Raw genomic sequence first — 72,089 nt, forward strand, 5'->3', positions numbered from 1 at the left:
TTGAAAGGTATCAGTCAGGAGAAGGGTACCAAAAAATTTCCACAGCATTGGATATACCATGGAACACAGTGAAGACAGTCATCAAACAGTGGAGAAAATATGGGACAATAGTGACGTTGCAAAGAACTAGACAGCCCTCCAAAATTTATGAAAAGACAAGACAAAAACTGGTCAAGAAGGCTGCCAAGAGGCCTACAGCAACACTGAAGAAGCTGCAGGAATTTCTGGCAAGTACTAGTTGTGTACTACATGTGACAACAATCGCCCGTATTCTCCATATGTCTGGCCTATGGGTAGGGTTGCAAGACAGAAGCCTTTTCTTACACAGAAAAACATCCAGGCCCAGCTAAAATTTGCAAAATAATACATCAAGTCTCCCAAAAGCATGCAAGAAAATGTGTTATGCTTTGATGAGATCAAGGTTGAACTTTTTGGTCACAATTCCAAAAGGTATGTTTGGCACAAAAACAACACTTCGCTTCACCAAAAGAATACCATCCCCATGGCAAACCACGGTGGTGGCAGTATCATGCTTTGGGGTTGCTTTTCTTCAGCTGGAACTGGGGCTTTAGTTAAGGTGGAGGGAATTATGAACAGTTCCAAATACCAGTCACTTTTTGCTCAAAACCTTCAGGCATCTGTTAGAAAGCTGAAGATGAAGAGGACTTTCATCTTTCAACATGACAATGACCCAAAGCATACATCCAAATTAACAAAATAATGGCTTCACCAGAAGAAAATTAAAATTTTGGAATGGCCCTGCCAGAGTCCAGACCTAAATCCAATAGAAAATATGTGGGGTGACCTGAAGAGGACTGCACAAGAGATGCCCTCACAATCTGACAGATTTGGAGTGCTTTTGCAAGGAAGTGTGGGCAAATATTGCCAAGTCAAGATGTGCCATGCTGATAGACTCCTACCCAAGAAGACTAAATGCTGTAATTAAATCAAAAGGTGCTTCAACAAAGTATTAGTTTAAGGATGTGCACACTCATGGAATCAACTTATTGTACGTTTTTTATTTTTTATATTTTTTTCCTAACAAATTTGTTTTTCAATTGAATTGTACAGGTTATAGGTCACACAAATGATTTATTGTGGTCTCATTGTTTTATATTACAAAAACCTTGCATTTTAACAGGGGTGTGTGCACTTACTGTATCCACTGTGTGTGTGTGTGTGTGTGTGTGTGTGTGTGTGTGTGTGTGTGTGTGTGTGAGTGTATATATATATATATATATATATATATATATATATATATATATATATATATTTTTTTATGTCAGTGTGTGTTTATACTTGGAGTTACTGGTTGAAAGGCAGATTGCTGAATCTCCATTTGACTGAATAATGAAGTTATGGAATGGCAGGATATGGAGTTTAGCTGGTAAATGTTTTCTTTTTTAATGTCAAAACATTCAAATATATAGAAAAATTTCAGCATTAGGGGTTAGGTTGTGCATCATATATGGACCGACTCAAAGCCCTGTCAATATACTCAGTATCTTACAGTTTGCTAAGAGGTGGCCTGTGCCTGGCATACAAGGCATCCTCTGCCCTAATGCTGATGGATTTGCTGTGTATCAGCAAGTAAAATGGTGTTAGAATTACTTGGACTAGGAATCTAAACCTCTTCTGTAACAGCAACAGAATGGTTTGGAGGGACAGGTAAGTCACACAGAGGATACTGCTGCTCTGGAATAGATGCCCCATCCAAATGAAGCAAAGCTCATCCCTATCCATGTTGAAGTGCAACATGGATCTATGGTTGGAAAACAGAAAATTTACTCCAGGACTGCCCCTTGTATTACTAATGGACAGAGAACACACCTACATGCTTTATCCCATGCATGCATCCTCTCAAATTATTTATTGTATGAGCCCAATTATCGTCACTAGGGATAATACATAATTATCAACCTTGGTGGAGGTAAGTCCTATCTAATACCAAATAGGATAGGTTAATTCAAGCACCAAGACGGAAAGTGGATAGGCTTAAAATGGCCCTCAAGGACACCTAGTACTTACCAATAAACCTGTGAACCTAAGAGTGGATGAGTGTTTGCAGTTTAGGATTAGAATAGGGACTCAGTAAGGATATATTTGGAAGGATGCTTGCAGGTTAGAGTAATGGGTATGTAAGTAGATCCTAGAAAGAGACACACAGTCCCTTTGTTTGTAAGCTGTGCAATATAGAAGGACTTTTTTATGAAATTGGGCACATGTTGGTCCATTGTTAGGTTACTCTTCACATAAGTTCCCATATCTCAAACAGCTGGGTGTTTTTGTATGCGGTGTGTAGTTGAGCTGTCTTGTATAGATGTAGTGTTATGGAAAAGGCTTTCCTATGGTAAGCTGTCTAGTTAGGCTCATGCCTGGCCTTTGGTCAACTGGTGCTGTTGGCAAAAGGGCTCCAGACCACCACCCCTCACCACCTGGTGCCCTCTTCTTAGTATACTTATACCATCCAGGTTACTGGAAAAGTGCCCCTGCTAAAGCAGTGCCCTAAGCAGCCACCTAGTTGGCCTGTACCTAAGGCTGGATATGGTTAGGATTAGGGGAGGAACAGGGTTAACATTGGTACAAGGAAGTACGTTTAGCACAGTTTTTTAGAACAGCAGCAGACCCTAGCTAAGAACTTTGGTACACAAAATTATCCAGCAGTAGTTGGTTGATCCACATAATGAAATTTTACCATTTTAGGCTTAAGGTAAACATAAAGTGTGATATTTTAACAAAACAAACACAGCAGCTTTTCTTTTCAAAAATAATTTATGCAGGAGGTATCTCTCTCCACATAGGCTTATACAGGTGTTACCACAACAAGCACATGTCCAGCTCCACTTTCATGCTTTAGTTGACAGAGACATGAACATAATTTACAGTATTTTTGTATTTCAATGAAATCAAAAATGTACTGTTTTACAGGCTTTAAAACACATTTTCATTTGCAGACTTACTTTCAGTGCCAGTTTTAGACAAATCTCTTTTCAGACTCCAAGTCACAATCTTTTAAAGACTTCTACAACACAGTGCTTCAGGCTGTGAAAAGATTCCCAGCTTTGGCTCCAGGAGAACAAATTCTTCTTTATCTGACTATTTTTCTTCACATCTTAGAAGCAGGCAATCTCCTACAACTCTTCTGAAAAAAAATGAACTCACACACACTGTCCTGCTGATTATAATTATTTGGCTCAGCCTCTTTCTTGTCCTTTTCTGTAGTGCTGTGTAAGGGTGTCTATCCCCTACCCAGGTACAACAGACTAAGCTTATAGTAACACTTCAGTGCTTATAAAGTGACCATTTTGGTAGCCCTATCAGTTCTACCCACCCCACTCCTGCTCAGACCTATAGGTATGAATGACCTGCAACACTAGTGCATGTAGCCAACAAATGCACTGCTGTAAAGGAGTCCAACACTGCTTGTACCTTGAGCAAGCAAGACTCCCCATCTTCACTGCAGATGAATACCTTTTTCATATGAGCAGAAGCACCAAGATCATGGCGGTCTTAACACTGTACTTAACAGTCTTTAAAATTTAGCTGGGTTTATACAAAACTACAGCCTGTCACATTCTTCTAGCTAATTTTCACCATAAGTATACCCACATCTTTCATTCTTTTGGTATATCAACAGGGTTTCACTTTCTGTACCTCTGGTGCTTGGTTTCCTGTCACCCAGGAGGCTTTTAAATGACCTCTTTCAGACTGTTAGTTTTTCCTGTGTTGTTTGCACTTCCCAAGCCAAATGGCATGTGTTCTATCATGAGGACCCTGCCCACTTCTTTCTTTGCCACATTTCTAAGGGGCCACAAAATATTTCATTTGTATGAGTTGCCTGATACCTGTGTCAGGTAGCACAGAACCTCTATATGGCAAAAAAAAAAAAAACTCTACACTGGTATTACTTCCGCAGAATTCATTTTCCCCTGAATGGCTACCTAATTTTTGTCTGTAAGCCAAACTCAGCACTGTTTTTCAGAATGTTTGACTTATTAACAGCAGTTTGACCACCTTTTTTCCCTTTAATGCCTACCCTATAAATTATCTCATTGTCTGAATAAAATCAGGGTAACCGATTGGCTTATCTCCCCATATAACAATGCAATCTGCAGCCTTATCTTGTTTCTTGCCCCTCTTAAGATGAGGTCCTTCCAACTGGTTTTCTCATAGTCATTTAACTAATGATCTGACCTACCTGATCCCCATTTCTGCTACTGTGTTCAAATCCAGATTGTTTCTAATTGCTCTCTAATTCTGTTTCTGAAAGGCCAATGTTCCTCACTGCTGTCCTCATCTGTATTGGTCTTTGTGACCTACTGCTCAAGTATACCCAAAAATCAAGGAAGTGGCGAAAGTCATCTCCAAGGATAACCCCAAGTCCAGATTTGAGCAGTAGTAAATACATTTGTGGGAAGAGTCCCTTCTATCCCCATATTCACATACATTCCCCAGTTGTCCTTCTGAGTCTGCAATATTATTTTTCAGTAAGGTCTCATTTACTAAAGTTACTGCACTTACAAAATCAAGTAGTGCTGGTACTTGTTTCCCATTCATCCCATGCCACATTTTTGAATTTGGTATTTAGTACTGTTAACAGCAGATGCTCCAGCATTATCTGCAACCATGGAATACATTTCCCTACTAAATATTTAAGATTTAGCTGCAACCATGGAATATATCTCCCTGTTAACAAGTTCACATTTACCTGCAACCATGGAATATAGCTCCCTGTAAACAAGTTCGCATTTACCTGCAACCATGGAATATAGCTCCCTGTAAACAAGTTCACATTTACCTGCAACCATGGAATATAGCTCTCTGTAAACACGTTCACATTTACCTGCAACCATAGAAAATAGCTCCCTGTATACAAGTTCACATTTACCTGCAACTATGGAATATGTCCTTCTAATCTGTTCCTCTTTAGCTACTACTGTGGACTAGGTCTCCTTACTAACCAGTTCATCTTTTGCTGCAACCATGGAATATCTCCCTGCTAAGCAGTTCCCTTTTACGTGCAAACTCAGTTTTAGTTGCAAAGTGTGCCTCGCACACACAGTCATTCATCACACAGCATAGACAGTGGACAGTTTATGCCCAACTTTAGCACATTTAAAACATTTTAATTTTCTTAAGTTGCTTTTTGTTCCTCCTCATTTACTGGTTACCTGAGATTATCACTGTGGCTTCTAGCAGGTAAATATTACTCTTCTTCAACCTTATCGTTTAGAACTTTCCTGCCAGTCTCGTGCTTTTGTGGGAATTCCTTTTGGTTGCACAGACTTTTTTACTACCAATTATGATTTAGCTGGGACTACTACCCTGTCTGCAAGTTAAGGACTCCCTTGACTGACCCATTGACAGATGAGTAAAGGAATATTTCTTAAGAAACAGTTGATTAAATGTATTTCCACAGTTTGGGGTCTGGTACTATTTCCATTACAGATGGACTAGGTCAAACATTTGGGAAAAAGTTATAAGCCCATGTGTGAAAGGTTTGAAGCATGAATTGTGCTAGCTTGACCCTTGAGTAATAGAATGCCTTCCTTTAACTTTGTCATTATTACTGTGTGCCACTTACAAATCAAAGAATATTTTTCCGTAGATTCATAGATTTCTAGGCTAACGACCCAGGGGGTCCTTTCTAAGTCAAGGCAAGTTTTCCTAAATTAATAATGATGTCTTGTATAGAACATTGAGGGCTAGGCATTTATAAGCTACCTCTTTCTATAAGAGATATGGGTGGCAAGCCCAGTGTAAATTTCCTACTCCCCAGCCACTGGTCTAGATTGTCTGTAAAATGAGTAATGGAAGAACTCAGCTTCACATGGATGGTAAGGCTGTTCCACAGGAGGGGCGGTCTCTGGGACATATAGCTGTCTCTCCAGTATGTTCTGTTCAAGTCACAAACAAAATTCATATCACTAGACCTTGTATTTCTGGTAGTCTTTGATTTACAAATATGTAGGAGATTCATAAGTGTGGGGATTGCAGGTGCCTTGTAAGCCAGGCATAGACCACTTCTCAGCAGTCTGTAGGAGACTGAGTAGAGGAAATGGCTTTAAGGCACTCTGCATAGGGCAGGTTTGTTACGCCTTGTATTCTTTTTTGTAAGGAGTGTCTGAGATTGCTCTAGTTGCTGCATATTCCTGGTCAGGTACATGCCAAAGGGAGCATTATACTCTACGACTGGTCTGATAAGGGCTGAGTACAGTGGAATAATGACCTCTTGGACCCAGATGCCATGCTCTTACTTATAAGTTTCACAACATAAAAGGATTTCTTACTGCTGTGACCATGTGGTGGTGGAAGGTAAGGCTACATTCTACATGTGTACCCAGATCCCTGACCAATGGGTCAACTCTTAGGGGTCGATTATTAGCATGGTAATTTGCTGTAATGGTTGACTTCACAAAGGGTTCAATTATGCATTTCTTAGGACTGGGTTTAAGTCTATGGCTTTGGCTTCATTTGTTAGTCAGAGATAGACCTTCTTGAAGAATGCTAGTGTCTACTGGAGAGTCCATGATAACCTCCAGCTTGCAGTCATCTGCAAACTTAGCCATAAACCTTCAGTATTCGCTTAAATTTCAAAGAAATAAATTCCAAAAAGGTTGGCTATTCAGTGCGTGATAAAAGGGTTTATACCTAAATTAGTGAGCTTGTCTGTAATGCCTGAGTGGGGTATTGTATCAAAAGCTTTGGCCAGGTTGAGGTAAGCTATATGCACAGTCTTACCTGCATCCAATGCTTTGGTCAGTCTCTCAAAAAAGTCCACCAGATTTAATAGGCTGAAGCCTTGAAGTTAAGATGGCTGCTACCCTTGAAACTGTACTCGAAAGGGTTACTCACTACATCTGTCTTTGCTGAAGTCTGAAGAAGTGTTTCAACTAAACAATGGTACATGCAGTCTGACTGCTGATAAGGTTGCTTTGAATGAAACACTGCTGCTTTGTATATTGCTCTGTAGAACGCACATAGCCTGTCTGCTGATGCATGGTTGCTACAAGGTTTTGAGACTTACTATAACTGTTGTCTCCCCATGGATGGTAGGCTCGCAATTGAAAGAATTGATAAGACTGTAGTATGCTGGAAGTAACGGGAAACAACTGAAATGAGACTGGAACGGATACCTTTATTTGTTAATTACTCAAATGTGTGTGGAACAGGTGCCATTCTCTCCTTTATATGACAAGTCTTTTCATACTATTGGCAATATCCGAATACTGTCTCCAATAACAGTGCTGATAAACAATAACAGTTAACAGTCTGAAGAAATGCTGGAGTGCTGGATAACAGTAACAGTGCTGATAGATATAGCCAAAGTTTCTGCACATATATTCTGATTCTCCTGAATAATATCATCTGAAACAGTCTTTTCCTCATGAATAGTATGGATATGTGACCTGATTTCTGTACTCAGGCTTGAGTGTCTATACTTCAAAAACCTTTTACATAAACGTCCAAAAGTTAACTTATCTGACTTCACTGACTGTGTCTGAAGTATATCCTAATAATACCAAAACCCTGTAATGTTCTACATGACTCTTTAGCCTTGGTTTTCAAGCCTTGTCTTGCATGTGCCTCACAGTGCCTAACTGTCTATTCTTTATCTAGCATTCCATTACAAGTACATATATCTTTCCCTTGAGAAGGGAACATTCTGTAGTTTTTCCTTGAACCTGTTATTTCTGCACATCTTATATTTAGCCAGCAAGTTCATCTTTTCCTTTCTACTGAACTGTATTTCCATGAAACTGAATGCATACATGAAAACACAAGTCTGACTCTCTATTTTCAGGCGTATTATTTTATCTTAATGTACTACAGTGAAATCACTAAGAATACCCTCAGTCTAACAATGACCTTCCTTTAACAAAGCCAAACTGTAATGAGTCCAGCATTTGCAAATTACATATGCCCTCATTTATCATGTACTTGATGATGGCTTCCGTGGCCTTACATATGAGGCTGGTAAGACTTATGACATGGTAAATCACCAGCTTCTTCTCCATCGTTTAAAATCTTTTTCTCTAGATAATCTTGCCTTATGCTGGTTCACATCTTACCTAGACAACCGCAAACAAGCAGTTCTATGGGACAACCAACTCTCTGATCTCCTCCCCACCACTATAGGAGTCCCTCAGGGCTCTATTTTAGGCCCACTCTTGTTTTCCATTTTCATTAATGAACTTCATCTAGCTACTCCACAATCAACTTGTATTCAATATGCAGATGATACTACCATCATTTGTGCAGCCTCTACACAGTCAGAACTTCACTCTCTCACACAAAAAACCTTCTCAACTATAGAACAATGGTTCTCTAATCATTGCCTTCTCCTTAACCCCAAGAAAACCAAACTCTTGCTTTTTTCACCCACCCACTTGTCTATCTCTATCCATTTTACGCTAATATCTGACAATGGAACCATTATCTCTCCTGACCAAACAACAAAACTCTTGGGTATCACTATTGACAATCAATTAAAATTTGACAATCATATTAATCTTACAATAAAATCGACCAACAGAAAACTAGGCTCTCTATAGAATCAAATCTTTTCTTACTCCTGAAGCCAAAACTACCATAGCCAGAACTCACTTAATCTCAACCCTTTTATATGCTTCCTCCATATACACAAATCTCTCTAAACATAATCTTAGCAAACTTACTTCTTCATATAATAATATTGCCAGATTTGCAACTGCCTCTCCATATAGAACTCATCATTGTTTAAATCTCAAAAAGCTTGGCTGGATGGAACTACCACACCTCATACAATACTATCAACTCACTATTGCCCATAATGCCCTACATCACCCTGAAAACACCCCAATACTCTCCACCCTCATAACACCCTATAACAATCTGAGGCATCTACGCTCCACCAACAAAATACTGGTCCAAACATCCCGATCCAAAAACTCAGCAGGTGACTCCACATTTTCCAACTCAGTTGGCAAAATATGGAACAAGTTATCACAGGAACTTACATCCCTAACATCACTCTCCCAATTTCAAACTAAACTAAAATCCTTCCTAAATATGCATTGGCTATGCTCTTGTCATAACCCAGGTTAGCTCTCTCTTTTTTGCATCATTATCCGACTCCTTAACACCCATTCTCTTTCTTCTCTTCTTCATACTCTAATGAAGTATTTAATTATTCTTATCCTTTCTTTCTCTTCTCCATCCTAGGTTTTTGATTTTACTCAAAAGTTAATACAACCTGTTTAAAAGTTATTACATATGTTTTTTTTTTTTTTCTCTGTATTTTTGTAGATTATGTATATCTTGACATTGTTTAGTAGTTTGTAGTGGAGCTTTTCTCCCCGGGCCTCCACTGAAAATGGACATATATCCAGTTGGACTAGCCCGGTAAACAAATGTAAAATAAATAAATAAATAAATTATGGGCCTTATCTAGTTACCCAGATCAGTAGTTGGACCTCCTTTGTAGAGGGGAATGACTGTAGCCATCTTCCATTCCTTTGGAACAAAACCTGATGTAAGGCTCCAGTTAAAAAGTGGTTCAAGTGGACCAGAGAGGTCATGTTTCATGCTATTTATCAAAGATCCTGAAATGCTATCAGAGTCCATCAATGCAGTGTTTTTAGCCTTGGAAAATGCAATGATGACCTGTTCCCTGGTAATGGTTGTGGGATTGTGGTACGTGGTATTTCCTTTGGGCTATCAGTGGGGAGTGGGGGGAGATATTTATAGGTTCATAGGTAGGTACTAGGCTGTTGGCCCTGGGGCTTATATAAGCCTAGCCAAAAAGGTTCCCTGGCTTTCGTCACCCAAGAAAATGATTTTCCTGTGCCCCTGTCAAGCAGTGCTGCAGAAGTGATCCCCAGGGTGAATTTTCTATTTCCCATCCAGTCGTCAAGATTTTTCTTAAAGAAGGCCAATGAGGAACTTTGCTTGACATGAATGGGTAGTTTGTTCCAGAGTATGGGATGTCTCTGGGACAGGAATCTATCCATCTATTATGTGAGCTAAACCTGTCAAAAAGGCTTACAATAGCCTCCTGTTAGTGTGGGTGATGTCACTTACAATATGTTCTGCACATTGTTGTGCATTTCCCCTGAGGTTGCTTAGTAGAGCAAGGTTTGCCTTGGAATAGTTCCTAAAGGTTTCTCTGCCTCACTGGATTTAATTTTTGTTTCAAGTAATACTGCCCTATGGTCAGATCTGATGAGCAAAGACATTACATTGAGTGAGGAACATTGGCCTACCATGTTTGTGAGTACAAGGTCAGGGATGTTTGTATCCCCAGTAGGAGAATGGACCAACTGTTCCAGGATGTTGGTATTAACAAAGTTTAGGAATTGCTTAGCTTGTGCATTAGAAGTGGTATAGGATTCCCAATCTATAGAGGGGTAGTTGAGAAACCCCATAATTATCCAATTGGGACTCCCCCTTGAATATCATTTTGGAGCTCCCACTTAAAAATGATTTTATTCTAGTTACTAGTTGGCTGGCCAATCTCGACTTTCAACTGGTCTCTCAAATGCTAACAAAAGGCCTGAACAGCACCACAGGCATTCATTGCTTTTAGCACTTGCATCCTAGGCTGAGTGCATTCCTTAACCAGGCACTAGAATTCTTCCGGCAGGTTAAATAATTCTTTGCTGCATTTCGTCACTGCAGCTCAACAAGGCTCACAAAGCAGTAATGTCCTCTTACAAAACTTGGTTGTTTTTAGCTGAGTAGCAGTACTCTGAATCCTGTGTGAAATAGCTCAGTTTCTTATTGAGCTTTTAACTTATTAACACTGATGACATTCAGGTAATGAGGTGTTACAGTCTGAGCTGCTAGCAGGCTGCACAGCAGTTGTTTGCATCTCAAAGTTAAAGAAACTTTACATGTGAGAAGAATCTTATCATTTGAAAAAGTAAAGCAGCGAGTTGCCTTCCTTCTGTAGTTAAACAAATTTTCTCACATTTAAACTTCTTAATTGTGACATTAAATACTGCAAATTCAGTACCTTAATTACATTACACTTGAACAAGTGTGCTGTGAGTTGTCTGGCTTTTCAGGTACTATAGATATGAATGAGACAAGGCACCCCATGAAACTAAGGAATGAGTTAATCATTCATGAGTTAATCCATGCTCTGTTGTAAAGTCCCTTTGCTGTGAAATAAGGCTCATGCGGCCTTCTTATGTTGTTCTCTTTAGTCTATTTCTCAGTTAACTAGGCCAAAGAATAACTTTACAGTTTACCAGGCAATGAGTGCTTTTAGTGTTTTAGAATAAAATTATTAAACATCCAAAAATGTATTTGTGTGTGTGTGTGTATATATATATATATATATATATATATATATATATATATATATATAAAAATAGGATGAGCCATAATTCAAGAACAACAGTTCAACAACAATTATAATCAGTACGCGGTGGTGCAGCGGTAGCATTGTTGCCTCACAGCACGAAGTTCTCCTGTTCAATTCTCAGCTGAAGTGCATGGAGTGCCTTCTGTGAGGAGTCTGCATGTCCTCCCCGCGGTTAGGTGGGCGTTCGAAAGACATGCGTAAATGGGCATGCCTTCGTTGAAGGTTGAATGTTGAGCTGGCACCTCGGCGTTCATGAAAATCACCTCGGCGTTCGTGAAAATCTGCTGCCAATCATTAGCGGACCGGAGTTCCTCTGTGGCGACCCCTAACCAGGAAAAGCCGAAAGACAACAACAACTGACCCAGCAAATGGGTCCTGCTATGAGGCAATTTCTCCACTCTCCCATTCCCAGCTTTTTTGCTTGGTCTGGACTCCATGTAATATTGTGTCCAGTCATGCTGCTATTAATCAAGGCTTGAATAAGTTCAGTGTGACCATATACATACATATATATGGGTCTATATCATAATCACGAAAGATGGAAACTGTGAATACGAATCTGTCGACACATAATGAGTGAACCACCAGAACAGCAAAATGCAAAACATTGAATGGATTTGTTTGGCCAGCAGGGTGATTCTGAGGATAAGGGTATATATCCTTTTCCCCAATGTAATGAGATCTCGGAGTTGGTATATTTAAGTAGGGGGGTATGGGGTGCACAGGGGGGCTTGCCCCCCTGCAAAAGTGTGTTTTGTTATTGTTTTTTGTAGTTGGTTTAGGTATACTTACACGGCGCTGTTGGTTAAGGAAATAAATTCGATGTTGTGGTTTTCTCTGATTAGGTGGTCCGCTCATCTGGTAGTTTGGTCTTTTTGTGTCTACGTTTTAGTATTTGCAGTTTTCGTCTTTTGCGATTATAATATAGACCTTATATATATATATATATATATATATATATATATATATATATATATATATATATATATATATAAAATGTCTGTGTGTGTGTGTATGTATATATTCAGTAAATACTGAAAACTCAGAATACTGAATCTCATAATACTGAAAACACACAGGATACCAACGCTTACTATATTCCAGCACAAGTACATACAGAAACATATTACCCTTCAACTATAAGCAGGGGGGCAAGCCTCTCTGCGCCCCCCCCTACACCCTCTGCTACTTAAATATATCAACTCCAACATTGCACTTCACTACACTAACTGCAATCTTGGGGGATGCAGGGGGGCATGCCCCTCTGCTTATTCTTGGAGAAGAGTAATATGGTTTGTCTTTTATTTGTTTCTGTATGTACCTGTGATGGAATATAGTGAGCGATGGTATCCAGTGTCTCATACACACACATTGGTTGATTTGTGTTAGCATTTTAAATTTTGACAGTTTTGATATTCAAAGATCATGATATATATATATATATATATATATATATATATGGGATACGTTCAGAATTTAGAAGTCCAAAACTTCGAATCTCATATGATCGAAGATCATATGTTCGAAGTATTAAAACTTTGAAATCCTGAACAGAGATTGGCAAACAGCGCGGACCGGGAGATTTCCCTTATCCTCGCTGTAATGTGATCTCGGGGTTGGTATATTTAAGTTGCGGGGGGTGTGGGGGGGGTTTGCCCCTACATACACTTGTTGTTTATGTAGTTAGTGGTGTTGTGGGGGAGGGTTCACAATTTCGAGATTCCAAAAAGGAAAATAACTAAACTGAAGAAACCCGAATGCTGGCATTTTCCCCAGGGTAAGTAAACACTAACTTATATATACCAACTCCTTGGCCGCACTACAGTAGAAGAAATGGAAGAGACAATAAAAAGTGTACCACTGACTTGCACTATCAAACATCATGTGGTATAGCAAACTGCACTATTATTTATAAAAGAAAACTTAGACTGTTGATCACAAAATGGTATGATTTCATTATTACCAGAGTTATAGATAGTAATATATAATATGGGGAGGGGGAAGGCATGCCCGAAGGCAGGAAAAGAGGAGGAAGGTTAGGATTGTAGTAGTGAAGGTAGGAACTTTAATGTTGGCAGTATGACTGGTATAGGGAGAGAGCTAGCTGATATGATGGAGAGAAGGAAGGTTGATATATTGTGCGTGCAAGAGTCCAGATGGAAGGAAAGTAAGGCCAGGTGTATAGGAGGCGGGTTCAAATTGTTCTATCATGGTGTGGATGGCAGGAGAAATGGGGTAGGGGTTATACTAAAGGAACAGTATGCCAAGAGTGTTTTGGAGGTGAAGAGAGTGTCTGATAGAGTGATGTTTATGAAGCTTGAAATTGATGGTGTAATGATGAATGTTGTTAGTGCATAAGCTCCACAAGTTGGCTGTGCGATGGATGAGAAACAAAAATTTTGGAGTGAGTTGGATGAAGTGGTGGTGAGTGTACCCAAGGATGAAAGACTAGTGATTGGAGCGGACTTCAATGGGCATGTTGGTGAAGTTAACAGAGGGGATGAGGAAGTGATGGGTAGGTATGGTGTTAAGGAGAGGAATGCAGAAGGTCAGATGATTGTGGATTTTGCGAAAAGGATGGACATGGCTGTGGTGAATATGTATTTTAAGAAGAGGGAGGAGCATAAAGTGATGTACAAGAGTGGAGGAAGATGTACACATGTGGATTATATCCTATGTAGGAGGGCCAGTCTGAAGGAGATTGGAGACTGGTGACATGGGAAAGTGTAGTTAAGCAGCATAGAATGGTGGTCTGTAGGATGACATTGGTGATCAAGAGGAGTGTGAAAACAGTGCCAAGGATTAAATGGTGGAAGTTAAAAAAAGGGTGATTGTGAGGTGGAGTTCAAGGAAGAGGTAAGACAGGCACTGGGAGGCAGTGAAGAGTTACCGAATAACAGGGTAACTACAGCAGAGCTAGTTTGGGAGACTGCTAGAAAGGTGCTTGGTGTGGCATCTGGACAGAGGAAGGAGGACAAGGAGACCTGGTGGTGGAATGAGGAAGTACAGGAGAGTATACAGAGGAAGAGGCTGGCGAAGAAGAAGTGGGATTGTCAAAACGATGAAGAAAGTAGACATGAGTATAAGGAGATGAGGCGCATGGCAAAGAGATATGTGGCAAAGGCTAAGGATAAGGCATATGGAGAGTTGTATGAGAGATTGGACACTAAAGAGGGAGAAAAGGACCTGTACCAATTGGCTAGACAGAGGGACAGAGCTGGGAAAGATGTGCAGCAGGTAAGGGTGATAAAGGATAGTGAGCGAAACATACTCACAAGTGAGGAGAGTGTGTTGAGTAGATGGAAAGAGTACTTTGAAGTGCTGATGAATTAAGAGAATGAGAGAGAGAAGGTTGACGATGTGGGGATAGTGAATCAGTAAGTGAAACAGATTAGCAAGGAGGAAGTAAGGACAGCTATGAAGAGGATGAAGAATGGAAAGGCTGTTGGCCCAGATGACATACCAGTGGAAGCATGGAGGTGCTTAGGAGAAATGGCAGTGGAATTTTTAACCAGATTGTTTAATGAAATTTTGGAAAGTCAGAGGATGCCTGAGGAGTGGAGAAAAAGTGTTTTGGTACCTATCTTTAAGAATAAAGGTGATGTGCAGAGCTGCAGTAACTACAGAGGATAAAACTGATCAGTCACAGCTTGAAGTTATGGGAAAGAGTAGTGGAAGCTAGGTTAAGAAGGGAGGTGATGATTAGTGATCAGCAGTATGGTTTCATGCCAGGAAAGAGCACTATAGATGCGATGTTTGCTCTGAGAGTGTTGTTGGAGAAATACAGAGAAGGTCAGAAGGAGTTGCATTGTGTCTTTGTGGACTTAGAGAAAGCATATGACAGGGTGCCCTGAGAGGAGTTGTGGTATTATATGAGGCAGTCGGGAGTGGCAGAGAAGTATGTAAGAGTGGTACAGGATATGTACGAGGGTAGTGTGACATTGGTGAGGACTACAGTGGAGGTGGGATTACATCAAGGATCAGCTCTGAGCCCTTTCTTATTTGCAGTGGTGATGGACAGGTTGACAGATGAGATTAGACAGGAGGCCCCGTGGACTATGATGTTTGCAGATGACATTGTGATATGTAATGAGAGTAGGGACCAGGCTGAGGAGACCCTGGATAGGTGGAGATATGCTTTAGAGAAGACGAATGAAGGTCAGCAGGGCTAAAACAGAATATATGTGTGTAAATGAGATGGATGGTAGAGGAATGGTGAGGATGCAGGGAGTAGAGTTGGTAAAGGTGGATGAGTTTAAGTACTTGGGATCAACAGTTCAGAGTAATGGTGAGAGTGGAAGAAAGGTGAATAAGAGAGTACAGGCAGGGTGGAATGGGTGGAGTGTCAGGAGTGATTTGTGACAGACGAGTACCAGTAAGAGTGAAAGGGAAGGTCTGCAAGAGGGTAGTGAGACCAGCTATGTTATATGGGTTGGAGATGGTGGCATTGACAAAAAGGCAGGAGTCAGAACTGGATGTGGCAGAGTTAAAGATGCTGAAATTTGCACTGGGTGTGACTAGGATGGACAGGATTAGGAATCAGTATATTAGAGGGTCAGCTCAGGTGGGACAGTTTGGAGACAAAGCAAGAGAGGCGAGATTGCGTTGGTTTGGACATGTGCTGAGGAGGGATGCTGGGTATATTGGGAAAAGGATGCTAAGGATGGAGCTGCCAGGTAAGAGAAAAAGAGGAAGGCCTCAGATAAGGTTTATGGATGTGGTGAGAGAGGATATGCAGGCGGTTGGTGTGAAAGAGCATGATGCAGATGACAGGAAGAAATGGAAACAGATGATCCGCTGTGGCAACCCCTAACGGGAACAGCCGAAAGAAGAAGATGATGAGCATGGGCTAGCATTAGTTGAAGTGCTATTTTTTAACTTTAGGCCATTTATGTTTAGATAAAGTGAAATATTTAAGGTAAAGATAACACACACACACACACACACACATATATATATATATATATATATATATATATATATATATATATATATATATATATATATATGGGTCTACTTCAGTAGACCGACAGTACACAAGAACGATATTCACAACACCGAGACTGGAAGACCGTCAACGGAATTAACTGACAGTTTCAAATCCCGACGCTGAAAACACCGACTTGTGAAATGAGCGCGAGTCTGTAAGTATGCGATAGTGATGGACGTTAGGGTGCGGGTAACGTAATTGTGCGATAGTGACGAACCTTAGGGTTAGGGTGCAGGTAAGGTAAGTGTGCGATAGTGACGGACTTTAGGGTTAGGGTGCAGGTAAGGTAAGTGTGTGATAGTGACGGACTTTAGGGTTAGGGTGCGGGTAAGGTAAGTGTGCGATAGTGACGGACCTTAGGGTTAGGGTGCAGGTAAGGTAAGTGTGCGATAGTGACGGACCTTAGGGTTAGAGTGCGGGTTAAGGTTAGTGCATAGATAGCTGTGTATGTAAGGTTTAGTGTAGGTTTCTAAGGTTTTTGGTGTGCTTGTGTTGTGTGTGTGCTGTGAGTCGGTGTTATGATGTTCGGTAATGTGGACTGTCGGTTTTGTGTGATGTCGGTGTTTTGGTGTCGGCGTTTTGGCTGTTGGGTTTGTGGTGTGTCAATGTAGTGTAGGGGATCTATATATATATATATATATATATATATATATATATATATATATATATATATATATATATAAAAATATAGATTTTTTTCTGCCTTGTTTAAATCACATCTGGAGTTTATTAAAACCATTGGGAAATGGCAACATTTTCTATGAATGACAGTATGCTTAAAAAGTTCTGTTAAAAGATGAAGACATTTAATATAAGAAAGGTGCCATATCAATATATATCTATATCTATCAGTATATATATATATATATATATATATATATATATATATATATATATATATATCTAGTGTTTCACTTTGAAGGCTTGAAATTTCAGAACATCGAACCTCTGATTGTGGAAGACCAGAGGATCGAAGTGCTGAAATATCGAACCTTGTGAATGGAGATCGCTGTACAGTGTGGAATGGAAACTTTACCATTCTGTTCATTGTAGTGCGATCTCGGAGTTGGTATATTTAAGTAGCAGGGGTTGTGGGGGTGCATGTGAAATAAGAAGTTTTCATGTTTTAATTTGTAGGTTTGATTTTTCAGTACTTTGATCCTCTGGCCTGCCACGATGAGGTTCTATGTTCTGAAATTGTTTGACTTCAAAGTGAATACATATACATATATATATATATATATATATATATATATATATATATATATATATATATGAATATGTACGGAATATGCCTTAAATATGCATGTAATGTAATCATTTTAAAGATATACAAAATAATAGCATTTGCATACCAAAGGTTTTACATTTAATTGTACCTTCCTTCAGATGTATTTGCTAATAAAGGTAATGTATCTCCTTTACCAGGGAGAAGGTTGCATTGTTGAAGTGATTGCATTTTGCAGAGCAGCACTTATAGGCAGATGATTAACTTTTGTCTAATATAACAGAGCTCGAAAGTCAAAACCAAATGATAATTCTCAAGTGCTTTATTGAAGGAAACATCTGCCAAAAAGGAAAGTCTGCACAAGTGGGTACAACATAAAAAGTAAAGTATATCAGGATACTACAAAAGTGAGGTATTTTTTCACTAACAGGGCTGTAGAAAACAAACTTGGATTTCCCAGAGGTAGGAAAATCTAGATGACATGGAAGTTAGTGCAGAAGATTAATATTATGAGCTGTTAATCAATGACTTCCTGTAGTCTAGAGTTTGATTCCCTCAGCCTCCATTTCCCACTGTGTCTCTCTGCGCAAGCCACTTAATCAGGCAGCATTCTTAGCGAACTGGGAATTTGCACTCTGCCCTTATTTATTTCCTGTACACATGCCTAGTATCTACACATAAATCTATTATTTATAGTTTGGAAGTTAGTTGTTTGCCTTTCGGCTTTTCCCGGTAAGGGCTCACCACAGCAGAACTCTGGTCCACTAATGATTGGCAGTAGATTTTTACGAAACGCCGAGGTGCCAGCTCAACGCCCGACCTTCAATGAAGGCACGCCCATTTACGCAAGCATGTCTTTCGAACACTACCCAACCGCGAGGAGGACATGCAGACTCCACACAGAAGGTACTCCCAAGCCCAGCCGAGAATCGAACGGGAGAACCTCTTGCTGTGAGGTAACAACGCTACCACCGTACCACCGCGACATATAGTTTGGAAGTTAATGCTGAGGCTTAATGCTATCATTAATTAACAAGCTTCTTCCTGTAGTCCAATGTTTGATTCCCACACTGTCAGTTTGCTTGTTGTGTAACTCTGATCGTCATTTAACCAGACTATGTAGTAGTCAATGTGTGATGTTACCGTTGTTTCATTTTCGTCTTTACAATCGTTGTTGATTCTCTACTTCATTATTTACTTTGTGATGTCATCAGGTAACCCTCTTGTTATCCCAGTTAATGAATTACAGTATAGCCACAATGTGCACAGTGCATTTTTGACACATGACCTAACATGTATAGTTGCTTGCCTCCTGTGTGGTCTGAGACGCTGAGTCTTTTTAATCTGTTTTCATACTGGCATGCTTTTGATTGCTGGATGTTATGTTACAGCTTGTGACATCCAAAGCTTCCTGGGCCTTTCTGTGTTGCTGCTTTGCCATTGCCTCAGTGTCAGACTAGGTTATGGATACAATCTCTTGTCTTTTTTTAATACGAGAAGCGCCACCGTTTGATGCTGTGATTCATCTTAATCCCAGAGTTACCTCCGAGGCACCTAACCCTTTCCTGGCAAATATTTTAATTTTGTTTTAATTTATGCATTTAATCTTTACCTGCCAGAGGAGGGATGTCCTGATTTCAGTGAACCAAGACATAGAATAATACAAAAACATAAAAACTTTAAAAATGCTGGCAAATGTTATTGTTCTTTAACAGATGAAATTCTATGGACTTAAACGTAGATAATAAAAAGAATCTCTAAAAGTGCAACCCATACATTTCACTGAATGCTAAATAAAATGAAAGTAATAGCATTTTCAGTAAAATCACAGCTGTATCTAAGTATCTAATAATTCGCATCCATTATTTGATCCCACTGTCATAACATTTACTAATAAAAGCTGCACAAAAACTGATAATAGATGAAAATCACTATACAGCATTTATGAAAGCGTGGATAATTTTAATATATGCTTGGGTGATAAAAAACATTAACCTCTTCAAGTAAATAAAGGTAAGGGCATGAAGAGCTGAACCTCTTATAAAAAGTGTCATCAACATATCCACAAATTCTGAATGTCATCAACAAAACAGACTACATAAATTGGTAAACTATAAACAAAATAGTAACAATGAATGAAAGAATATACATTCTACTTGATATGTGTGTAGCCAAGTCAGATTGACTATATACTTAACCTGTGCAGACTGAGCAAACATTTGTTTTACCACCAACTGGGTATATCCCTTAAAATGCATATTTTCTACATAATTTAAATATATTTAAAATCCCATTGCCATCTGAGTAAAAAAAAGAATAAAAAGGAAACATATAGTGATCAGTTTGGTATCTCTGTTTTTAATTATAGATAATTATGCGGAAACTATTTCAGTAATTTGTAAAATTATCCTGAGAAAGGCCATTTGAGTTACTGTACTGGGATGAAAGGAACCATTGCCTGTGCACTTCATAATTGTGAAGAAATCTGCATTGTTTTGCATTTATTATTAGAAATTCCTATCAGAAGCCTACAGGTAGTTCTGTATGTGGAATACGGCTATGTGATGGCTTTCTTCTTCAAAGTTGCTCATAGGTTCATAGGTAAGTACTAGGTTAGCTGCCCTAGTAAGCCATTTTAAGCCTAATTTCCCTCAAAGCTTGTTGTGTCGTTCAGCTTTTCCCGGTTAGGGGTCACCACAGCAGAACTCCTGTCTGCTAATGATTGGCAGTAGATTTTTACGTGCCGAGTTGCCAGCCCTGACGCACAACCTTCAACGAAGGTACGCCTATTCACGCATGTCTCCAAACAGGACAACGTCTAACTGTGAGGCGACAACGCTACCAAAGCACCCCTCAAAGCTGAGAATCAAATATTGTACCTTGTGTCTTTAGGGCAAACACCTTAACTATTATGCCAACCCCCAGCCCCCTAGTTTGTTGGCTGCTGTGGAATATTAGTTAGGCTGGCACAAGCTTCTTTTCATTATTATCGAGAATAAGATGTCCTAGGTTTCCCAGATGTATCCTCCTCTACTGGGCAACTGGCTGCTGCTCTTTTATGTTTGAATACATGTCTGTATGTTGTAAGGGTAATAATAGATACAAGAGACTACTGCTGATGTGTTTATGTGATGATGATGATGGTAATGACTAATGTGCTCACACTTCAGCAGTGATGCAAACCTGATTTGCCAACCTCAATACAACACAGCGTTGGTGAAAACTATGACTAGAACAGTATTGTTATTAAGTTACTGCTATTAAATGCAGTTTAATAGTCAGCATTATATATAGATTAATATGCAACAAGTATTCCTCATAGTCTGGTAAGTGTTAAATGTTGAAGCACTTCCTTTTCAGGATTAATTTGTTTCTCTAGCAAGGTGATGCTGACACCGAGTCACATTTATTTAAGGTCTAGATGAACAGTACTGATTGAGTGATTGTGACAGATGCATTTATAATCTGCGATGTGTGTGTGTGTGTGTGTGTGTGTGTGTGTGTGTGTGTGTGTGTGTGTGTGTGTGTGTGTGTGTGTGTGTGTGTGTGTGTGTGTGTGTATACATGCAGATTACAGAAGAAAGGAAACAGCCCTCATAATAAAAAAATATCAAAAAACAATATAGTTTTAGATCACAGAAAATGATACAATGATTTCAATCATATACCAGTGAAAAGCTATTCAACATTATAGATATGCAAGCTTATCCTCCAACCACAAATGCCAAGTAGACAAATTCAACCAGTTTGAAGATAACCTGCAACATCCTATGGATATAACACCTAAGGAAAATATTACATTCATCATCGATGACTGGAATTCTAAAGCTGGTAGTCAGTGAGCAGCTGGAATTTCAGGAAGTTTAAACATGTATTACAAAATGAAGCAGAGCTTAGACTAGTAGAGTTTAACCAAGCTAAGTGGTCATAGCAAACACTCAGAACAATCTAAGACGTGGCATTACACATGTATATCAGCAGATGGTCAGTACCGAAATCAGACCAACTATATTCTTTGCAGTCAGAGATAAAACAGTTTTATATAGTCAGCAAGAACAAGACCTGGAGTTCAGTCTAGTTCACACCATCAGCTTCTCATCAGAAAGTTTAAAATCAAGTTAGAGAAAATAACACACATCTCCAGGCATACTAGATACAAGTGCAGCAACATGCCAAATGAATATGTAATTGCACTAAATGAGTAAATATTGCCAGACTGAATATAAGTTTGCTGACAGGATGCAGCTTGGAAGTGGATGACATGATGGTAAGGAAGAGACTTGACATTCTATGTATCCAAGAGACAAGATGGAAGAGCAGTGCAGCAGTTATTTGGCTTGGGATCCAGAATCTAGTACCCAGGAGGAGGAGGACAGATTAAGAGAATTAGTAACAGATTCATGGCAATCAGACTCCATTTAAAGATAGGGCATTATTCATGATCTCTTCTTCTGCCTAACAGCAGGGATGTGATGGTGAAGAAAAGAGTGCCTTAAGGCAGTAGTTGCAGGACCCTCTATATAAAGCAGGACCTGAATGCTTATATCACAACAGACTGAAGAGGATATGAAGAGTGCTAGGCTCTATGTGGGTAGGGAAACAGGAATAAAGATGGACATGCCATTTATAGACTTCTGTCTGACAAATAGTTGATAGCGACAACACATGGTTCACCAAGAGAGCTCAGGTAGGCTTCCTCCTAGTTAGCAAAGGGTACTAAGGTAAAATCAGAGATTGAAAAGTCAGCCCACGACATAAACCTTTAGTGCACACAGTCATCTTCAGGCAGTGGTTAGAGAAGGCTCTAAGATCAGCTGAGACTAGGCTGATGATTGGGAACATGATTGTAGTGAATGCATAGGATTTTGAGGAAATACTAAGGCTTTAGCACCACAGGAAGATGAGGAGATAAGAGAAGTCAAAGAAGAAGAAGTATGGCAGCATCTCAAAACAACATGTTTAAAGACTACATAACAGATATGTAGCATAATCAAGAGAAAGTAGTAGTGCAGGAAAAATTGGGAGATAGAAAAGACTGACCAGGCTAGGAAGTGATATGGGTTAACTGACAAAGAGGTAAGAGAGCAGTCACAATAGCAAAGAACAAGGCATCAGAGGGACTCTACCAACTTGTGAAAAGTAACTCAGTAGAGGGCACAAGAAAACTATCAGGTTGCAAGGCAAAGACAAAAAGGTAAGGAAGATAGTTTTCAAACAGCATTAATTTCAGATCAACATGTTCATCAGTCCACAGGGCATCAAAGGCAGATGGAAGGAGTACTTCTAGAAGTTTCTGAATGAAGAAAAATCCACAAAAACTTACTGTGACATATAACACCTGCGATGAAAGATGAAGAATAACCCATCATAGAGGAAGTGAGAACAGTATTAGGGAAATGAAGTCAAGGAAAACAGTAGGCTCAAATGAAGTCTTTGTAGGTATCATCAAGACGTTGGGGAGTTAGAGGAGAAATGGCTTCTGACAACATTCACAACTGTGGGCAGTCTAGAGGTATCAAACTCCTGCCACACCACATGAAAGTGCTGCAGAGGGTGTTGATAAATGAATACACAGAATAGCAGAAATTAAGATGTGAGATGAGCAGTTCAACTTCAGATCGGGATGCAGTACAATGAATCGTATGCTTGCAATGAGACAAGTAGTGAAGAAGAAGATGAAAATGAGGAAAGAGCCCAACTGGGAATTTCTAGACATGGAAAAAGGATATGACAAGGTCCCAAGAAAGCTGATTTGAACAGTCCTGTGTTGTCCCAAAGTCCCATAAATAATTGGAGAAGTAATGTAGACTATATACAAGGGTCCAATGACACAAGTGTGAACACTGTTCACAAGGCTCATAGTGGGGTTCCCTGTGGGAATAAGTGTACACCAGAGATCATCTCTTAGCCCACAGCAGTTTTCATTTGCAATGGACTACATCGGCCAATAGGCTGGAAGGGAAAAATCAACAAAGTTGCTTTATGTAGCTGATGTAGCATTACAGGCATACTCTGAACAGGAAATTTAGCAAATGAAATGCTAAACTGAAAGTACATGGGATGAAACTAAGTGCAGACAAGGCAGTTGTTATGACAGCAGTTGATGAAAATCAGAGGCTGAAAACTGAGATAGAATGAGAAAAGGCAAATAAGTAAACAACAAGTATCTGGGAGGGTTGAATGAGTGGAAGGGAGGTCTGAATCAGGAGGTCAAAGCTTAAATCAGAAGTGTTACAGCCAAGCGGTAAATCAGAGTTAGTGTGTGACAGAAGAATGCCAAAGAAGCTGAAAAGGGAGATGTACAATACAGTGGTGTGATCTGTGCTTCTGCAGGGCAGAGAAACCTGGTGGTAAAGGCAGATCTGTTGAGGAAGCCTGAACTGATGGAGATTACGTTTCTGACATGAGTTGCAAGATGCACAATCTGGACAGATGAAGAAATGAGAACATCAGAGTATAAGCCAAAGCATCCATATTTGAAAGAAGGTCAAGGAGAGCAGGAGACTATTTGGTAAAACAGATTTGGGAGAAGCAGGAAGAAAGCAAGATGATATGAGGACATCTAGTAAAGAGATGAATGACTGTATTGCATGAGATGTACAAACTTTCAACTTAAGCACTCAAACCATTCATTTCACAGCCCAGCACTTGCTCAAAACCCATAGCAAGCACTAATTAACCTAGCACTAAACCCCCCCCCCCCATACTGTACAGGACAAGGCTCTCTATTCGTCCCTACCAGCCAATTAGTAGAACAGCTCACTTTACCTATTCAGGCATGTCCAAAGGGCAGTTTCAGGTGTACTCTCCAGTCCAACTGGTGAATCTGGGCATTTTGAGGCAATGTTACAACTGCCTCATGTACACAGACAACCCTCTCCCCCCACCATCAGACACTAATATATGCGAGAGATGCAATTATACAGCCAAACTGGAGGCAAAGCTCTCTCAACCCAAGACTGGACCAGACAGTCAAGAGAAGAAGGGAAATACTTGCAACACACCACCAGTCTCACATAGACCTATTAAACCAACACTGGCAAATAACACACATAAATACATGAAAACATACTCAGAGGCTCTAAATAAAAAAATCTGCAAAAGCAACAGAGACCTTCAAAGCAGACATCAAAGCAACCTCCACACCCCATCACAAACCATGAAACACATACTTCACATAATCAGTGTGCCACGCAATCACAGCCCTTAAGGCAAAATAAGATACCCAACATACTAGTAATAGGTGACTCTATAGTCAGGCACACTGATGTCCCACTAACTAGGCTGGATAAGGAGAAGGTTACAGTTAGCTGTTTGTCAGGCGCCAGGATCCGCCACATAACACAAGCACTCAGGTCGCTCCAGAACAAGTACAAATACAACTCTGTCGTTGTCCATGTTTGTGTGAATGACCTGAGATGTACCTCCCTGGACTACAGGAAAAGAGACATGGAAGAGCTCTCTGATCATGTAGCCCAGGCTGGTATGACCCTGACCCTGAGTAGCACCCTGCCCTCACCAAGAATGATGCCACAGTATAAAGAAAAAATTATCAATTTCAACAATTGGCTAAGTTTCTGGAGTCATTCAAAGGGTATCCAGTATCTGTCCACCTGGGATGATATGGTCGACAAGCCACATTGCTTTGCAAGAGATGGCTTGCACCTGTCGCCCTTAGGCTTTTGAATACTGGCCAAGGCTTTTGCTGCCTCCATAGTGCCATTTTTAGGCAAGGCTCGAAAGCCAAACCCACCACCGTAAGTAGCACAAGTAACCAAAAACTGAGGGTAATGCTACTCAATGCCAGAAGTCTAAACCTCAAAAGGCATGCACTCGAGGCACTCCTCAGTATGGAGAACATCGATATCTGTGCAGTAACAGAAACCTGGTTTAAGGGTCCAGAGAGCACCCCAGCACTACCACGCTATAACTCATACCATACTTTTCGGCCACAAAACCCAGACCGAAACACAAAAGATGGGGGTGTATCCATGTTCATCAAGGATACCCACACTTCCTGGTTAGTGGCACAGCACGATGCCTCAGAGATCATCCATTTGCAACTAACAATAGGCAAAACTGCAATTCAAATTGTAGCTTGCTACAGACCACCTACCTTGACCCAGGACCCCCATTCTGCATATCTGGAGAACAATGGAAAATATGAAGGTCCTACCAAACACCCTAATATTGGGTGATTTCAATTACCCAAACATTAACTGGGAGAACTACTCAAGTACTAACTCCCTTGCCCAATGCTTCCTAGAATTTATAAACTCAAATGCCCTGGATCAACTGGTCAACACCCCCACCAGAGGTGACAACATATTGGGCTACAAACCACACAGTCCAATTCCACCAAGTTCTTTATTTTCGATCTGGTACCTCGGCCTTTCGCCTTCAAAGGAGGTACCAGATCGAAAATAAAGAACTTGGTGGAATTGGACTGTGTGGTTTGTAGCTGAATAGCGTTTTGGAAATCTGCTTGTTTGTTGTTTGTGACAACATATTGGACCTGGTCATCACCAACATGGGTGACCGGTGTTCCACACCGGAGGTCAACCCCTTGCTGGGTAGATCAGACCATAGACTAATCATTCTGGATATCCACATTCCGCCCCCACCCCCAATCAAGGAAACCCCCGTGAAAAACTTTTCAAAAGCAAACTTCACATTACTCAAGACCAAGGTGGAAAGGTTCATAGCCCCCATGCTAAAGGACAATGCTGTCCAAGCTGCTGAATCCCTTACAAAGGCACTCTATGAGCACCTGCAAGAATGCATGGATCATGGTATCCCAAGCAAAACCAAGACTCATTCCTCCAAGAAAAGGAAACCAGTCTGGTGGACCCCTGCTATAAACAAGCTCTGCAATAGAAGGAGGAAACTAGTACAGAAAAGTGTAAAATCCCAAGAAGGAAAGACATCCCTGATCAGTATCAGCAAGAAACTACGATCCCTCATAAAATCATCCAAGGCTAGCTTCGAAAGAAAAATTGCCAAGGACTCCAAAGATTACCGCAAAGCGTTCTTCAGATATGTCAAGAACCTAAGTTGAAACTCTCACATCTGCTCTGAGTTAGTGCAGAATGGCACAAAATACACTGAAGCTGATATTGCCAACATTCTGGCAGACAGGTTTAGTGCAACTTCACCCCCCTCTCACCCCTTAAAGGGCCCATAACCATACCAGAAGAATGTAGAGCCCCAGCAATCACTGACATACAGGTTAAAACAGCCCTATCCAAAGCCAAAAACACAGCTTCAATGGAACCAGACAGTGTCCCAAGCTGTGTCTTACACGAGCTCCAAAATGAACTAACCCCTCACCTAAACACACTGTTCAAATTCAGCCTCTCTACAGGCTACGTACCAATAGAGTGGCACACAGCAACAGTTATCCCACTCCACAAAGGTGGAGACACAACAGACCCCGGGAACTATCATACTATAAGCCTGACTAGCCTGGTCCGCAAGGCTATGGAGTGCATCATCATGGAACTCATTAACAGAGACATTGGGAACCTCCAAACATTGGACCCTACCCAGTTTGGCTTTGTTAAGGGCAGATCGTGTTTCCTAAACCTGGTGGACTTCTTTGAAACAGTTACCAAGGCTTTAGACAAGGGAAAGGAGGTTCACACAGCCTACCTAGACCTCGCAAAGGCTTTCAACACCATTCTGGTATTATAGACAAGCTCACCAGCCTGAACATAAACCCCTACATCATGAGATGGGTTGCTAATTGGCTCATGGATGGAACCCACACTGTGAGAGTTGCAGGCTCTAGGTCTGACTCTAAACTGGTTACAAGAGGCGTCCCCCAGGGTTCAGTCCTGGGACCCCTCCTGTTCGGTATATACTTCTTAGAGGTAGAAGCAAGCACAGGAGGACAATAGCTGACCAGGTTTGCCGACGACTGCAAACTGGGGGCCATAATTGACTCTCTGGCTGATACAGACATCCTCTAGAAGGGTTTCACTGAGATGGATACCCAGTGTCAAAATCATGGCCTCGAGCTAAATGCCAAAAAGTGCATAGTCATCCCCTTTGGAAAAAACAAAGTACACAAGAACTACCACATACGTGGTAGTCCCCTAAGTACAGAAAATGTAATAAGGGATCTGGAGACCCAAGTAGATAGTAATCTCTCCTTTGATAATCATATTGCCAAGGTAGTTAGAAAATCCTTCTATGTGGTCCACCTAATCACAAAAGGGTTCGCATCTAGAACAAAAGAGGTTATTTTACCCCTCTACTCATCACTCATCAGACCCATCATAGAGTACAATGCCCCATTTGGGATGTACCTTACAAGACCCCTGCAACAGCTGGAAAGACCACAGAAGTACTTCACCAATAGGATTACTTGCCTCAAACAGATGCCCTATGCAGCCTGACAGAAGAAACTCCAGATGTACTCGGTTGCATACCGCTTACTCAGAGGTGATCTCTGCCTGACATACAAGGCCATGTCCAACCCAGAATTGATAAACATGCCCCACCTAAAAAAAAAACAAATCCCCGAGAGCCACACACTCTAGGGATCTAAACCTCACCACAACGATAAATAGGACGTGCTGGAGGGATATATTCCTGTTCCAGAGACTCCCCATGCTTTGGAACAGGATTCCAATCTACATTAAGCAGAGCCCCTCAATAACACTCTTCAAGAGAAACCTTGACGAGTGGATGGGAAACAGAAAATTTACACCAGGGATCACTAGGCACAGGGAACTAATCTAAGGGGGCGGCGAAAGCCAACACATTCTGGCTAGGCTTATAGATGCCCTCGGGCAGATAGTCTAGTACTTACCTATGAACCTATGAGAGAAGACATGTGACATTCTAGCATTACTGATAAAGAGGGAAGAAGTTGTCTTGTTTATCTTTATATCATTGCCTTGCAATCTGGTAGAAGTTCTTCTGCCATCTGATCAGTCACTTTCTAGAAACTGTTAAAGATTGTTTAATACTTTGTTATTTGCCAATGTGACTACTGTCTCAGTCTGTTTGATAGCCAATCAGTATTCCTTCTGAGCCTCTTTTCTTTCTCCCACTCCTGACTTCAGTACTTCAGTCCTGTCCCAAATACAGCATCAGTACTGTATTATACTGCACCTTTAGTAATGGACCAATCCCACCCCTAACACATTGATCCAGTGGCAGCTGCCCATCACCCCACCCTAGCAATGCTTCTGAGCTGATGTTAAGGTAAGTTATAGTTCATTCTGTCCTTCAGACATACCTTTATCCATGTCTCCTTTACAAAGTTCTTTTATTTATTCTAGTTCTTGTATTTATTCCAGTACCAAAAACCTGAAGTTATGTAGATGGAAATTGCTTTTATTTTTACAGTACAAAGACATTTGCCTCATTGTCACTTCTTTTATCACTTATATGTTCTGTCATTCTTTTCTGAATGTTTTGCCAATGTAAGAGGCAAAACTGGAGCAAACACCAGCATAAACAATGAGTGCTAAAGAGTAAGTAACAAAATACTTAGTTAAAATAAGTCTGATTACTGGATGTACATGTAAATCTGTCTGCTGTATAACTTATAGTATAAGCCATGACTGCATGTATAAGATCCTTTTAAGCCCATTGTGTAGTTTACTGATCTTGGTTTAGTACTAACTTGTACAAGTCTCTTAACCAGAGATTTACTTTTCCTGAAATTAATAAGTGGCACTTTGCTAACACTTAAGACATAACAGAATCTGTTGTAGTATACCTCAATGTTTTTATAATAATTTTCATACCACAAAGGAGTCAATTGAATATCTAGTAATGACTCTGGGATGTGTCTCTGATTCAGTGACTACATTTGGGATAACACTAGTTAGCTAAGAAACCCTATCTTCAGTTAATACAATCTAAAAGCTTTTGCGTACTGCCTTTTCTTAACATTTTTTTTTTAATTATTTATTTATTTTTATTTTACATTTGTTGGCCAGGATAGTCCATCTGGATGTGAGCCCATTTTCAGCGGAGGCCCGGGGACAAACGCTCCAATAAAACAAGAACAACATTGACAGATGCAGTGTCGGTTTTACATAGAATTTAACAGAAATATCCAGAGACAATAAAGAAGGTATACTATACAAAGCAGAAAGTTATTAAAATATAGTAAAGTTTTATATATATATATATATATATATATATATATATATATATATATATATTTTTTTTTTTTAATTTTTTTTTTTTTTTTTGAGGGCAGGGGTCCATTTTTAGTTTATCATTTGAGTATACTTTAATACGTGTACATACGTATACCCTTACAAAAAAAAAAAAAAAGAAATTATCAAATTATACTCTTATTGTAGGTAGCTGATAGGTGGTATTAACAAGTGGGAGTGGAGTATACATGGAGACTATAAAATTTAGGAGATGAAATTTGATGTGGACTTATGTGATATTAGCCTCACTTGGTGCAGGAGCAGAGCCAGTTGTTAGTGAGGTGGTCTTTGAGCAGAGTTTTGAATTGGTGTAGGTTGGTAGCATTTAGGATGTGTTGAGGGATTGAGTTCCAAAGTTTAGAAATGTAGTGGGAGTAGAGGGCGTCCCCGAGTTTGTTATTGCTTTTCGATACTTGGAGGAGTGTTTTGTATGAGGATCGGAGTTGCCGAGTGTTGGTATATGGTTGCAGTAATTGTTGTAGGGCTGGGGTTCTGTTTGGCTGGTATATTAGTTGGTAAGTAAAGACAAGTTGGGGTTAGTTGTTGTGGGAATTCTAGCCAATTTAATTGTTGTAGGGCAGAGCAGTGGTGGGACCTATATGGGGAGCTAGTGGCAAACTTGTCTATTTTATTGTAGGCTGATTCAAGTTTGGTAAGGTCAGTTTTGTTAAGGTTTGTAAACATGGGAGGAATATAGAGAACAGTAGATAAGAAATGAGTCCTGGCGATGCTTAGTCTAGAATGGCTAGTTAGGAAAGTTATTTAATTTTTAAATGTACTCTCCCCCCTCTCTCACAGAGTTAATATATCTGTATCTGTTAATGTCTGGCTAAAAATATTGACATCTTTGCATAAAAATTTAGCACGGAGTAAATAATAACTGTATATATATATATATATATATGTATATATATATATATATATATATATATATATATGTGTGTGTGTGTGTGTGTTTGATATAAAAGGGGATAGCAACTATTTGCATCTATCAGTGCAGTGAAATCAGTCTTTTTACAATTATTGAAATAAATTGGAAACTCCATCACTTCACTAGATACTTCTGTCAAAGACAATTGTTGCTAACATTAAAATGAATTGAAATGTCCGTATTCATATCATTAATAAATTCACAGAACTATTGCATTGTAATGCCGTATCTTTACCATATAAAACTCCATAATTATCAATTTAGCTATAAAACAATACATCATTAACAAGTATTTGACAAGAATAAAGAAACTCTTGTTCAAGAATCGATATAAAAAGCCATGCGTATCTGGGAAACACTTTATCTCTGATCATTGTACCCACATTAATTTGTTAAAGGCCTCCAGCAGTGGGACAATTAAAGTTAACATTACTTTTTCATTCAGGAAAGTAGTTTTTAATGCGGTATACTACATAATGCTTCAAGACCTACCTCAGGAGAGATGATGTCATATAAATTTTTAAATCTGAAGTAAGCAGTTAATTTATCATTTATTTATTTTCATCTGTTGACCAGGAAAGTCTAACTGGGTGTAGCATCCTTTTTAGTGGTGGCCCAAGGAGAAAAGCTCCATTGGTATAGTATAATACGAGATACATTGTAAGTTAATACTGGTAAATGAAACAATTATAAACAGTAGCGTATTGAACTGGTTCACATTACATAAAATCATAATGAATAAAAGAATGCAGTCATGCTGGTACAATCATACTGGTACAATACGTTTTATTGAGAATTGGGAAACAAAGCAAAAGGAATAGAAACACCACCGAAAAAGGAAGACATAGACACATTTTGGAAAAATATATATGAAGACCCTGTGGAACATAAAGATAGTGAATTGATAGAAAAAGTAAAAGAAACAGTAAAAAGTTCAAATGTACAGGATATGAAATGGGATGAAGTAACAGTAAGAGAAACTGAAAAAAAATTAAAAGAGCTCTTAACTGGAAAGGCCCAGATACAGTGCCTAACTTCTGGCTAAATGTAGTAACATCTTTTATATAAAGGCCCTGAGTAGGAACTATTAATATTTGCCTCCCATAAGACACCAACCTGGTTAACAACAGCAAAAATTATAATCCTCCTTAAGAGTGAACCTGCAAGCTATCCTAAAAACTATAGACTGATAACTTGCCTTCCAGTGATGAGTAAACTATATACTGGGTTGATGCTTACAGAGTTTATAGTCATTTAGAAGAAAACTCTGTTACGGCAATAGAACGGCAATGGAACAAAAGATCATTTGTTGTTAAATAAAGTCATAATGAAGAGTAGTAAGAATGGGAAGAATCTAAGTAGGGCATGGACAGATTACAAAAAAGCATTTGACAGCAACCCATATTCATTGATAAAGCAATGCTTACAGATGTGGAAGATATGGCCTACATTGATCAATTAGTGACCATGAAACAGTGACAAACCACTTTGCAGTTAAGCCATGATAAAGGACAAATTATTTTCACAAGGATAACAATTCAAATGGGTATATTTCATGGTGACTCTTTGTCGCCGCTGCTCCCTTGTCTTGACCTTAACTCATTAAGCTGTCTACTTAACTGATTAAGTTACGGTTATGATTTGGCTCCCAGAAAACAGCAAAGTATAAAAACATCTCATCTTCTTTTTGTGGATGATTTAAAACTATATAGTTCATCAGATGAGGAGCTGAAAGCACAACTGCAAGTGGTCAAAACTTTCTCAGATGATATAAGAATGTCATTTGGTCTTGATAAATATGCAAAACCAAAATTTAAAGCAGGAAAGCTGCAACACCAAGAAAATATCAGTCTGGGACAGTAATGTGATATAAAGGAACTTAAGCAGGAGGGAGTGTATAAATATTTTGCAACTGATGAAGGATCCGCAAAAAAACACGAAATAATGCAAACAAAGCTAAGTAAGGAATATGTCAGAAGACTAAATTAATACTGAAAACAACCCTAACATCTAGGAAAAAAGTCCAGTCTAGAAACCAGTTTGCTCTTCCTGTTCTGACTTACAGTTTTGGGGTGATTGACTGGCCCCAGTTGGATTGGAAAACAAGAAAAATGTTTCATGCTTATCAAATGATATATACAAATGAGTGTATACAATGCTTATACATTCCTCGTTCTGAAAGAGGTATGGAGCGCCTCAAAACTGATTACATGTATAGATCTGAAATCATATGGCTGCATACATATCTGGTGACTTCACCAGATCCAAACACAGGGAAAGTTTTAAAACATGAGGAAAACAAGTCTAAGATGACTTCCCTGCTTAGTTTAGTGGAAGCATATACGTCAAATACGGAGGGAAATCAAAACAGAAGTTGACAAAAGTCAGGCAGCAACTGAATGTGCCAAAAAAAACAAAAGAAAGAATATAAGGAGAAGGATCAGATGAAAAGGCAAGAAATGTGGAAAAGGCGTAAATATAGCTGCAAGTACAGAAAACTCCTTGAACAACCTCATGTTGATCAGGACCTGACGTAGGAAGAAGAGGTAAAATCAAACCAGAAGATGAAAAGTTAATATTAGTGGCCCAGGATAGTAGACTATGTACACATTGGTTTAAAAAGTTCATTGAACATGTGGAAAAAACAGACAAATGCAGGTTCTGTAAAACAGAAGTGGCAACAGTCCCACATCTTGTTGTTGGGTATTTGATACACTAATAGAAGAGGGCCTGTATACTGAAAGGCATACCTCTCAGCTGTCCAGATTTTTGCCTCATGTTTTTGGTCTGCTCCTCATAAAATTTTGGATTTCTGGAAAATCATTGAGGACTGAAGTCAGAAAATAATAATCTAGCCATTTGAGTTTCAGAATTCATACTTTTCAGAAAATTCATGTTAATGGAAAATGTGTTATTCTATCAACTTTCTAAATTTGTAAGAGTAATATTTAAATAAAAATTGTCCCTATTAAGCCATTGTCCCCCCATTTGATATGGATTTGTCTAGATTTCTTGCTCTTAGAGTTTGAAAGGTGTGCTACTGATACATGTAAATACATATGATTTGCAGGAGGAGTCGGTTCTGGGCACATTATGGGTACTGTGAAGAGCACTTTTGGCTAATATCAAAGACTGAAACAATACTAATTTCACAAACTTTAATCATGCTTTGACTTAGGACTGGGGTCCAGTTCAGTCATGGTATTATAAACTCAAAAGACTTGGAGAAATTAAACCGGTACAATATATTAACACTGGTACAATCACAATGTTATGTTAAAATGGAATATATTATTTACAAGCATTTATTGTGGAACAGCTGTTAACGTGGATATGTTTGAATAAACCTACACATACTTGTATTAAAGTAAGAGTTAGACAAGATATATAGGTTGCATTAGGGTAATGTGCCTTTTAGGAGGTAGAGTACTGAATAGTAAGTTATAGGAGTAAAACTGTTAGTTGTAGACATTAGTGTCAGGATATGTTAATGTAAGACTAGAGACTGCAGCAGTGGTTACAAGGACTTAGATTGTATACTTTTAAGGTCCATATTATTTCAGCGAACGCAATGAATTGCGAATGCTGTTTAGTTGTACATCATTATGCGAAATGGCGAAATACCGAAAGCACGGAACAACGATTTTTTTCCCTAAGGAAAAAAAACACTGGGCCATTTTTGGGACTTTGCCATTTCTTCCACTGTGGTGCTATCTTAGAGTTGGTATATTTAAGTAGGGGGGTGTAGGAGGCATAGCCCCCCACATCAGGGAGTGTGTGTGGGGGGGGTGAAACTCTCCACTTTATTTTGTGTGTTAATTTTTTTTTTTTAAAGGATCAGCAGTTTTTTTCCCTGGGAAAAATATCACTGATCCGTGTGTTCGACATTTTGGGTTTTCGGGGATTGACCCTACTTTTATATATGTGTATGTTTATTACTTAGACACAGATATTTTAGGGCCTGAGAGATACATGGGGAAGAGGTTTTAAAGGAGAGGATTCTTTGTGTTAGAATTAGCCTGGTGATGAGCAAGAGCATAGCCAGGTGTCTCTTAATTGAGCTTTGAACATGGACAAGTTGTTACTGAGCTTTAGTGGTAGAGATAGTGACTTCCATAGTTTGGGGATGTAAATGGAGTCTAAGATAACTTTTTGGATAGTAAGACTTTGTTGAGCATAGCCTTCTGAGGTAGGTTTGTTTGTGTCTTTCGGCTTTTCCTGGTTAGGGGTCACCAGAGCGGAACTCCGGTCCGCTAATGATTGGTAGTTGATTTTTATGTGCCAAGTTACCAGCCCTGATGCACAACCTTCAACGAAGGTACACCCACTCATGCATGTCTCCACGCAGAAGACGCTCTAGCTGAGAATTGAACCAGACAGCATCTTACTGTGAGGCGACAATGCTACCGCAGCACCACCACTGCAGATAGCCTTCTGAGGTAGGTAAATCTGGAAAATGCTTTTTAGGCTAGGGCACTCATTTGGTTTACGTACAAGATTGAGAACAATAACCTACTGAGACGAGCTAAAGTGAAGAGGTAGTTCTAGCCAGTTAAGGGCTTTTTGGTGGCAGTGCAGTGATGGGGCCATATAATGATGGTTACATGCAAACCTAGAAATGCTGTTGTATCTTGGAGATTTGGTTGGCATGGAGATTTACAAATAAAGGAGAGGCATAAAGTAATATATGTAGTAGATAGTAGATACTGTCATTTTTCTTCTAGGATCATTGAGGTACTTTTTATTTGATATAATGTTCCAAGTTTTTGATGTGTCTTTTTGATTAGTTTTTGTATATGCAGATCGAATTTTAGTTTTTCGTCTATACTAATACCTAGCAACTTAATATGTATATAACCTTTTGAATCTGTTTGTGTCTGAGAAATTGATTTTGTAGTCTAGATTGATGGGTCAGTCAGATTTATGGTTAAAGAGTAACATTTTTTTTTAAGATTTAACAATTTTCTGGAACATAAGTGTACTCAGATTATCAGGATATGGCAAGATTATATCTTATTTCTACATATATGGGATGGAGTAGTATCAAGGTAGTGAGGCTTTAGGTGTTAGGGCCCTAAGTCATTTTACAGACTGACTCTATCCTCAAGGGACATGGGCAGTTCCCCGTCCATTTATCCAAATTCTTTTCAGAAGTGAGTGAGGGACAAGCTTTGTTTTACAGAGATGGGAAGTTTATTCCATAGACAAGGTAGCCTTTAGGATAAAGATCTGTCTCTCAATCAAGTTCTGTTAGAGTCACAAATAAGGTTCAGGTCCATGGAATGGGTAACCTTCATACAATTTTTCTTTGGAATATGTATCATTTTCATCGAGGCTGGATCAGAGAATGCCTTGTAGCTCAGGCATAGGTCGCCTTTCAATAAATGATATGAGACAGAGTAAAGGGATAGGACCTTTAGTCAGTCTGCATAAGACATGTGTTTTATGCTTTGTATTTTTTAATGAGAAACCTCTGGGGCCAATCAAGTTGGTGGAAGTGTGTGGTTAGGTACATACAGAAGGGAGCATTCTATGAGTTTATGGGCTTCATGAGGGCAAAGTACAATGGCACTTTGACCTTGATACCATGCCTTTTCTTATAAGTTACACCACACAGAAGGATTTCTTCACTACAGTAGTTACCTAGTGGTCAAAGTTTAAATTATTATCTGTCTGTGTTAATAGGTCTCTCACTACTGGGTCTGCTTTTAGGGGTGTGTTATCAATATTATACGTTGCAGGGATATTCAATTTACTTAAAGATATGATTATAGATTTTTTAGCATTTAGTCTCAGACCATGGTTTTGGCATCAATCGTTTGTCCATTTTAGGTCTGTCTGTAGGTTGTCAACATCACTTGGGAATTCGATGATTGCTCCCAGCTTACAGTCATCAGCAAATTTGGTGAGCCAGTGACCCCCAACACTGGCCACTTCAGAGAACTATATACCAAACAGGAGGGGTCCCAACACTGAGTCCTGTGGGATACTGCTAATACCAGGTTTCTTATAGGAAGTGGATACTATCTGGATGACGTATGTTCTGTCAGAGAGCCAATGCAGGGGTCTATGCCTAACACAGTAAATTTATATATGATCCCCGAGTGTGTGATTGGTGTTGAAAACTTTGGCCAGGTCTAGATAAGTGGTGTGTACCATTTTACCCTCATCCATGGCCCTGGTGACTTTCTCAAAGAAGTGCACTAGATTGAGCGGGCAAGATCTCCCGTTGACATATCCAAATTTGGTCAGATCCCAGTATTTCGAGATTTCCTATGTCATTTTTGATCAACTCCATGATAATTATCTCCATAACCTTGCAGATAAGGCTAGCTAAGTTTATAGGTCTTACATTCCCTGTGTCTGTTGATGGACTCTCCTTGCACTGAGGTATGACTGTTGCAGTCCTCCATTCTTCTGGGGCAAAGCCCAACCAGAGGCTGTGGTTAAAGAGTGTTTCAAGTGACCATAATAGATCCTGTTTTAATCGACTTAAAAAGCATACTGGAATGTTGTAAGGACCCATGGAGGCTGTGTTTTTGGTTTTAGTGAGTGCAGTAAGGACTTGTTCCCTTATAATGACTGGAGAGGGATGGTTGTATTTCTTTGGGTATGGTAGGGGGTGGGAATTTGAACTGAACTTGGCCAGGAGATTTGCTATATTTTCAGACTGAGTGTAAGTGTTGCCATTCATGATTAACTTGGCACATTGCTGACCATTTCCCCTGAGGTTACACAAATAATTAAAAAATCCTTATGGTTATCTTTCACCTGTGAGGCTATCTTTGCCCATAGTTTGCTTTGGCTGATTTGAACAGCTCTCTGATTTGTTTGTTTAGACTGGTGAGTGTTTTTTTGCATTGTTTTGTCTGTTCGTTTTTGTCTTTGGAGCAGATTTTTTTCCTTTTATTGAATAGCCTCTTTATGCTAAGGGGTCCACCAGGGTGGTTTATTTATGTCAGTAACCACAGATTTGAATTGGGCAGGTACTGACTTCTCTATGCAGCTATGCAATTATGTGGTTGTACAGTGCTTTTGTGTACAGCAAAGAGTAGGCCTCAGTGTCATCCGGGTTCAGAGGGGCTAGAAAGTTTGATAAGGTGTTACTTAGTTTGAGGTAATTGGCCTTAGCAAAGTTCTTAACCAGTTTGGAGTTTGATAGTGATTCTTGGTTAGTTTTAATACAAAAGATAGTCATTTGTGGTTGGATCTTACCAGGAAGGAGTTAATGCACAGGAGAGAGCAACATCCTTCCCTGTTTGTGAGTACGAGGTCTGGAATATTTGCACCTCTAGTTGGGGAACTTACTAGTTGCTCCAGTTTGTTTGTTTTGATGAAGTCCAAAAATCTCTGCAAGTGAATTATGAGTCATATAAGTCTCCCAGTTTATGGAGAGGTACTTGAAGTAACCCATATGTATGGTGTTAGGCTGAAAGTTAAGAGATTCCAGTAATTTTAGGCAGGAGGTGTCATTTTTCAGATTTATATTAGGGGATCTGTAGCTAGCAAGGATAAGATAAGGGGTCACACCTATGGTTAGCCTAGTATGGAGCAGCTCATGTGTGTCATGTTGCTGGACCAGTCTAGTGGTGTACTTGTCCTTTATGAACACTGAGACACCTCCTCCCTTTGTTTTATTCTGAGCTGTGGGCAATTGACATATATGAAAGGCATTGTAGCCTCCGAAAGCCTGGGTGCTTTCCATGGTTCTTAACCATGTTTCTGTGACTGCATGTCTGCATTCTTCAGGGTAAAGAGAGCTTCCAATGAGTGCAGTTTTTTTATTTAAACTCCAAATGTTGAGCAGAAGTACCTTTAGGTAATCATTTTGTTATGTTGGAATGTTTAACAAATTGGCATGGCCTAAAAAGACGCTATAGGGATAGATAAAGTTTTTGTCATTATGCAGAAGCCAAATGCTGACAAGTGTAAACAATCTCTGGCAAAGCATTGTGGTTTGTCGATCATGTTTCCCCAGGCTGACAGATATTGGATCCCCTTGTTGTGACACCAAAAAGTAAGCCAATTGTTGAAGTCAATCATTTTTTGCTGGTAATCTGACATTATCATTGGTGAAGGTAGGATGCCACTCAAGACTAGATTCATACCCACCTGGGACACATATTCAGAGAGCTCCACAATGTCTGTCTTCATATAGTCCATGAGGTTCATCTTAGATTGTGTACCCCCACACGGACTATGACAGTGTCATACTGGCACTTGTGGTTTAAAGACCTAATTGCATGTGTGACCTGATGAATCCTGGTTCCAGACAGACAGTTCACTGTGATCTTCTCCTCGTTTAACCTGGTAAAGGGGACATCAGTATGTCTTACAATGGAATCCCAATAAGTAGAATGTTTCTTTGTTTGGTGTGGCCTTATGGGCTTGGAGGCAGGGGTACTATGCTTTTCAGAGTTATGTGTTGTGTGAGATGCTGTTTTTTTGTGTGTGTGCCAGGCTACTGAGAGATGCTTTTAGGTGGTCTTGGAGGTTTGGGTAGATTACGTGTGAGTAAGTCTGCATATGTGAGCCTGTGTTTGTCCCTAAGTAGTAGGTAGTGAGTGTTTTGGATGTAACGCTGACAACCTGGTTTGCATTTTTTGTGTGTGCATGTGAGAACTTTGCCTCCAATGACATTGTGTATCTACATCTCTCACATTCTGTGTCTGTATGTTCTAAAATGAAGAGGTTGTCAGTGAACATGAGGCAGTTACTAAACTGCCTTAGGATGCCCATATCCACCAGGCCACACATGTAGACAACAGAGAAGCACCCATCCATTATACTAGACCCTTATTAGAGGGGAAGGAGTAGGGGAGAGTCACTTAAGGGTCTAAATGAGAGTGTTTAGTAGTATACTATAGGATGATCTGCAGTAATGCTGCTCCCTGCACAAACTGTCAGCTCTTCGAGCAGCTCTGAACAGTGGGTGACTATGGAGAGCATTTCCTATAGTGGATTTTAAACTGGAGAGGTTTGCGTATATAAAAATTATGGATAACAACGTTTGTAGGATGTGCAAACATGAGGCATTTATACCAGCACTATTAAAGGCTTTTACACAGTTATGCCCTCAGGCCAATAAGATAAACACACAACAAGCCTTCCGCCAGCAGTTTCCAATGTGGATGGGGTGAATTAGCCCTCTACTCCCATCAGTGTGCAAAATAAAACCCTCTTAATGTAAAATGAACTGATTTTGAGCTCAAGTGTAATAAATTCTTTACAACAAAAGGCAGAACTCCTGCAGTCCAAACAAATAAAGTCAGGTAGTCAGATAAAGGCCAGAACACCACCAAACAGTAAAATGTAAAAGAAAAGCTGGAGCAACTTTAATAAACTTCAGTGAAAAAGATAAGAGCTTTCACGTAAAACTAACCTACTTCTTCAGACTACATAAAAAGTTACACAAACCACGCACGGCACAGTGGTGCAGCTGTAGCACTGTCACCTCACAGCAAGAGGTTCTTAGGTTCAATTCTCGACTGTGGTGCCTTCTGTGTGGCATCCGCATGTCCTCCCTGCATTTGTGTGGGTTTCCTCCGGGTGCTCTGGTTTCCTCCCACGTTACAAAGACACGCATCTGAAGCATTTCTCCCCGGGCTTCCACTGAAAATTGGCTTTGTTCCAAGTCGGACTTTCCCAGTTAACAAATGCTAAATAAATAATTCAAAAAGACATTCTTCAATGAAAACAATATTCCATTCTCAAAACTCAGCCCACTGGAGCAAGGAACTGGCAAGTAAAGATGTGCTGTATCAACACACCCCTTTAACAATATGAATATTAAAACAGTAACATGGAAAACTTATCAGAACCAATAGTATCCTGAAAAAGGTACACACCTCTCTGACATTTAAATATTAATGTTTAAGGGGTTGAGACTTAAGAGCCAGCTTCAAAGACACATGTTCATTCAGCCCTGGAAATACATTTCCTTTTAAAAGAAGTATCTATTTCATTTCTTTCTTTCAGTTATATTCTTAAAGTCCCCACCCCCTCAAATTTTCTGTAATACAAGAATCTTAAAACTGTGTTCCCATTCTCTGTAACATGTTGAGCTAATGCACTCGTGCTCTTCTGTGTCCCCATGTGTTCTATAATCCTTTCTTTAAACATTCTATTGGTCAGGAATTCTTGGAAATAAGTTCACAAATACAGAAAATATGCACAAATGTAGGAAACTTCTACAGACACAAAAAGAAAATCTGCAAAACTTACAAATATTTTGGCAAACTCAGAATAGCTTTTGCGTTATCAGAGGTGATTAGGAAATATCAGGATATTGTTAAAATTACCTAAGAGCAGTACAGTAACAAACAGATGGTATTTCTTTAGCAAGTGCAGGGAAAACAGTGATATATTCAAACTCATTAGTAAATGCGGCACAGAACTCTTAAATAGCACTGAGACAGAATAAGTGCAACAAATACTTATATGAACTTTGTAGGTCCACGGATAGCTTTAGATGCAATCTGGGGGTCTTGTAGTTACAGGTGACCAAGCCAGGTACAGGAAAACTCACAATTTTGGTGAAGGAGGGTTGGGGGCAGGACACAGAAATGGGACCTGAATGTGTGTGTGGCGGGGGGGGGTGCATCTGTCAGTCTGGCTGGTGTGCCTGTAGAAGAATAACTTATCAATTGACTTATTACAGTGAATGAAGTGGGGTTTTTTTGCATGTATATATATTTTCTCTCTAGGTATGTTGAGGCTTCAGCTGTGACAATTTGCACCGCAAGGTATGTATGAATCCATATGGTATTTATACAGTTTGGCATGTACTAGCATATGTAGCATAGGTTTGATGTATGTTCCAGCACTGCTACAGGCATATTATCTTTATGCTTTCACAAGCATCACTAGTGGAGACTCCAGCACAATAGGTTAGATCTTGCCTGATGTCAGTGAGTCATCTGTGATTGATGAAGATGGCACCAAGCATATGGCACAATCTGATCAGTGACACTGTCAGAATGCTCACTTTGGAGGGGACATACACACATTCCCCACATATGAGGTGATGGTGGAGGAGCAGGCTGAAACCCCAGCAGTATATGTGTTTAGTCCTGGAAGTCGAGTCCATGTTAGCCCCACCCAGTCAACACAGGAATCACCACCAGTGATAGTATCTGTGAACCACATGATCTCCAAGGTGTATGCACCAACCACAGGGAAGAGGGATGTAGGTGATTTTTGTTGCCAAGATTCCAAGTGATTTCCTGACTTGGATGCCATGTCTGACATCTATCCTATGCACATCATGGTGGAGAATGTGAACAAGCTGTGTGTGTCCTACATGAGGAATTCCAACTACTGCAGGGACTGTGAAGCAACCTACACTGCATGCAGAGTGATATGGCACATGGGACCTGGAGCATGCATGCCTGCTGAGAGCATTGGTAGCCTAAATGACATCCATTGATGCATCCAGGATTATTTTGGCAATGCCCACAGTGCTATGCAAGGGTACATATGTGCAGTAGATTGTCACAGGCCAGGATTACACAGAAGGCACTCCATTTTCTGGAAACTGCATTATTGTCACCCCTGGCCATAGCTACCTCCACCCTAGGCATAGGCTATTTCATGGTTATGGCTGACTCTGACCTGGCTCCACTGAAAGAATGCTTAACTGGGCCAGCCACTTTTGGTCCCACAATTCCATACACCCTCCCACTATTGACCTGTTGAGTGCAACACATAGATGTGGTCATCCTTATGGTCATGGATGCTATCTTCTGCCTTCCCTTTAGAGGGGCCAAAGCAGGGTTCTCTACATACCACCAAAGTGCTACACCATTCTCATGTAGGAAGCATCCAACCATGACACTGCAGGACAACACAATACACTTGGCCAATGTTCACAGCAAGGAATTTCCACCCACTACTGTAGGATGTGATCCCTGACTCTCCATCCTACTTACCCGTCTGTGTGTCTACTGCATTCACTTTCAGTAATCCTTATACCTGTGCAGCACTGCTATCACCTTTACCTGTGCCACCTTCAGAAAATGATAACTGCACCATACTAACCTCTCTCACCGATATGGATAAGACACTATCTTATTCACAGCATGTCTACTCAGTGCACTGTAATGCACAGACTGTGCGCAACAATTTTATTCTGCTTTTTCCCTTATAATTGCCAGTAGCTGTGGACCAGATACTACCTCTTTGCCACTGCCACAGTATATTGCACCAGCCACCATCTAATAGTGCAGGATACTGTTGCAACCGAGAATACCTCATCTGCTGCTGTCCATCTGTTGGTCAGTAGTGTGATGTTCCTATGTTGCACCAGCTTGCTTCCTATGATGTTTTTATAACATGATAAACACCATAAATAACTGACTTGGGTTCTTATATGCATATTACAGCTGGCAACCGGATGTACCCAAGCAGTGGAAGAATGCCTTCAGGCACTGAAACACACATTCAATAATGTTCCACATATATGACAGTGAGGTATTGTACTCCATCTCCACCATGGTCTTAGAGCTTTGGATGGATGTCATCCGTGGTTCTAAGGCATATCTTGGTATACAGTCAAATCGTAGCAGTGGACATAGTAGATATGACTGAGTGACCTGCTACCTCTGTCTATTGGTGCAGCATATCAGGACTTGTTAGATGTCAGCGTGTGTGTATCTACCAATTAGATGACACAATGAATTCACCCAAATGAAACACTGATAGAGACTGCACATGTGCCAGATATGGGAGTCATGGGAATGCCTGGGTGATGCACAAATATATTTCATATAATGCTCTGTGCATTGCACAGCAACCGATAAAGTGGAAACCCTTACTTGTTATCCAGGTAGACCCACTGGGCACATTGTCCATTTTCAGGAGTGACGTGGGAGCATTGTCTGGTTACGTGCTTTGCTCAGGGTCACACAGGAGGTAAATGAGGGATGAGGGAGCAAACCCTGAACCATAGGAACTGCAGCTTGCAACCTTAACCTCTGCACCAACAGCCCTTCCTGTTGCAATACAGAATGCCATGGAGGGCAGGTGGCCCTTAATGGCAATATAGATGTAATCAATGGCTCCTAGGACCTTGAGGAAATGGGTATATTGGAGAGCACCTAAACTATAGTGGTTCTCACCTCTGCTGTTCAAAGAAATCATATATACTCTTCCATATGCTGCTACATCAAGGAACTGGTATATGATTCGCAAAGGGGACATCTTTGAAATCATAACATGTCCCCCTGTCAGTAACTTAACTGAAAGATCCCTGTAGCAAAGATGGTGAATGTTAAACAAGATTTCATGTAGACTGGGTTAGACAATACACACATCCCACTTAACTCCAAGTATGGGCAGCACATGTCTACTAACTCCCACTTGGTATCTCTATCCACGCAGTAGTGGTTGCGAATGTCCTGGTTATGAAGATGATGTTATGCCAGCCACTGGTAGAGCCATGTGTGACACAGAGGGTGAAAGTGTGCAACATCATGGACACTGGCTCTGACAGTAATATCTAACACGCATTGCTCATATAATGCTGGTGTTAGTTCTGGCATCATAGTTTAAGTGAAGCTCCTGTACACTTGAAAATGCTGGCATTCAGAATAAATGAGCAGCCTGGCTCTTCTCACTAAAGGTATATGTACCTGAATCATTGCACCATGTCTAATTGCATCACTTGGGTACACGTTTGTCGTCAGTATATTGACACTCCTTTGCTCCCTCCCTGGACATGACTGTTCTCCTTGCTGTTTTGTGCGATACTATCTAACTGTTTCTGAATACCCTCATAGTGTATTGTGTTTATTTATTTATTTGACATTTGTTTACCGGGGTGGTCTGACTGGGTCTACAGAACCCGTTTTCAGCACAGGCCCGGGGAGAAAAGCTCCACATACAGTACAATACAAATACAGTCTAATCCAATCCAATACAAATGACATTAGAAATGCTATACAAAAAGTGGTTGAAAGAACATAAACTATGCTACAAGAAATTACAATATATACTACACATCTGGGCAATTCTTTGGAGTTAAAACATTATATACAATAATAGTCACTTTCACCATATACATAACCTATGAGTAGATAGTGTCCAAAAATATTATGTAGGTAATGCATTGTATGACACTGACTGTTGAAGTACGTGAAAAAACAGAATGCTGGTTTCAGTTAGGAAAATAATAGCCAGAAAGTTGGTGCTGCAGGAAGACAGTGAGAGAGTTAAGAAGAATAGACACATGACAGTCTGAGCAGTAGCTTAAAGATATGGTATAGAAACAGAGAAGGAGTTAGGAGAGCCTTAGGATCTCGCAGACTATGAGGGAGTGAAATCTGACCGAAGAGGAGGATGAGGCTAATGTGTAAGAAGAGGAAGAGGTGAGTATTAGACAGACTTTATGCAGGAGCAGAACCGTGGATTTTTGAGATGATTTTTTAAATAGGGTTTGAAATGGGTTAGGCCAGGTATAGACCTGGTAGCTAGAGGTAATGAATTCTATAGTATAGAGACAGAGTATGAATAGAGAGAGTGACCAGGTTTTCTTGTAGGTTTTGAGATAGTGAAGAGATTTTTTTTTCTGATCATAGTGATCGATTTGGTGTGTAAGGTGTAACTAGACTGGATAGTGCAGGGCAGGCAGTAGGTTTAAAATAAGGTTGTACAAGGTGGATAGCTGAATAAAGGCAATTCCTTCACATTGGATGACTACTAACTCACTACTGTTTTTTTAAAAAAAGAATGAATATATTGGAAAAGTGTTATGGTTAACCAGCTATCACTATTAATTATTTGCAACATTAGTGGTCTAACAGGGCTCATGAGAAACTTTGATAATCTGTGCGTGTTTTGTATAGCTAGAAGTACAACTAACAAAAAAATCATGTTTTCAGATCTAGTAAACCAATCGGAAATACTCAAGATAAGATAGAAATATTCAGTATAAAACATTAGAATTAATCTGCATTTTATTGCACATTCCTTTCCTACAATATGGAGTGTTCATGAATCACTGAGATGTTCATATGTAAGTGTCACGCATAGCTTTAAATCCAGGATCATATCATCAGGTCTAAATATAATATTTTCATTCTTCCATAAATCAACAAGCACCTTGAATTTACTTTGTGATGGGCTATATTTCCTTTTATAAGTTTATTTGCCCTGGAACACACTTCTGTTTCTTCCTACGCATTAATCAAATAATGTGACTGTATTCTTATAAGGAGGAATAACAACTGAGACACAATGAAAATGTTCACACTAAAATGAACTTTCCTGTACTGTCAAAAAGCAACCAGATTTCTTTTTCTGGTTAATTTATATGTTTGCCACCATTTATTCATGACATAATGGTTTGAAGGAACAAATCTAAGGCTTTCTGATGAGCTGTTCACATTGGTCAAAAGTTAGTAGATAGTCTGATAAATTAAATATTGTTCATTTCTGCAACATTACTTATTACATCTGGTACTTGCCCAGTTTGAAAGGAGATTTGGTTTTGACAGTTGGTTTGTGATATGTGCCTTTACTGCCTCTTTTATATGGATTCGAATCTGGTTGTCATACCAATTATTATACTGATAATCAGTTTAATTTATATATTTTTCCTGAATAGCAGATGTCATTTATTGAATCCCTTGAAGACAATTTGGTCGCTGCTTTATCTTTTATGAGGTGTAATCACTTGAAATTTGATCCATGCAAGACCATACTATCGGCCATGCATGCAAACGTGCTGCCCCCACTGCTTTCACCCTTAGCCTCACCATTATAATTATAATAGGGGAACTCCAGAGTTTGTATCTGCAATTGGAATCAAGGATGATCCTTGGTGAACAACTTTCCTTTGAGGACCAGATGAAAGCATTTGTTCATTCCTCTTATTGTGATCGTAGGAACATCCTTAGAATCAAGTGACTAACTGCATGTGAAGGCATTATTATTTTATTTATTATTTTATTTATAGTGCAGGAAGTCTCAACATCCCTAGAATCAAGTGACTAACTGCCTGTGAAGGCATTATTACTTTATTTATTATTTTCTTTATAGTGCAGGAAGTCTCAGTTACCTAGAAATCAGCTTAGGTTATTTTCTAGCTTAACTGTTGAAACTCTGTTTAACTATGTGTACCAAAAACTGACCTGAAGTTAGTGTAGTGGGTATAGAATTCATTAATAAAGTTTATGTATCAAGTTTAAGAAGTATTTGTATTAAACCATTCTTGTGAGAACTACTTTGGCTGTTATTTAGATTGTAGTCTTGTTTGTAACTTTCTTAACCATGCATGACGTGGGTCCTGACTGTGGCTTCCCATCCCAAGTGTTAAACCCAAAACTGCACGTCCTGCTACTGTGAAAAATAGACTGATTCTATCTCCTGAACAGTGAATTCTGAAATTCACTAATATGTCATGAAAGCATTTGATAGGTAGGCTTTGCTCCCCCCATCACAGGAGGTTGCGCCCTGCACTGTTGGTAATTATGTACATTAATTTGAGGTTATTGTGTCTCAGGTTAGAGGTACAACTTGCACCTAGATTGATGCCATGGTATTGTGGTTCCAAAGATTACAATTATGCTGCTCAGAATTACACTAGAATATTTTTTTCCCAGATTACACTCGTGCTGATCCAAACTGACCACCTGGATCACTCTGCTAATCTGACTTCAGACTGCTTGTGATTCCTAGATACTGTCTGGAGAGCAGTGGGAAACATTTCTTAGTGTACCAATTTCTTTTAAATTCACTAGCATGCCTGCTGTATTATGGCTAGCCCAACTGTGGGTTGCTTTTAGGTGTCACTAATGACACCTTTGTTGTATCTGGCTTATGGCACTGCACAGTTTTATTCCCCTTTCAAAATGGTATTATATTGTATAGTTCATATTTAATAGTGTACTATTTATTGTATTTTTATTGTACTATACTAAACCTGAGGGTTTAGGCACATTACAAAAAGAACAAACTGAGCTGAGTTGAGTTGAGCTGAGCTGATCTGAGCTGAGTGTGACTTAGTGAATTAGATCTGCTTCGGTTATTAAAACTGACAAAGCAAAATAAATTGCAAAAAATGTATTAAATGTGAATTTGTATCCCTGGCTTAATATGAAGATGACAGTATACCAGTGGGTGATAGAAGTGTGTTTTGTACTGGGAGAAAAACATTCACAAGGCAAATAGTATATCTTACAGAAAGTGCATTGAGCTGGATTGTACAATATCAGTACAGCGGTACAGCCCCACCAGTGGATAGTGTAAGAATTACAGTGGCACATTCTGCGGTATAGTATTGCAAGTAACCTGCCCCATGATTTACTAAGACCTAGTTGCCAGAAACGTATATTACATCTTATCTGAAAATCGCCTTATAGTGTTTAGGGCAGCAGTGGTACAGTCTGGGTGTTGCACCCAACTTTGTAATTATTTTAAGAATAAGCGATATTTTGGACTCTGATGTAGATGACATATTTTATAGACAACCCCAAAATAGCACTTTGAGAATTGTATAGGCATGTTTGCCAAGTCCTTTACTGTTAGGAATGCATTACTGTTAAATCATTTAGTATAAGGAAACTGTTCTGTTCCATTCTTTTGCACATAAGAAGTGTTATTTATACTATTTATGATAAAAAGAAAAAAGAAAAGATCCCACTTGACTGGGCTTAAACCTAGAATGTTCAGTATTTTATCTTGAAATGTTTAACGACAAACGTTCGAAAGACTTGATAATATGTGGGCTTCACTTCACTAATTAGTTTCTTCTTTAATCAGCTATTGATTAGCTGTTTAGCCTAATGAACGCATTGGCTTTCTCAAGAATACCTTCTGTAAAAATGATGTACTTCCACAGTTCTTTTTATTATGGGATCATTCATCTACCTTTTAAATTATTTGAACTCCTGCATCTCATTCCGGTGATGGGGGTAGTTCATTTTGCCTCTTTCAAGCCTTACAGCAATATAAAGTGTTTTAATTTGTCTTACAACTTTATTAAAATTTGCTTTCATAAGATGTTTTCTGTGGGATCTGAGATTAACTGACCTTTTTTTTTCACTGCAATATGGTAAGGTAACTTTTTTTTTAAATTTGTGGTGGTAGTATATTTAGTCGTACACTGTAAGACGTCTCAATTGCCTAGAATTCACTTTAGCTACAGATGTGTGTTGTACTAAAAATTCTGAGACCAGAAAGAAAATACAATCTTGTTGATGTCACCTGTAATGAAATAAGGTATCATTCTGTCTTCAGCATAAAGCCTGTCTTAATGCTCTCAGTGACTCTATCAGCCTTTCTTATCGTTGCTTTGTGTAGCTTGGCAGTGTGAAGACATTGTTAATCACAATGCCAAGGTCTGTAATACAGTTTTGCAAAAAGTTTTTCTTTATTTATGGGAGATGCACTAGCCCCAGGGAAAGGCATCACTGTTGTCTGTTAAATTGCATCTTCTTAAGATTCCAGCATCCAACTATTTTCAAATTATTCATCAGAAGCTGATATTTTGTTTTGGTAAGTATTGATGTATTGCTCAGTGCACCGCTGATGAATTCAGCAGCTGTGATATGAAAACTTGACACATGTTCTTTATGCGTGCTCTGAGAAACAGAAGTTCAAAAGCTGAATTCTCTGATACACTGCTGCAAGAGCTTACTTCTCCCTTGATAACCTATGCCTTTCCCTGACTTAATCTATGTGCCAGTCATTGGTTCACCTGATTGCTACAGGATTTGTTGCTCTCTTCTTAAGTTACATGATGGTTTCCTTGTTATACTTTACTCTATGTACCTGGATTTCAAGAAAGACTCTAAAGTTCCTCACATACAGCTTCGGAATAAAAAATATGGCTGCATGTGTTGTATAAAATATCCTGAAGAGAAAACTCTAATGTAGCCTTCTCAAGTGTGTGTGTTTTCAAACAAAGACTTGAGTAGTACTTCTCAAACTGATCATGAGGTAGACATTAAGCTAGCAGGCCTGCACTTTGTGCGATATCCCATTGCTGATTTTAATACAGATCAGATTTTACATTTTTTTTCTAATCAGTCAGTGCTTACGTCCATCTGACTGCTTGTAAGCTTAAACTGTAAAATCATGTAACATTATAGCATAAATATTCTGATTAGTGATCAAATAATATTTTGAAGAAGCATATGCTGGGGTAGAGCTTTATTTATTGTTTGTTTTTGTACTCACAATGGTTTAGATTTCAATGAAACTAATCTTAACTGTCAGGCATAATGAAAACCACAGAGTTAAATACAGGAGAAATGATTTAAAACTCTAACAACGTCACCTTATCTGTTTATTGTTTTATAATTCCATGCTGACATAGTATTTCTACTTCTAACCCACTTCTTACTTGTGTAATGTGAACTCTGAATATTCCTGCCAGGCACCATTCAATATATATATATATATTTAAATCTCTTTTACTAGGCTCCCATGTAAACAGTTTGCACTCCTAGGTAATTTAAACATGTTGTAGAACATTCATTTTTTTCCTGTTTAACAAACCCACCAAAAATGTATCAGTATTGTTTAAATTGCTGCTTCTTGACATCAGTCTGTCTTTCAGTGCAGTCATATGTCAGAGCCTTCTACAGACAGAGTGAACACTGATGTTTTTAAATCAAGGCTTTGCAGGATAGCATTCACTTTTGGAGCAAACTCTAAATATTGTTGCCTTTAAGCATATATTGTCTTTAATATTGCAGATAACCAGACTTTGATGTGCTGTGCAGTGCTCTTCTAAGTATAACGCTTCAATCATTAATAATATTCCTAGTGCAGAATCATCAAGTGATTAAAAGTGTTTGGTCCTCTAGTAAACTAATGCAAAACACATGGATATATGAATGAATATGCAACGTTGCCAAAAGAAAATTAAGACAGCTGGTCTGTCAGGTCTATCTGAAGCTTTTACTAGTTTCTCCTTCGCAGTCACTGCTATACCTTTACCTCATCCTTTTTCTGCACAGTCCTAAGCCCATTTGATAAGCTCAACTGAGTTAAACTGTACTAATGTCTCAACTAATGCAGATCAAGATCTTTTATGTAAAGTGGTATTTCTTCACTCCTGCCTTAACATGTCCCCTCTTGCTGACACCTATGTCAAGCTCTTCTCACATTTGTTTTCATGGCATATTCTTCATTTATCTCCTCTTGTAATGCATATGAGCTTAGTTGTATAAGCCCCTCCCCATTTCCTTTATTACTTTTGTGATTGGTTCCATACTCTCTTCCTGATTTTCCTTCTGTTTGTATGGTCTCCACAACTCTCCACAGTACTCAAAATACAGCCTCAACAGTGCCTGATAATGGAAAGATAACTGCACCATGTCTGGAAACCAGGTCTATGCTTTGCACCCCCATCACGAGACTGGCCTTCATGAGAAGTACTTCACAGTGCATATCAGACATCATCTTAGATTGACTATAACCCCCAATTTTTTTTTCCTTCCTCTGCCTGGTGTTCAGTTATTCCACCAACAACATATTTGCTAGTGGGTCTCCCCCACCAAAGTGCTTACCTCACATTTTTATATTAAATCTCAGCTGGCACCCTTCTGCCCTCAGTAAAGACAGTTTTAGGTTTCTATGGATACTAGACCCTCAAATCAATAGTAAAATTGAGTACTATACTAATGTTTCTATATACATCACCAATATGTAAGTCAATGTTGCCATCTACATCTAATGTGATAGACAGCAGAAATATGTTAAACAAGACGAACTTCAAACTAAGCCATAAACCACCTTACATTTTGCAATGTATAAAGCAACATAATCCTTATAATTTAAGCAATATTCTGGTTCTGAGAGGCATATGCAATATATATTTATTTATTATTCCCTAAAAGTCAAGAAGTAGAAGAGTTCATTGATGTTTGTGCAAATAAACAGAGAAAATAGTTATGTAATGAGGGTTGAGAGAGGAGCATAATTCATTGTGGAGAGACAGGATTGGCTGTGGCACAAATAAAGTAGGAAATAAGCTTTTGTCAGAGTCTGAACTAATGGTAGAAAAAGCTGGGAATATATGTAGACAAGTAGATGTAATCACTAATCAAATGGAAGCACTCAAAGATTTGAATGTGCATAAAATTAAATGAGACAAATATGTTAAAATAAGCAGAATAAAGCTATGATAGCACAATATAATGCAAAAAAAAATATATATATATATATATATATATATATCTATGATTATGCCCATATGCCTGTGTAGCAACAAAAGCACCTAATCCTTTGGTTGGACATGGTGATGCAATAAAAACTGAAAAGCATTTATCTGAACAGACATCGAATTGTTCAAGGTGTGGTTGATTATCTGCATGATGAGAAGTCGCATCCTGTGGAGAATAGAAAATTCAGTACTTATTGACTACTCAATCAGTTCTCTAAAGTGTGTAAAAATAATGGCAGGATAGAAGGGCAGAGAAAAAATCCTACAAATAAAAACAAAGACTCGAAGACAGGAAAAACAGTAGTTTGTGAATGCAGTTAATGTGTGTGTGTCTTTACAAGCGATATAAACTCAGCACTGATGTCAGTGTACAAGTCACTGGAATGAAAAATTGAATACAAGTAATAAAAGTCTCACGTTTAACCATTTTACCAGAGCAAAATGTAACATTTTAACTCTGAGTGCATTCATTACATGAGCTTGAAGGGCAGACAACAATGTTCAAAACTGTGCTGTTGACTTACTCTGATGGTAAAAGATTGGTTTTGTGTTTAAAAAATCAGGTCTTTAACTCATTACAAATTGTGGCAATTCAGCAACAAATTTTTTTGTAAAGAGTTGCTTGTGAGCAAATGGGCAAAATGAAATTATAAATAATGTTCTTGGTAATATAGTGCTCGCTAGACAAATTGCAGTTAGTCAAGGTAACCACTTTAACACTTGAGTAGTAAACAATTTGTAGAGTCACCAAGGTAGTCATCTGCATACTTGCAAAGCAGTCAGTCTGCATGTTCTTAGAGCCACTGATTTGCATATTTGTACAATAAAGTCTCTTAAGCAAGAAGCCTGATCCTAATAAAAAGTGAATGCTGACATTTCATTTGAATTTGTTTAACAATATTTATTTATTTTACATTTGTTTACCGGGATAGTTCGACTGGGTGGAAGCCCATTTTCAGCAGATGCCCTGGGAGAAAAGCTCCACAAAAAGTTACAGTGTACATTTTATAAATCATTTAGAAAAAGCATTTAAGACAAGTAAAAGAATTGCACATCAGAGTGTGTGATAGTTAGTGTACATTTTATAAGGCATTTACCAAAGCATTTGAAGCAAGTATAAGAATTGTACATCAGAGAATTTGATAGTTTACAGAGGTAAAAGACTGAATTACAATTTTACAATATATCTATATATTTTTTTTAACAAGAGTAGACCTTAATGTTAGCATAGGTGTGGCTAGAATATTTAATGAACATATTGATCGATGTTTCATTAGTCTAAATAGCTAGTAGGTGCTGTTAGCTCATTGTGCTAGGTTAATAAGAAGATGGGGGGAGATATGTGGGAGATTGTAATGAGTGGGATTGGAGTCTGTATGGTGCCTATTAACACGGGGGGGCGGGATATAGAGGGAATTATGTGCCGTTAGCCTGGGATGGTACAGGAGCAGAGCCATTTGCTGGTGAGATGGTCTTTGAGCAATATTTTGAATTGGTGCAGGTTGGTGGCATTAATGATCTGTTGGGAAGTGAGTTCCAAAGTTTGGAAATGTGATGGGAGTAAAGGGTGTCACCAGTTTTGTTTTTGCTTTTGGATACTTGAAGGAGTGTTTTGTCTGAGGATCAGAGTTGGCATGGGTTGGCATAGGGTTGGAGTATTTGTTGTAGATCTGGGTTCCATTTGGTTAGTATACTAGCTGGTGGGAGAAAATGAGTTTGGTATTGGTTATTTGTTGAGGGAGATCTAGCCAGTTTATTCGGTGTAGGGCAGAGTAGTGGTATGATCTATGATGGTAGCTTGTAGCAAACTTTGATATTTTGTTGTGGCATGACTCTAGTTTAGCAAGGTCACTTTTGTTAAGGTTGGCAAAGATTGGAGCAGCATAAAGAAGAGAGGATTGCAGGTACGTCCTAGCGATGCTTAGCCTATATTGGTTTGTTAGGAAAGGTTTGATTCTGTAGAGAGATCCTAGTTTGATTTGTGTTTTTTTATAGTTTGTGCTAGATGTAGGTCAAATTTTAACTTGCTGTCAGTTATAACACCTAGCAGTTTGGTTTGTGAGGTGGGAGTTATGGTAGTGTTGTTGGAGGAGTGAATTTGAAAAGTGGGTGGGAGATTGGGTGTCTTGTTGGGGAGAAAAAGCATAATCTTGGTCTTATTTGGGTTCAGTATAAGATTAGCATTAGTTAGCCAAGCTTCTACTTCTAGGAAGCTTTGCTGTGTTGTGGCCTGTAGTTGTATTAGAGAGGACAGTGCATATGAGCATTGAGTCATCTGCATATTGGATGACTGAGGTGAGAGAGGTGGCTTTATGGATTTGGTCTGTAAAAATGATGAAGATCAAGGGGCCTAGTATGGAGCCTTGTGGAATCCCTATGTTGATGGGAAGCAGAGATGATAGCTCCTATTGCCATCTTAACTGCTTGTTGACATTTGGTTAAATAGCTATGGGACCAGGCTAGGGAAGAATGACTGAGGTTTAGTGTGGCCAGATCTGACAGTAGTTTCTGCTGTGAAACTGTGTCAAAGGCCATAGAGAGGTCTAGAAAGATGGATGATATAAATCTGTTATGATTTCTGTGTTGATTTATTGTATTGGTAAAGCTCACGAGGGCGGTTGTGGTGCTATGGTGAGGGAAGAACCCATGTTGTGTGTTGGATAGGAGGTTGTTAGAGCAAAGGTAGTTTAAGAGCTGGGAGTGGATACATTTTTCGAGTATTTTTGATAGGGGTGATAGAATTTCAATGGGTATGTAGTTTGTAAGTTCAGTAGAATTGCTTCCTTTGTGCAAAGGAGTGATGTAGGAAACTTTCCAGAGTAGTGGGATGTAGTTTGCGGTGATCGACTGGTTGGCGAGGATGGAGATGGGGTAGGCTATGGCTTTGGAAGCTGATTTAAGGAATTCTGATGGGAGGATGTCTAAAAATAGGCTGGTGTGTTTTAGCTTACTGAGTATTTTTTTGATGGTGTGAGTTGGGACAGGGTTAAAGGTGAAGTTGTTAGCACCCTCACTGTTGGTTATTATAGGTTCATAGGTTCATAGGTTTATACTAGGCTATCTGCCCTAAGGCATTTATAAGCCTAGCCCAAATTATTGTGGCTTATGCCACCCCTTATATGAAAAAATACTGTGCCCATTAGTTTGTTGTGCCTCTGTCCAGCAGTGACCCAGAGATGATTCCCGGGGTAAACCTACGATCTCCCATCCACAGGTCTAGATTTCTCTTGAACAGAGTCAGCGAGGTGCTCTGCCTCACATGGACCGGGATTTTATTCCACAGCATAGGGAGTCTCTGAGTGATAAATCTATCCCTCCAGCACGTCCTATTTATATCCGTACTAAGGTTTAAGTTGCTTGCTCTAGTGGTTTTGGTGGATTTGGATTTTTTGAGGTGGAGCATGTCCATTAATTCCGGGTTGGACATGGCCTTGTATGTCAGGCACATGTCACCTCTGAGCAGACGGTATGCGACTGAATAGAGCTGGAGTTTCTTCAATCTGGCAGCATATGACAGATTTTGGAGTCCCTTTATCCTTTTGGTGAGGAACTTTTGGGGTCTCTCCAATTGCTGCAGATGTCGGGTGAGATACATCCCGAATGGGGCATTGTACTCGATCATTGGTCTGATAAGTGAAGAGTACAGGGGAACAATGACCTCACTAGATCTGGATGTGAATCCCTTCATGATCAGGTGGGCAATGTAGAAGGTCTTTCTAACCAATTTAGCAATGTGAGTGTCAAAAGAAAGGCCACTGTCAACCTGGGTCCCCAGGTCCCTGATAACCTCTTCTGTGCTTAGTGGATTGCCACCTATATGGTAGCTTGGGGTTACCTTGTTTTTCCCGAAGGGTATGACTATACATTTTTTGGCGTTTAACTTCAGGCCATGGCTCTGGCACCAGCTATCTGTTTCCGTGAGTCCCTTCTGAAGGATATCAGTGTCCGATGCACTTTCCACTATGGAAATATTGAGATTGTAGTTGTGGTGTTTTGGTCATGGTTGATGAGTGAGTGAATTGTATTTATGAAAAAGGAGTGGAATTGTGTTGTCATGCTGTCATTTGAGGGAGGTGTAGTGGGATTAGAGGTGGAAGTATTTCCAGGTTGTATGAGTTTGTTTATGGTGGCCCAGAACTTTTTGGAGTTATTTATTGCTGAGCAGTGTGTAAAGGCTGCCAGCCTAGCTAGATAGAATTTTGTAGATAATTCTGTCATTTGTAAATATTAATATAAGCCACAGGCTTGTTCAATTAAATGTAAGAAAATTGTGTTAAATGTTGAACGTCAAAAATGTAACAACAGTGCACTCTGCTGGAAGAAAGCTGATAAGTCAGGCATTGTATGATTGTTTGATCTCAAACTCGGAGCCATGATGTCTGGACCAGCAGATTGTCTCTTTTGTTTTGAGACCAGAGTTACTTGCTAGATTTTACATATATACTGTCTTTAATTGCTGTGGTTTCTTGACCAGGTGCAAGATCAAAGATATGTTAAGCTGAGTTTCTGTTAGCCTGGGAACCAGAGAGGAATGATGTAATCTAAAATGACTCAGCAGTGATGTTTTATCAATGTAAAAGACTGTCTCAGAGACAGAGAGGGAGAGTATTTTGGATTTTGTCTAAAGCTGACAACAACTCACCAGTGCTCTCCTTTTGCTCTATATGTAAGTTTATTTAGAACTGTGATTGCTCTTGGGAAAAGATAGAAAATAGTAAGTTTAGTCTAGCTGTTTTCTATATTTATGTCAGAACTATTCTACAGTATTATTTTAAGCATTTTCCTGTGATGTCTTAACTCTTGACTAGCACTGTGTAGTAAGAAGTATCGCCTTGTGTTTTTATTATTTATTATTAAATATTTTTAAACCTTTCAACTGTTGCTGTTTTGTGTAGAGATAATTTAAGCTGTAGAGTACATAGCATGTATATAGTGATACTGTACAAAGCCAATCCAATAAGCCTTAAAAGTTCTGGTCACACTTACTAACTGGATAATAATATTGCTCAGTAATAATTGGACACCCTTTGGTAAGGGCCTTTTTAGTAGCTGATATTATCAGTTCTGGTGGCAGTGGATTACTACCTTATAGCATGTGCAGAAGGGGCATACCTAATGAACCCGTGCCAGCCTTCACCAGTAGTGTCTGCGTGTTTGTATATAAATCATATCTCAAAGTATATGTGTGTGTGTGTGTGTGTGTGTGTGTGTGTGTGTGTGTGTGTGTGTGTGTGTGTGTGTTTGTGTGTGTGTTAGCTACTTAGGCAGTGACATGAAGAACTGGTTGGACAGAGGGAGTGCTGGGAGGACTTGGCTTGGAACCCTGGCTAAGGACTGTACTCTGTAGTTGTGCCAGTGAGGAGTCTTATTGGGGATCTGGAGAAAAAGAGAGAAACCAGCCCCAGACTGACTGTGATCTCTGTGTGCTCTTAAGGGAAATTGTACTTTACTGTGTGTGTATTTGTTATCCTTCCCAGTGTGGACACCCCTCACTGGTGTTAGTGGTGAGGATTACTGCTCCTTGATTACTGGGCCAGTGCACAGGCATCACACAGTGGTATAATAGTTTTATTTGTCAACTTTTATTTGGGATTTGGCTTTATTCCTAAGTTGCTTAAATAGTAGTAGGTTGTAATTGTTTTTGTTTGTTTGCCAATTTTCCCATGCTCTGCCTCTTTTTTTTAGTAAGTCTTTGGTGTTTTTTGTTAGCCAGGTAGTGTGATGATTTTTTTATTCTAACTATTCTGCAGGGGTCTAGACTGTTTAGTACATTGAGGAAGGTAGTATTAAAGTATTGCACGGCATCATCTAGTGGTAGTGTTCTGAGGCTGGACCAGTTAATTTTCTGGAGGAGGGAGTTAAATGTTTGGGTGTTAAATTTATTTTTGTTGCAGATTAGCCTAAACACTATTTGTTTAGGCAGAGTGAGATTTATTTTGATTAGGTATGTCAGTAGGTGATCACCCATGACATTAGGGAGGCAACCTATTAGTAGGGATGCATTATGTTTGTTTGTGAGGGTCCAGTCTAGGATGGACTGTTTTTTAAAGCTTTTATCTATTCTTGTGGGGGGTTGTATGAGCTGGGAGAAGCCATGTAAGTTTATAAAATTGGATGGATTGTTAGAATTATAGATGGACCAGTCAGTGTTGACATTGCCCATGATGATGGTCTCTTGGTGGAAGGTTGTTGCTAAGCAGTGAAGTATTTCTTCAACTGTGTTAGTGTTATCACCTGGAGGAATATCAATGGCTATGATGAGCAGAGTTTTGTTTTTATTGATGTGTAGTCTGGAGAGGACCAATTGTGATGTTGATGGGTTGTAGTTCTAGATCTTGTTTGAACATTATAGCTACACTGCCTCTGCATTTATTTTGATGATCGAGCCTGTATAGGTTATGGCCTTGGGGGAGGATTTCATTGTTTTTGACATGTGGCTTTAGCCATGTTTCAGTCATAATGGTGATGTTAGGGGAATATAAATCTATTAGTGCATGGAGGTCATGGACTATATTTAGAATACTACTTAGATTTATATTTAGGAGCAGAAGGGAGCTCCCTTTGGGGTAGGGTGGTATTATCGAGTTTTGTGCATGGCTTGTGCTGGTTGGTTTATCATTAAGTTGGGGGCCTGGGTTAGGGTGGATGTCGCCGCTTAAGTTTCAGTTTTGATAGTATGTTTAATAAGGTTTTTTTAAGTTTTGTAGCTAGTATGTGCTGTCTAAGAAGAGATTTAGTTTTGGAGCTGGTTTGGTGGTATTTGAGTGGGAGTTAGTCTATTTTTGTGCTGTTATAGAGGCTGGGGGTATTCAGTGGGTTGTAATGGTGGGTTTTGGGTAGTGGGCTGGAGGTAATGTAGTTTGGGTGGTAATTGCTGGGGCTGTAGAAGTTTGTTAATTCATAGAGAATTGCAAGTGTGAAGAGGTTAGTTATGTAGAGACGTTAGCTTGTCAGTGAGTAGTATATGCTGACTTGTTTACAGAGCTTGAAAATTTTTTACAAGATTTAAGCTAAAACATGTTACAAGACACTGAAATCCAAATTCTGAATAATATGGCAATGGTGGGATGACCAGGTTAAAAAAATATGTTTCTCATTCAAAATTGAATAGTTTTCATGACAAGATTCATATTTTTTCAAGCAACATTATTCACATCTAACAAACTGAGTATAGATAAATAGTTATGAAGCAAAATGCTGGGGGAAAATTCATATAACATGCATAGGTATAGTCTTATGCAAATGAAAAACAGATTAAATATAGATGGTTATGTTGACCTCATCATAGCCATTCATTTTTGTGTGTGTGTTTCAGAAATTGATTTCAAGAAACTCAGTTGCAGGGCTTGAGAGGTAAACTGCATGGAACCCATCTAGGGAGTGAATAAACTAGAAGCTAGGATTGGAGACCTGATCATAACTCATTGTAATATGTGAGGAGTCATAGCTGCTCCAATGTATTGCCAGTTAAAAACAAGTATGCATGGAACTGAATTGTCTAACAGCTTTTAAAGCTGCAAAATACTTCATGCTGCCATTCAAATTGTGGCTAGAAGTAAACTGCATTTCTAACTAACCAACAGCTTTAAAAGCTGTTAAACAATTTTGTCTACCATGTTCTTTTTTCTTGTTGTTCATAAGGCGCACAAAGTGTTTAACATCTTTCAAAGCTGTCAAATGGTTTCTGATGTAGTTCTGTTGCAGTTAAAATCTGTGACAGCACAAAGCTTGCTAATAGCAAAGCCATACTTAAAAACCTCATTATAGATATTTTCTTGCAGCAAGACTTCAGCATTGCAATAATTATATTTTTCTCAGTTTCAGAAAAAAATCTGTGTTCCTTGTATTATATAATATTTTAGCCTGGTACATTCTCAACAAACAGGTGATCATCAAAACCTTTCAGATTTGTAATATGCTTAGAAAAGCAACTCCAAAGACATAATGCTTTCCATAATGATTTCATATGAAGTGCAAGACAAACCATGGATTAAATTAGATGCAAATTTATTTCATTTCAGTGACATTCAGTATTTTATTTATGTAATCAATGCTCTAAGTATCCAGAAGTTATAAAATTGTAAGATACATGGTCAAATCCAGTCATTATGCTTCTTAAAGCAATGTTTTCACTGCATGAGATTACACATTTTGTTTTATTTATCAATGGGTCTCAGCTTTCTTGTGAAGAATTTTGCTTATTAGCAAACAATGGAAATCTTAGCACGAGTCAGTCTGAGTCAAAATGGACATGTACAAAGAGTTAGATTATTACTCTAAATGAGACTGTTTTATATCTCTGACTCAATACAGAAATTTTCTATATCAACTGGCAAGGCTGTTGCCTTCTCAGCTGTTGAGAGGGAAGAGAATGGAAACAAATGTTCATGCTTCATCTATGTTATTGCAATTAGAAGACATATCAAGTGTACTATAAATTTGGAAAAAGCTCAGCTAAAGCAGACATTTTACTATGACATTAACCTGAGTATTCTATGCACTTCATGCAGAAAGAGTAGTCTAAATCCCAAATCCATGTGGCACACGTAGTGAGTAGAAGCTGATGTCATTAAACAGTCTAATACCCTAAGATCCTGCATACCTGAAATTATACATCAACATGTGTTGATGAGTAATAAAAAACATTTGTTCAAGATATAACTACTTTAAATGAAAGCATCATGAAAATGAAATAGGATGACATTTCATGATGAGAATAATAACTAATACACAATGCTTCTATGCGCTGTCAAGAGTATAAAAGCTGATATGTCAGACTCAGCATTAATGTTATTGATTACTCTAGCAAAAATCTAATCAGCAACAGTTACACCAGAATCTATAATATAAGGAAAAGATAATACTGGTAAGCCTTTAAAAAAATCTGTGATAAAGCACTACCTACAACGATCAGACTCTCCACAATTTACTTGCCTGCTTACTCATCTATGTTGATAGAGCTGTTTCTTTATGAAATCATCTTTGTGGCCATCCACATTTTTAAATATGATCCAAACCATCCTTCTATGAACAATCATGCTTGGGAGCATATATAAGGGCCTACTGTGTTTTCACTGTGGTGTGTTCATTCCTGCACATGCCCAGTGAAGATTATTACCATTCCTGCACATGCCCAGTGAAGATTATTACATGAAACCAACTTGGTAGAGTTATGTGTAAGACCCCAGCCATACGCAGCATGATGTGCATCTCCTCTTAAGTAGGTGCTCACATTGCAGCAGACAAGACTGCCTTCCTCTCCCAAAAAAGTGAGAGCTGATGTTTGTTGCAGCCTCCCACCCTTATTTGCTGAGTGCCTCATAATCTGATCTCCTAAATCAAACTTGAGAAGTATGGATCATTGTCATAGCTTCTGTCTGTACAAATTGTTTTGAAGTGAAAGGAGGTTTGGTTAGGGTAGAAGTGGTTATATGTCTGTTAAAGTGGCATATGAGTAATAGTTCTTTTGGACTGTGGTAGAGAAACTGAAAGGACTCAGTGAGGATGTATATTATTTGATTCTAAAGAAGATACTAACTTCTAGGCTTGACTTGGCATTAAAATTAGTAGCTGCTAGGTCACTGACATATTTCCAAAAGAGTATTAGACTATCAGGTGTGACAATTTCCTTTTTCCTTATAAATATTGCTTTCAAGCATTAATGGCATTACAACAGCTAGTCTTACAAGTTAAGAAAGAACAATAATCCTTTAGCTATTTAAATATTTACATTTATCGAATGCCTGGTCTCTGCTTCTCAATTAATATTTTAAGGAGGTGTTGAATTGGAGCATGTTTGTCTAATTCTGAGCCTGAGTAGGGAAAAAAATTCAGTAAAGGAGCTGAGTGCACTGAGAAAAATTTCTATGAAAGCTGCATCTCAAGATTGATGTAAAGTAGACTCCAAATCTATTGTATCCTGAACTGAAATGGTCAAGTAAATGTCCACCCCATCACAACATTCAGTCATCTGGCCCAACACAACCAGCTTCAAAAGAAACAAAACATTAAACCAACAATGTATATAATATCATCTCAGATGCTCTGGCAATCAACACTGCAAAGCATGTCTAGTCACCAAAATTTCATCAAACTCACCAAGCAATCATAACTCAGCCACCATTCACCCTATCACTCAAACTCATATGATTCTACCATAACAACAAATATCTAAACACAGTATAATCCAGACCCGACAACAAGAAAGGACCCACAGGGGCACATATTGAATTGGGAAAACCAGAATAATGTAGATTAACAAAGACACCAAATAGTATATATTTAAAAAAAAAAAAAAAGAACCAACCTGAAAAAGACTTGCGGATATCAAAAGTTGTGTGGGAGTCACAGAAATCTCCTGTTTAAATCAATTTAAAATCATCACTTGAAGAAAACTAACAACCAGAATCACTTGATATACTGAGTTTAAAAAGGCTTTCCATTTTAGAAGTATAACTTAGAATATCATAAGATAAATTAAAAAAAATACTGGATCGTGGTTCCTACTGAACTCAGGAAGTAGCCAAATAGTGCAAATGCTACTTCCTGTTCAGACCTTTAAGTTCTCATTAGTGCAACAGGAAAGAAGAGATCCTAAAGCCATGAAAAAATAACAGGCAGGGCAGCATGATTGAGGTAATGGACACGAGGATGACTAGAAGTAAGTTAAAATAAAAAAAGTTTTGGAATCCATCCATTTTCATCGACAGTCCTTGTAATGTGTTGTAAGTCCTTTATTAGAGAAGTTTCAGCCTGCAAATGTTTGGAATTACTCATTTTCATTCAGGAAACTTGTCTCCAAGTAAATTTGACAGGAAAACATTTATAGTATTTCTTTAAATTCGGAAAACAAAAACACTAGAGTATATATAATACTGTGTAAAATATCTTTACAGTAACTTAATTATTTTCCTATATTTTAAAATAGTTCTACAGAGCTCTAAAAAGATACTGCTTTCAGTTGTCCATCTAGGCTCTGCCGAAATGGGACTTTTGAGGCTAAACTACAAATTATCTGATTAACAGCCAAGTATGAACCTATGAACTATAGCATAAATCTCACCTAAATTAACTGCTGAGATCTATTCCCAAATTAATTAATAACTGATTTAGAGACAGATTCATAATGTTAGACTGCTGCTTTCAGGCAGAGTTTTGCCATACTCATCAACTTCACTTCAGCCAGCTTCTGTATGATGTGAAAAGGATATGTAACACAGTGGGCTATATTTGTGAGTTAGGAATGGTGCACTTTGTGCAGAACATAAACCATTACCTCTGATGTTGAGGTGTTGATTTTTAATCCAGCTGTTTCACAATCAGCTGTGAATCACTCCAGAACATGTTGGATGTCACAGACACTTGAGGATAATAGGTCAACATAATTTGCAGATATCAAAAATGCAACCTTCACATCCCCAGACTGGATACTGTACAGATAGTAGCTGCATTTTGACCGTAAGTCCATGAAAAACATAAATAAAAGCAGGCTCTGCCACTCTAGCAGAGAGTTAAGCCCACCTTAAATGTTTTTGAATGAAGACTGAGAATGCAAACAAAACTCTAACTACTGAACTATAGATGCTGATGACATGCAACAGTCACCACGACAATCTGTAGCATGTCCCACAAAATATTCCAGGGTGCACTACCATATGCCTTCTCCAAGTCAACATGTAGACAGTTTAGGCAAACTCATATAATCCTTCCAGTATCTGTGTAAGGACAAAGAGTTGATCCAAAGTTTTAAGGGCAGGACGGAATTTGCATTTATCCTCCTGCATCAAAGGCTTGACTACTGGATGAAATTTCATAGGTTCATAGGTAGGTACTAGGCTATCAGCCCGAGGACCTATGTTAAGCCTAGCCAACAAGGTTTCCTGGCTTACGCCACCCAAGAAAGTTATTTTCCTGTGCCACTGTCGAGCAGAGACACAGAAGTGATCCCCGGGGTATATTTCCTATTTCCCATCCACTCATCAATATTTTTCTTGAAGAGTGTTAATGAAGAACTTTGCTTGACATAGATGGGTAGCCTGTTCCAGAGTATGGGAAGTCTCTGGGACAGTAATCTATCCCTCCAGCATGTCCTGTTTATTGTGGTGACAAGGTTTAGGTCCCTAGAGCGTGTAGCTCGGAGGGATTGGGATTTCTTTAAGTGCAGCATGTCCAGCAGCTCTGGGTTTGACATAGCCTTATATGTTAGGCAGAGATCACCTCGGAATAGGCCATATGCTACGGAGTAAAGCTGGAGTTTTTTGAGGCGGTCAGTGTAGTTCATCTGTTTGAGCAGCAGCACAGAATTTCCTTCCAGGCACCCTTGTTTGAGCTTTTCTGTGGAGTCTGAGGAGCTTGAGCCTTCTGTAATGGTGAGACAACCTTCTCTCCCGGTTTAAGAAAATGATTACCACTTATCAGTCAAATCTGCACCTCCACACTAACACTGGAATAAAAGGTTATTTCATTTTCCTGAAGGCTTCATTCACTATTAGCAACTGCAATGGGTCCTAGGGTTAAATCTCTGAAAAGTGTTGACCACAAGTTGATGGCAGGTCTTTGTCTTTTCCACAGCTATAGGGGTCTTCACCAGATTCCATTGAAACTCTGAGGGTAATGCTACTTAATGCTAGTTAATACTACTTAATGCTAGAAGTCTAAACCTCAAAATGCATTCACTCGAGGTGCTCCTTAAAAAGGAGAACATCGACATCTGTGCAGTGACAGAGACCTGGTTCAAGGCTCCAGAGAGCACCCCTGCATTACCAGGCAATAATTCATACCACATATTTTGGCCACCTAACCTGGACCAAAACACTAAAGGCGGAGGCGTGTCCATGTTCATTAAGGATATCCACACCTCCAGGCTAGTTGCTCAGCATAATGCATCTGAGATTATCCAAGTGCAACTAACTCTGGGCAAGACTGCAATCCAAATTGTAGCTTGCTACAGATCCCCCACCATGCCCCAGGATTCCCACTGCTCATTTCTTGATACACTGGAAAATATTAGGGTACAACCTAACACCCTAATAATGGGCGATTTCAACGACCCCACCATTAACTGGGAAAACTACTCATGTACCAACTCTTGCACTCAACGTTTTCTGGAATTCATAAATTCCAATGTCTTGGATCAACTTATCCACACCCCCACCAGGGGTAGCAGTATCTTAGACCTGGTCATTACCAACATGGGCAACCAGTGTTCCACACCAGAGGTCAATTCCTCGTTGGTCAGATCCAACCACAAACTAATCACCCTAGACATCCACATCCACCCCCCCCCCCACATTAGGGAAATCACCATAAAAAATTTCTCCAAAGCCAACTTCCCACTTCTTAAGACAGAAGTGGCAAACTTCACGACACCCATGCTGACGGACAATAGAGGTACGACTGCTGAATCCTATACAAATGCACTTTATAAGCACTTACACGAGTGCATGGATCATGCAATCCCTAACAGAACCAAGATGCTATCCTCTGAAAAAAGGAAGCCAATCTGGTGGTCCTCTGCCATAAACAAACCCTACAACAGAAGAAAGAGGCTGTTGCAAAAAAGAGTAAAATCCCATAATTGGAGGAACTCCGTGGTCAGCCTCAGTAAGAAGCTGAGATCCCTCATAAAATCCTCCAAAGTTAGTTACGTAAACAAAATCACCACTGATTCTAAAGACAGCCACAAAGCATTCTATAGCTATGTCAAGAATCTCAGTGGCAACACTCAGATCTGCTCTGAGTTACAGCACAATGGCACTAAATGTACAGAACTAACTGATATTGCCAACATCCTGGCAGTTAGGTTCAGTGCTAACTTTACCCCTCTCTCACCCCCTAAAGGGCCCATCTCTATAGCGGAAGAATGCAAAGTTCCTGTAATCACGGCTGCACAGGTAACAAACACACTCTCCAAAGCCAAAAACACAGCATCCATGGGACCTGACAACATCCCAGGCTGCATTCTACATGAACAACAGAACGAACTGGCACCACATCTAAGTACCACGTTCAGTCGTAGCCTCACCTCAGGCTTTGTGCCCACTGAATGGTGCACAGCAATGGTTATCCCACTCCACAAAGGGAGAGCCACCACAGACCCCAGGAACTACCGCCCCATTAGCCTGACAAGCCTGGTCTGCAAGGCTATGGAATGTATCATCATGGAACTTATAAACAATGACATTGATAATCTCCAAACTCTGGACCCTACCCAGTTTGGGTTTGTAAAAGGCAGATCATGTCTCCTAAACCTGATAGACTTCTTTGAAATGGTCACCAAAGCCGTAGATGAGGGTAAGGTGATTCACACAGGCTATCTAGATCTCACCAAGGCTTTTGACAGCATCCCCCACTCTGGAATTATAGATAAACTCACTAAACTAGGTATAAATCCCTATGTCACAAGATGGGTTGCCAACTGGCTAACTGACAGAACCCACACTGTGAAAGTAGCGGACTGTAAATCCAACTTCAGACCAGTGACAAGCGGAGTACCACAGGGTTCAGTCCTAGATCCTCTCCTGTTAGCCTGTACTTCAGAGAAGTAGATACCAAACACAGAAGGTCTTTGGCTAACAAATTTCGCAGATGACTGCAAACTAGGAGCCATAATCAAAACTCCTAATGATGTGGACATCCTACAAAAGGGCCTCACTGAGACAGATGCCTGGTGTCAAAGCCATGGCCTCAAGCCCAATGCCAAAAAGTGCATTGTCATCCCTTTTGGTAAAAACTCTGTACCCATGAACTACCCCATAGGTGGTAGTCTACTTAACATCAAAAGTGTGATAAGAGACCTTGGGACACAGGTGGACAGTAGTCTCTCCTTTGATAATCACATTGCCACAGTAGTCAGGAAATCCTTCTACATGGCACAACTCATCACAAAAGGTTTCTCATCCAGGAAAAAAGAGGTCATTGTTCCCCTCTACTCGTCACTCATTAGACCCATTATAGAGTACAATGCCCCTTTTGGTATGTACCTCACAAGACATCTACAACAACTGGAAAGGCTGCAGAAATACCTCACAAAAGGATTACCAGCCTCAAACAGATGCCCTACGCAGACAGTCTCAAAAAACTCCAGCTTTACTCTGTAACGTATCGCCTACTCAGAGGCGATCTCTGCCTAACATACAAAGCTGTGTCAAACCAAGAGCTGCTGGACATGCTCCACTTAAAGTAATCCCAATCCCTCAGAGCTACACACTCTAGGGACCTAAACCTTGTCACCACAATAAACAGAATATGCTGGAGGGATGGATCCTGTCCCAGAGACTTCCCATACTCTGGAACAAACTACCTATCTGCATCAAACAAAGCTCCTCATTAGCACTCTTCATGAAAAATCTTGATGATTGGATGGGAGATGGGAAATTCACCCCAGGGATCACTTCTGTGGCTCTGCTTGACAGGGGCACAGGAAAATAATTTTCTTGGGTGGCAAAAGCCAGGGTACTGTTTGGCTAGGCTTATACAGGCCCTAGGGCTAGTAGCCTAATACCTGCCTATGAATCTATGAACTCCATCTTCCTGAGCTCCACGTATATAAAAGAAAGCTCCTCTGAAGCTGGAAGTTAAACTCAGCTCACTCTAAAGCATGAGCCATGCCTTCTGCTTCAACTATGTGCTTCCCATGTCTATCCAGTGCTACCCCATGATCTGAACAACTCACCACCGAATGGTAGTCAGTTGACAGCGCAACACCTTTATTGACTGGCCTGTTCAGCACATATGTCCTCAGGTCTGATGACACAGAGTCAGTCATTGACCTTTAACCTAAGGTGCTCTGGTACAAAATACACTTATGAATATTTATGTGTTAAAACATAGTGGTTGTTATGCATTCCAGGCTTTGATGCCTACTTGTTTCATCTGTTCCCTAGTTCTCAAACAATATCTAGAAAGAAAAGGAACTATAATTCATAATTTGGATAGCACTACTGCTAACATAACTCTGGGGAGTTTTCATAGACAACTGGCAAAATTCAGAGTGAATTCTTGCACCAAAACCTAGAACACACAAATAGGTAGCAGTTCATCAAACCAAATGGTGCTAGAGGCAATTGACAAAATAGTGCAGAAAAATGGTATGCAAATTACATTCTAATTCTAAAATGCACAGGCTAATAGGTTCATAATGACATGCAATGATGGTATGGGAAACCAGCTTATGATTCATACTCATCAGGTGTGAAATTTCCAAGGCATTTGCGACTGGGTAAAAAAAGGTAAAGACCGCAACAAAAAGTTGTGATATTGCATAACCAGTGTGTTAGCTGCAGGAATTTTAATGCAACAGCACTTCATAACCTCAGCTGACAGTCTCCCAAGTGCATAATGTTTCCATGACTTTGCCACCAAAAATAGTACCACCAGAGGATTATTTCCAGTAGCTCTCACAGCAACAGGCACTAAACTGCCTTCTCATGGACAGAGACATGATATGGGGATGGGTTGACTTGCTGCCCACAAACTGTAACTGGAGAAATGCATGAGCTTCCTATGCCTGTGGATGCCAAGGTTCTTAGCATGCTAGCTAGACAGACCTTCCATTATCAGACTGGAGGCACATTGGGTATGTCCCAGGTGTCAGCCTGTAGAATGCCTCAAACACTCCTCCATACATCACTGGCACTTGTGGATAAGTATAGCTGCTTTCACAGCACAGCAAGAGACAGACATATCATCATGCATAGCTTCTGTGACATGGCTCCCTCCTTAAAATAGTGGGAGGAATATTTTGTACCTACGTGGCAATAAAGACCCCACCTGATGTCCATGGACATTGTTATATCAATAGGAAGGGTCATCTTTCCATCAACTGCCACTTAGTGTGCAATGTACAGGTGCTAATGTCACATGTCTGCACAGCACCCTGGCAGTTACCATGATTCCTAAATATGGCATTCAAGTCATCTTTATCACTGCTTCCCACACAGACGCATCTCATAGGGCCATTTAGTACATAAGTGCAGGCACAGTGTCTCACACACATATCTGCAGTCATGTACAAAACATTAAACAAGACTTCCCACCAGTCTCTTTCTCTCTCTCTCTCTCTCTCTCTCACACACACACACACACACACACACATACACACCATCTGTGATACCATCTGTGATGCAAGCCCTGACTGACACATGTACAAACTCAAAAGGGTTAGGTAAACAGCAGTATTACATTACCCATGTTCAAACCACAAATGTGCTAAAGCATGTGCTTGGTCTGCTGAAGCCACAGTTACACTGCCTGGGTACATCAGGAACACTGCTGAATTACACTGCTACAGCCTACCAGTTACATATAGCTGCACAATATTATCCTACAATACCACACAGGCAAGCTAGCATCCCTGGGACATTCCACCAGTATAGCAGCAGGACATGTTGCAACCAATGCATCCATGAGCAGTGACATGGATGGCAGTGGACAGTCATCACTAGCTGCAGCACATCCCTCCCGATGGTGTTGTGCATCGTATATGGCAGCACAGGCAAAGGGGCAATATCTAATCCACTTACCAGCCCTGATATGTACACAGTGGCAGTACAGTGTTACACAGAACAAAATGATGCATGCAATGGTAACAAATGGCAGTGTTGGACAGTGCATCAGACATCTCCTGATAAACCATAAATAAAGGGTGGTAGTGAGAATCACTGATGCAATCATTTTTACAGGTGCCTAGGGTTACATGGATACCTAGCAGTCTATAGTACAGAGGTAGGGCATCACATATAATTGGAGGTGTACTTGGGTAATCACAGGGAGATATAGTATCGGTGTGAAATATGATCCTCTCTGTTGTGTGGGTACCACTAAAAACTGTGCAGTCAGACAACAGCAATGAGGACTTGTGGAAGAAAAATTATGGAATAGTGCAACAGAGCCCTAGAGCTATAAAGGTAATGTGCAAGCCCTAATGTCCCTGAAGCACACTTCTGTGAGAACTGGTGGAAAAGGATCTATATAGTGGTTACACATTAACAGCCAATCCCCAAGTGGCCTTGTGGCATGGCCAGCACTGGCATTGGTTTAGGCATGGTAGAACCTCAACCATAATAGGTGCAAACTATGTACCTATGAGCACTGAGCATGCAGATGCAGTGGACTTCCACCACAAATAGTTGCGTATTTGGCAGCAGGAATCCAGGTGACATTAGCTAGCACACCATGAAGTATGAGAGATTGTTGGGTGAGCAGTTTCACACAATCATCCAATGCTTCCACTATGGTATGAAAACACCTGTGATGACAGACAACACTGGCATGCCAGTTACCAATGAGAGCACTGGTGAACATACATATGGAGGTGGTCATTGAAGTCATGTGACCCACCACTGAGTGAAAAAAGCTGATCATAGTATTATCAGTGTATTCCATTGTCTGCTGATGGCCCTGCACAATGTCAGTCATCTCTACTTCTGTGTGGATTGCCCTGGATTACAGTCTTGTCCCTCTGTTACTTGAAACTGAATGTCATCTGAAAGTTAGGGTCCAGCTGTGTCACTGGAAAGCACCATGGCACACCATTAGTCTACCATATATTGAGTATCTATACATTTGATGCAGTGCCCCCGCTAACCCACCACTAGTGGAGGTCATGATATCGATTGTATTAGAGGCCAACAAGGCTACGTTGGCAGCACGTCATTCCGTGCAGTTTATAAGATAGGGTTGGGGAGACTGTATTGTCATCCTGGCCATTGAATGTAGGCCTACTCAGGAGGGAGACAGACATTGTCACTGTGTATGGAGTCTAATAGACAATTTTGTTTGGTTGGCTTCATCATCAGAACATGGCAGGAGACATGGCTTCAACCTGTTATTTTAGCCCAGTCTGTACAGGTGTCACAGTACAGTGGTGTGCCCTGAAGAAGAATGCATGATACTGCTCCCTCCACAATCCCTCATGCCCCATGGTGTACATGTTACTGACACCTGGATTCCAATTTATCAAATATTCAAACTGGCCTATGCTATTAGTCCTTTGAGTCTGTATCTGCAATATACCTCAGAAACACACTGGCAGTGGTTAGTGCAGCCACCGTGCTGTTCGTACAATCACAGTGGCAGTGTGTCTCCTGCAGTGTGGGTACTTGCCTGGCTGGTATCCTTGAAAAGTATTTGGCATCTGGCTGCTCCTAGAACTGGTGTCAGTACTTTTGAGTATGAAGTGTGTCCATTTCTTATCATCATACAAGGATGATAGAAATAATTCCTCCTCGGTGAGTGTTAATGGAGGAAACCACTTGTCACCATCCTTTATGCTGCACTGTAGTGAGCCTTCTGTGAAGCCCATATTATCAAGTAATTTACACACTTCTGACATTGATGTGTAGTGCAGTTCATCCCTCCCATGGCATTGACATTATGCACCATGGAAAAAACGTGTGGTGTTTCTGACTGAATTATTATGTTTTAGAATTAGAAGACTTGTGTCTATAAAACTGTACCCTTACTCAAGACATATACTCTTTTATCCAAAATAACTTCAAGAAATTAGGAAAATATATAAACACATTCACTTTCCACATTATATATGTACCATCCCAAGAGTCTGACACAAACTGCTACCTGCCTCTAAGATTTTTTTAGAAAAACAATTCATGGTTAAATTCTGTAAAATTATATCAAGAACCAACCATGCTAAAGCATGGTAATTCATTAAATAACTTAGACAAAGCAAAAGAGACTAAAATAAATAATACATGTATTTATGTGAAATGTCATGTTGCCTCTAACCATCTGTAATGTCTGTAGATGTTCCATGAAGATTTGGGCAATCTGGATGTATAGTCAGTCTCCATGAGTGCTGTGATGGAATTGTTTTCTAGAAAAAAATAAACAACAAAACTTTAATTTCCTGACTGTGGACTCACTTATTCTAAGAAGCACTCTATATGAATTTAAAAATCATGACTGCATACCTCTGCACAGTCCCCCTTAAACAGTGGCTACTTTCTAGAAACCCTTCTATTAGTAGGCCCAACATCTTGGACTACTCTGCCTGAAAAATTCCAAATCACTGATAAATTGCACACCTCTTGTAAAAAATAAAAGATTATCTCAGAAACAAGTACAAGTGCAGTTTTTACATAGGCACTGGTTAAGTACCTATATGATTACTAACTGAAACATATAGCACAGGAATAGGAGCTCCATTGTGCACAATCTATTTGACTCACCAACTGTCATCATCTCTCATGGGAGATTATAATGGGATGTTTGACCT

The sequence above is a fragment of the Protopterus annectens genome, chromosome 9.part0 (genome assembly GCF_019279795.1).
Source record: "Protopterus annectens isolate FY-2018-M chromosome 9.part0, PAN1.0, whole genome shotgun sequence".
In the NCBI taxonomy this organism is placed as follows: domain Eukaryota; kingdom Metazoa; phylum Chordata; order Ceratodontiformes; family Protopteridae; genus Protopterus; species Protopterus annectens.